At 34.1% G+C, this 72,089-nt stretch overlaps 1 protein-coding gene across 1 annotated transcript; it reads right to left on the bottom strand.

Moving 5' to 3' along the window:
• Positions 1 to 29,863: 29,863 nt before the first annotated feature.
• DYNLRB2 (dynein light chain roadblock-type 2) lies at positions 29,864 to 60,026 on the bottom strand. Its single transcript, XM_051975111.1, has 4 exons — positions 59,675 to 60,026; positions 57,349 to 57,424; positions 44,166 to 44,333; positions 29,864 to 30,595 (listed from the first exon to the last, which is right to left on the bottom strand). The coding sequence occupies exons 1-4, from the start codon at positions 59,675 to 59,677 to the stop codon at positions 30,552 to 30,554; spliced, it is 291 nt and encodes a 96-aa protein (XP_051831071.1). The 5' UTR covers positions 59,678 to 60,026; the 3' UTR covers positions 29,864 to 30,551.
• Between the last annotated feature and the right edge of the window lie 12,063 nt (positions 60,027 to 72,089).

Genomic DNA, 72,089 nt, shown 5'->3' with positions numbered 1-72,089 from the left:
GATAAATTTTACAAAAAATACATTCATTTGCTTTTAATAACCATTCATTATCCCTCCCACTGCTCTTCCAATTGAACAGTTTGAAAAATAAAAAAATAATAAAGCCTTCACAACAAATACAAATACTCAAGCAAAACAAATTCCCATATTGACTATGATAAAAATTAATTGTAGATATTATTTTTCTTCATTTTAAGTCCATCACTTTTTTGGAAGGAGATAGATATTGTGCTTCATCTTCCATCTTGAGAATTCATAGTTTATCACTGAAAATAATTCTATACTTTTGTGTTTTTCACCACCACCCCCATAATGTTATTGTCATTATACATTTGATTTCCTTGTTTAGTTCATTTTAATTTTTATAATATAGCTTTAGAAATGATATAGCTACTTTGTATTTTTCATTAATTCCCTTGACATTCTTGACTTTTTATTCTTCCAGATGAATTTTCTTATTATTTTTTGAGCTCTATAAAATAAAGTTTTGGTGGTTTGAATGGTATGACACTGAATAAGTAAATTAATTCAGGTAGAATTGCCACTTTTGTTATATTATCTCAGCCTACTCATGAACAATTGATATTTTAAAATTCTTTAGCTCTAACTTTACTTTGTAATAGTGTTTTAATAATTCCTGAGTTTATCTTAGCAAGTAGACTCCCAAATATTTTATATTGTCTATAGTTGTTTTAAAGGAATTTATCTTTCTATCTCTTGCTGCTGGGCTTTGTTGGTAAGATATAGAAATGCTGATGGTTTATATGAGTTTATTTTATATCCTGCAACTTTGCTAAAGTTGTTAATTTTTCAAAACAGTATTTTAGTTGATTCTCTGAGTATACCATCATATCATATAGTTTTGTGTCCTCATTGCCTACTTTAATTGCTTCAATTTCTTTTTCTTCTCATTTCTATAGTTAACGTTTCCAATAGAATATTGAATAGTAGTGGTGATAATGGGCATCCTTATTTCATCCCAAATTTTACTGGGAAGGCTTATAACTTAATGCCATCACATATAGATACCATTTATCATTTTAAAGAAAACTCCATTTATTCCTGTGCTCTATCATTTAATAGGAAAGGGTTTTGTATTTTATCAAAAAGTTTTTCTGCATCTAATGAGACTATCATATAATTTCTCTTACTTTTATTATAGGTGTAGTCAATTATTCTGATAGTTTTCTTAATATTGAATCAGCCCCACTTTCCTGATATAAATTCTTCTTGGTCCTGGTTTAATATGCTCATGATAAATTGTCACAGTTTCTTAGCTATTTATTTTATTTAAAATTTTTGCATCAGTATTCTCTAGGGAAAATAGCCTAGAATTTTCTTTTTTCTGTTTTGACTCTTCCTAATATAAGAATTAGCATAATATTTGTGTCACAAAATGAACTTGGTAGCATACCTTCTTTGCCTTTTTTCAAGTAATTTATATAGTATTGAAATTAATTTTTCCTTAAATGTTGATAGAATTCATTGTAAATCATCTGGCTCTGGAGATTTTTTTCTTAGAGAGTTCACTGATAGTCTGTTCAACATCTTTTTTGTAAAATGGAGTTATTAAAGTATTTTATTTCTTCTTCTGTTAATCTGGGCAATTTATATATATTTTTAAATATTCATCAATTTCACTTATATTATAAGATTTATTAGCATACATTTGGACAAAATAGCTATTTATTATTGCTGCTATTTTTTCTTAATCAGTGCTGAATTCACCCTTTTCATTCTTTATTTGGAAATTTGGTTTTCTTCTTTCCTTTATTAAATCAAATTAACCAAAAAATTATCTATTTTATTGTTTTCCATAAAGCAAGTTTTTAATTTTATTTTTTAGTTTGTTTTCTTACTTTCAATTTTATTAATCTCTCCTTGGATTTTCAGAATTTCTAATTTGGTATTTAATTGCAGATTTTTAATTTGTTCTTTTTCTAGTTTTCTAGCTTTTAGTTGCATGTCCAATTCATTCTCTATTTTATTCATTCAAGCATTTGGAGTTATAAAATTTCCCCAAAGAATTGCTTTGGCTGCTTCCCATAAATTTTGGTATCTTTATTGTTCATTCTCTTGGATAAAATTATTGATTGCTTCTATGATTTGTTCATAGATCACTCTATTCTTTCTTTAGAGTTATTGGTTTCAATTAATTTTTAATCTATTTTTCTATGGCCCTTTACTACACATAATTTTTTATTACATCATGATCTGAAATAGAAGCACTTCATATTTCTTCCTTTTTGCATTTGATAGTAAGGTTTTTACAGTCTAATACATGGAAAGTTTTTGCGTAGGTTCCATATGCCACTGAGAAAAAGACATATTCCTTTCTATCACTATTCAGTTTTCTTCAGAGGTCTATCATTTCTTTTCTAAAATTCTATTCATTTACTTTGTTTCTTGTTTCATGTGTCATGATATTTATATAGTTCTGAGTGGGAGAAGGTAAGATGTCCCATTATTATAGTTTTGCTGTCTATTTTTTCTTGTAATTCACTTAACTACTCTAAGAGTTTGGATGCAATAACATTTGGTACATCTATGTTTAGTATTTATATTTCTTTGTTATCTATGGTACCTTTTTGCAAGATGTAGTTCCCTTCCTTATCTCTTGTTAAAAATATTTTATTAAAGAAAACAAAATAAAACAGAACACTGTCAAGTCCCACAGAACATCAGGGAGGATTCAAAATATGTAACAATAAGTTACCAATTCAAGAAAGGATATATAATAGTAGAAGGAATTTTGAATGTCCATTTTTTGGTTCCTTGTAGATTATTCTTTTGTTCTCCACTGCACACTTTTTTTTTTACTTTATTTCTATTTCTACTTTCCCCTCATGTTCTATCACTCCAGGACAATTTTCTTGTATTATTTCTTGCATTATTGTGTTAAGGTTATTTTTTTTATTTTTTATTTTTTGGTCACAGCTTTAAGGTGGTGCAATTATACTTATGTTTTCTTTATTTGTTCTCCAAATCTGTTGTTTTTCTTATGTTTCATATTCTGTTCTTTTTTTTTTATTCTTTATATTCAGTTTTATTTCTTGGTCTCTTATAGCTTCATTGCCTTCTCTTTGTCCAATTCTAATTTTCAATGGAGTATTTTCATCTTTAAGACTATTTCCTTATTATTGTTCTGTAAGAAATGACTAACAGGATGATTTCAGAAAGGCCTGGAGAGACTTACACAAACTGATGCTGAGTGAAACGAGTAGGGCCAGGAGATCATTATGTACTTCAACAACAATACTATAAGATGATCAATTCTGATGGACCTGGCCATCCTCAGCAATGAGATGAACCAAACCAGTTCCAATGGAACAGTAATGAACTGAACCAGCTACGCCTAGCAATACCTTTTTTGTTCTGTCATTCCAGAATCCATTTTGAGGCTTGACTTAATGTTATTTCCAAAGTAAACTGGGGAATACTCAGATAACTTCCTGCCTTTTTTCCACCTTCTTGGCTCCTGAACCACCATTCCATGCAGGATCGTGCTCAAGCTTCACCCCAGCTTGTCTTACTCTTTGAATTTGTTCCTTCTTCAACATCAGCCTCCTCTTCCCTACTCTTTATACGTTGTCTTCCTCCCTTAGTATCCTGGGGTAGCATTCAAGTCTGGTTCTCCAAATGAAAAACCATTAAAATACATCCCACCACCACAGTTCTCTTCCTCAGAATGCACGCCTCCTCAAGATCATCAAAAGCTAGATGAAGACAAAAAAGGGAGAGCAGTATGGGAACAAAAGAAGAAACTCTAAAACTGGTCCATCAATAAACATTTACTAAGGTACCTTCTATGTTCCAGGTGCTGTGAGAAGTGCTAGCGGTCATTCCTATCTGAATAGAGAAGAGGCAAGAAGGAAGGATAAATAAGAGAGAATGATCATTCCCAATGATCATTGCTTGGCCAGCACCAGAAGTTGGGGTTGACTTCAAACTTAGGATCTCTAGCATAATATATTTCTCTAAGATTTGCAAAGTGCTTTATCTATTTTTCATGTGATCTCCACAACAACCTTTTTGACACTGGATTACAAAATAGGGGTTGAGAGCAGTTAAGTGACTTGCCCAGGGGTTACACAGTTAATATGTTAAAGGAATCACTTGATAGTAGCAGCTTTCTACTCCTCTTGGAAGGCACTCTGGCTGTTGTCTCTGACCTCTGCCCAGCACCAGACTCACTAATGTCTCATCTCTTCAGCCTTGACTCTTTTTATTGAATACACATCTGTTCTATTGAGGAGCTTAGTGACATACTGGACATAGTGAAGGACCTGAGATCTGGAAGATCTGAACTCAAAACCTGCCTTAGACACATACTAAATGAGTGATCTGGGGCAAATTATTGAACTTTGCTCTAGCCTTATTTCCTTGATCTGTAAAACAGGGGTTTTATAATAACACCTCCTTCATGGATCAAATAAGATGACTCACGTGCTTTGAAAATCTTGAAATTTTCTGTAAATTCTAGCTAATGTTATTACCATCTGCCATGACTGACTGTTTCCTGACTCATTCAAGTGGTCTGTTCTAATAAGGAGCCATATAGTTCTTTCTCTCACATTTCCTGTTCTCACCTTCTTTCTTCACAACCTGATTAGAATTCTTGAGATTGTTCCCCACTTTACCTGAGCAAGTGTTTCTCTAAATTTTGATGAGAGGAATACTGGGTAACATCACTGAGATAATAGTTCCTTTCTTCTTCCCCCAATTACTTTTACCATTAGAAAGTAGTACTTTTTCACATTTTTTTTAAGTTTTCCTCTCCCATCAGGTAGTTAGCTTCTTTGGATAGACCTAGGAATCATAATTCTTGAATATACCATTCATTTTTTCTCTGCCTATTGCTTTTAGGATTGATTTGAAATGGTGGCTTAGAGTAATAAGAAATTTTTCTTTGCCAACTGTTTTAAAAAGTCCATGTCTTTTATATAACTAAGAAATTCTGAACAAAAATGTTTTATATTATTTTTTAAAGTTTTATTGATATATCAGTTATTTCTAGATATATTCATCCTTACCTTCCTCAAGGAGCCTTCTTTTGCAACAAAGAAGTAGCAGTTAAGGAAAAGCAAGAGACAGCGGCCACATCTATCAAAATCATGCAACCTTTCATAGCTATAGAGTCTCAGCTTTCTAATATAAAGAGAGATATTCATTTCATCATCTTTTCTCCAGAATTTCTGGCTTTTTACTGTTCTTTTTGTTAACATTATTGTAGTCATCGTAGATAGATACAGATATGTCATATTTATATCTACAAATTATATGTGCATACATATTAAAGATCAAGGATTTTTATTAAGAAGCAAATTTCCTTTTTCATAACTCCTAGATTGAGCTCATGTTGTCTAGAAATCTCTCACCAAAAAAAAAATGATGAAGGATTTCTCATTGCATCTTTAGAAAATTGCTGGGCTTGGCAGCAGTAGGTAAACATGCTCAGATAGCATCGCCTTTCCCATCCTCCAGCCCTTACTGACAACGAGCTGCTTTTCAATTTAAACCAAGCATCCTACTGCCCCTCCCCCGCCTCCAGATAGTATCAAATGCCCAGTTTTTCAAAAGACTCAGAAGAGAAGAAACAAGTTGATGTCTGTGCAGATGAATGTTGTGGTCAAATGTGCTCCTCGGGGGCATTTCTGCAGGATCAAGTTGGCACCAACCACTCCCCCGGGGCCAGGAACTTGTCTGTTCCTGCTTGTCCCCTTTGTACTATATGGGGTGCATCTGTGTCTTCAGACACTTGCCTTGTTTTCAGTCCCAGCCTCCAGGCCCTAGTTGATGAGCCTTTTACAGGGCTAGCCCAGAAGTCTCTCTTTAAGGAAACTTTGAAGTAGAAATCTGCAGTAGGAGTACCTTGGAGAGACAGGGAAAAAAATCTGACTTTAATATATTTTATTACCTTAAATTAAAATCACCAAGGGGCAGCTAGGTGGTGGACAGAGCAGCAACTCTGAAGTCAGGAGGACCTGAATTCAAATCTGGTTTCAGGCACTTCCTAGTTGTGTGACTCTGGGCAAGTCACTGAACCCCAATTGCCTGAAAAAAAATTAAAATCACCAACCAAAGGAAGACAACTCCAGTTAGAAGGCACCTCAGAACCCATCTAGCCTCACCTCATTTTACACAAGGGGAAACTGAGGCCCCGAGATGTTTAGTGTTTAAGGTGCCTAAAATCATTAAGCATCAGAGATACTGTTTGAAGATAGATCACAGGGTAATCACTGTAGAACTGAGAAGGACCTCAGAGGTGTATCCCAGCTCTACAAATGAAAAACCAGAAACCCATGACTAAATGACTTGCTTAAGGTAAGCTACACAGCTAATAAGCATCAGAGGTAAGCTCTAAACAGATTCTCTGACCAGAAATCAGTGTTAATTCCACTATAAATCTTAAGGTCTATAAAATGTCAAGAGTCTTTTTCTCATGAGAAAAGATTCTACTTCTGTCATTTACTTCCTGTGTGATCTTGGGCAAGATTCCTCCAACCTCTGGTTCATAATTTCTTCTTCAATAAAAGGAGGAATATTAAACCAGATGTTCCCCAAAGTCCTTTATAGTTTTAAATTCTATGATCTACAATGCTGGGATACAGCCTTCTTCGGATTGTATAATACAGGTGGTGCAGATAGCATCCTCCCCATTTTACAATTAATAAATTATGGTATAAGGGAATGGAATCTGACTTGCTTAGAGCCAAAGCATCTAAGATTTAGAACTGGACAAGACCTGAGAACCTACTGAATTCAATCTTCTCATTTTATAAGTATGGAAACTGAAGTTTAGAGAATTAGTGATGCAAGCCACACAAGAAATCAGGACAGGATGAGTATCTAAACCAAGGCTTTCTGGCTCCAGTATTTACACTTTTTTATACCAGCATCCATCTGTTCAGTACTACTGATTAATGTTCATCTTTTTCAGTAGAAAAAAATGGACCTGGCTCTCTCTCCCAACAAGATAATTTTTCTAATGCAAGGTAACTGAAACACAACCACTAGCCTGAGCCTCTGGGCATCAGTCATATTGAATAACCTTGGGATTCTACCTCCTAACCTTCAGAAGAAGTAAAAAAAATAAGACTCTTTATGTCTATATATAAATAGAGGAAGGATTTGGTGTTCTTACAGTGGGGGGCAGCCAGATTTATTGAAATCTGCCAAGGCAACCCATAGGGTAGAAATTATTTGGGATACATCAGGGATAGGTGGATCATTTGAAAGGAGAGGCAGATCCCAGGATTTTAGAGTTTAGAGTTTAGAATTGATAAGGATCTTAATGATTTTCTAGTTCAAAGCTCTCATTTTATAAATGAAGAAATTAAATTCCAGAGAGTACTGGTGACTTACCTAATAGGATTGTATGAGTAGTAAGTGACAAAGCTGAAGTATGAATGCAGATGCTCACACTTTAAATCCAGTGTACTAGTGTAGCCACAGAATGGATTATACAAAACCCAAATGGAATGCCTAACCATTGTTAAAAAGGTATAGAACAATTATATATTGATTTCAGAAACAAGAATCAAATATAATTACAATATAAAATAAAATACATATATATCAATACTAGACAACCAATAATACAAATATTAATCAATCGCAATGTTAGACAAATATATTAGTATTAAACAATATATTAATCAATCAATCAATTGATATTAATATAAAAGCATTTTAATGTTTTTTTCTTTCTATAATGGGTAATGCCTCCTTCTCCTAGGACAATTGCCTTGGAGACCTGGTGGAGGAAATGAAGGCAGTGTCCAGAGTTCATCCAAGTTTCTAGGACTTCTGACCTTGAAGGAATTTTTTTCCCACTGAAAACCTATGCTGAGAAGATGCAAAGAAGCTATTTTGAGACATGAATGAGAAGGAAAAGAATGATCAGTGTTGTTTTCTATCTTGATTCTTCTTCCCTACTGAGCCTCTTAGGAGGTGAGGGATAGGAGGAAAGAGTTTCAACCTCTTTGAAACACATAATCTATTATGCCATATATTTAATGCTTGTTTTTGTCCATATGTTATTTGAAATTTATATTAAAATAGAAGGCCATTTGTATAATTTTAGTTCAAGTCAAAAAGGGAAAACTTGAGATTGAGAGGATAAACTTTTTCCAGCTTAGGTTTAAGAGAGATAAATTGACCAGAAAGAAAGTTTCTGTCCCTTTTTCACTAATCTCTTAGTCTCATCATTCCCAAATTTCTGTTTAAATCTGGAAAGAGACTTGAGAAGGGGCCTATAACAGTGAAGGGTTAGAGCTGGTGTTGGTCTAGGTAATCAAAAAACTTGTACACAATACATAGCCAAATTAGTACCAGACTCCAAATTTAGGTATGAGAAATTTTTAATTGTTTTTATTTTTTCAGCTGTCAGTCTTTAATATTTCTCTGTTTTTTATGGAGTCACTAATTTCTATTGGGTGCCTTCTAATTTTCTTTTTTTTTTAATTATAGCTTTTTATTGACAAAATATATGCATGGGTAATTTTTGCAACATTGTCCCTTGTACTCACTTCTGTTCCAACTTTTCCCTTCTCTCCCTCTACCCCCTCCCCAGATGGCAGGCAGTCTTGTACATGTTAAACATGTTAAAATTTATCCTAGATAAAATATATGTGTGCAGATCCATACAGTTCTCTTGTTGTACAAGAAACATTAGAGTCAATTCTCTATATATTTTGGAAATGAGGCCTTTATCAGAAACTTTAACTATAAAATTTTTTTCCAATTTATTGCTTCCCTTCTAATCTTGTTTGTATTAGTTTTGTTTGTACAAAAGCTTTTTAATTTGATATAATCAAAATTTTGTATTTTGTGATCAATAATGATCTCTAGTTCTTCTGGTGGATTATTCTGGGGACGATTTTCTGTAATCTTTTTGCTAATATTTTATTTAAGATTCATTAAGGAGATTCATTATTCATTAGGGAGATTGGTCTAAAATTTTATTTCTCTGTTTTCAACCTACCTGGTATAGGTATCAATACCATGTCTGTGTCATAAAAAGAATTTGGTAGGGCTCCTTCAATCCCTATTTTTTTCAAATAGTTTATATGGCATTGGAGTTAATTGTTCTTTAAATGTTTGGTAGAATTCACATCCAAACCCTTCTGGTCCTGGGGATGTTTTCTTAGGGAGTTGATTAATAGCTTGTTCTATTTCTTTTTCTAAAATGGGACTGTTTAAGCAATTTACTTCTTCCTCTGTTAATCTGGGCAAGCTATATTTTTGAAGGTAGTCATCCATTTCACTTAGGTTATCACATTTATTGGCATAAAGTTGGGCAAAGTAACTCCTAATTATTGTTCTAATATCCTCTTTGTTAGTGGTAAATTCTCCTTTTTCATTTTTAAGACTAACAACTTGATTTTCTTCTTTCCTTTTTAAAATCAGATTTACTAGGAGTTTATCTATTTTATTGGTTTTTTCATAAAACCAACTCAGTTTTATTTATTAATTCAATAGTGTTTTTTTAACGTTCAATTTTATTAATCTCTTTTTTTATTTTCAGAATTTCAAGTTTAGTGTTTGGGGGTTTTTAATTTGGTCTTTTTCTAGCTTTTTAAGTTGTAAGCCCAATTCATTGACCTTCTCTTTCTCTATTTTATGCAAGTAGGCCTCTAGAGATATGAAATTTCCCCTTATTACCACTTTAGCTGCATCCCACACATTTTGGTATGATGTCTCATTATTATCGTTTTCTTGGGTGAAGTTATTAATTATGTCTATGATTTGCTGTTTCACCCAATCATTCTTTAGGATGAGATTATTTAGTTTCCAATTATTTTTTGTTTTTTTCCCCCTGCTTTTTATTGAATGTAATTTTCATTGTATTGTGATCTGAAAAGGATGTATTTACTATTTCTGCCTTTCTGCATTTGAATTTGAAGTTTTTATGTCCTAATATATGATCAATTTTTGTATAGGTTCCATGAACTACTGAGAAAAAAAGTGTACTCCTTTCTGCCTCCATTTAGTTTTCTCTAAAGATCTATAATACCTAACTTTTAAAGTATTCAATTTACCTCTTTGACTTTTTTCTTATTTATTCTGTGGTTTGATTTATCTAATTCTGAGAGTGGAAGGTTGAGATCTCCCACTATTATAATTTTGCTTCTATTTCTTCTTTCAGCTCTCTTAATTTCTCTTTTAAGAATTTAGATGCTACACCACTTGGTGCATATATATTTAATATTGATATTACCCTTTAGTAAGATATAGTGCCCTTCCTTATGTCTTTTATTTTGATCAATTTTTGCTTTTGCTTGATCTGAGATCAGGATGGCTACCCTTGCTTTTTTATTTCCCCTGAAGCATAGTAGATTCTGCTCCAGCCTTTTACCATTACTCTGTTTGTATTGCCCTGATTCAAGTGTGTTTCCTGTAAACAACATATTGTAGGATTCTGGCTTTTAATCCAGTCTGCTGTCTGCTTCCACTTTATGGGAGAGTTTACCCCATTCACATTTATAATTAAAATTACTAATTCTATATTACTTGCCATCTTGTTAACCCCTGCTTATGCTTTTCTCCTTTCCTTTCCCCTTACCCCCCTCCCCAGTATTAAACTTGTGAGCACCACTTGCCTCTCATAGCTCTCCCTTTTTAGAATCCCTTCCACCACCTTAGAGTTCCTCCTCTTTTCTTACCCCCTTTCCTCACAATTTCTGTATTCCTTTTTGCTTAGCTTACTCCTTCCCTTTTCTACTCCCATTTTTCAATGAGGTGGGAGAAGTTTATCTGTAAATTGAATATGTCTAATATTTTTCTCTTTAAGCCAATTCTGATGAGAATACGACATACACAATGTTCATCCCTCTCCCTTCTTTCCCTCAGATATAATAGGTTTCCTTTGCCTCTTCATGAGATGTAGTACCCCCACTTTACCCTATTTCTGGTACTATTTCCTTTCCACCTCTAGTTTCTTTTTTATATTATAACTGTAAAAACAAATTACACATGTGTTCTTTATGTATCTTTATAACAGAAATATAGTTTCCAAGATTTATTTTTAACTTTTTAGGTTTCTCTTAAGTCCTATATTTGGAGATCAAACTTTTTTGTTCAATTCCAGTTTTATCAGCAATAGATGAAATTCACCTATTTCATTGAATGTCCATCTTCTTCCCTGGGGAAAAAAATGCTCATTTTGGCTGAGTAAGTTATTCTTGGCTGCATACCAAGTTCCTTAGCCTTTCGGAATATCAGATTCCAGGCCCTTCAGTCCTTTAATGTGGATGCTGCTATATCCTGAGTAATCCTTATTGTGGCTCTTCTATATTTGAATTGATTTTTTTTCTAGCAGCTTGTAGTATTTCTCCCTTGGTCTGATAGTTCTAGGATTTACCCACAATATTTCTTGGAGTTTGGGTTTTGGGTTCCCTTTCAGAAGGTGATCAATGAATTCTTTCAATGTTTATTTTACCTTCTGTTTCTATAACTTTTGGTCAGTTCTCTTTGATGATTTCCTGGGAAATAGTGTCCAGGCTTTTTTTTTTTTTCATCATATTTTTGGGGAGTCCAATAATTCTCAGATTGTCTCTCCTAGATCTATTTTCCAAGTCTATTGTTTTCCCAAGAAGATATTTGACATTTTTCTCCATTGTTTCATTTTTTTGATTTTGCTTGACTTATTCTTGATGTCACCTCGTCATTCAATTCTGATTTTTAATGAATTATTTTCTTTATTTACTTTTCTTATTTCTTTTTCTAATTGTCCAATTGAGTTTTTAAGTGAGTTGTTTTGTTCTATGAATTTTTTTTCCATTTCGCCAATTTTATTTTTTAAAGAGCTATTTTCTGTTTCCAGTTCACTGATTCTGTTTTTTCAAGAATTTGATTTCTTTATCCATTCTATCTTTAAATGAGTGGAATAACTTATCCAGACTCTCTTACCAAGCTTCCCTTTCCTTTGCCCATTTTTCTTCTAGCTCTCTTGTGAGAGCCTTTTTAATTTCTTCTATGAGAGTCTTATCTTTTGAGGACTAGATCATATCCTCCTTTGGGGATTCATATGGAGACACTTTGTTTCTAGTCTCCTCAGGGTTTAAAGTCTACTCTCTATCCATATAGAAGCTACCAATAGTTAGAGCCCATTTTATTTTTGTGCTCATTTTGTCAGACAAGAAGCAAAGAAAACAACTAACAAAACCAAATGGAATCTGCTTTTTTTGGGGGGAGGGGTGGGTTTGGATGGTATTACGGAGCTTCCTCTACAGACTTCAGGGGGTAGCAATGAAGCACTAGCAGAAGGACAGCAATGGCTATGCTGCTTCTGTGCTCTGGGACTCTGAGAGCATGCTGAGACACTCCAGGTGAGTGTGACCAGGTCCCGAGAGACCCTAGCTCTTCAGGGTTGTATACTTTACCTCCTGTATTTACAGCTTCTCTGCTTGTCTACTGGATTGCTGCCAGGGCAAAATAGCCACATTGTGGTAAAATTCTCCCCACAGAAACAGCTGAGATCACACCCCAACACCCTCTGGTCTGCTCAGTGTGAGCTGCCTTCTGTACTTTCTCTGCCTGCCTTCAGTCTGCATCTGATCTTACCATCCCAGTCCGCAAGCAAAAACAGACCTTTTCTGTGAATTTCGAGGATATCTTGGTAATTATTTGTGGGTTTTTTCAGTCAAGCACTAATTCCAAGGCTTGTCATGAAATAAAATATATTGAGAGCAAGAAGGAGCCTAGATAGATGTATGTGTTCTCTCTGCCATTTTGGCTGGAAGTCCAAGTTCTAATTTTCAAGGAGCTTGTTTCCCCCACTCTTTGGTAAGGTTCTATATTTTTTATTCCAAAATGCTAATTCTCTTCCCAAATCTTTCTTCCAAAGCTTTTATTTCTTTTACTTTTTCTTCTATTTTGCTTATTAGGCTTTTAAAATAATATTTTTGCTTTTTTAAATAAAAATTTCTCAAGCTTCATCTATTTTGGAAATTCTGATTGGGCTTGCACCCTAGACAGGTTTTTCTTTGAGGTTTTATAGATATTTTGGCATCATGTTTTTTGAGTTTATGTCTCTGGCATCCCTATCACCATAATAACTCATTAGGGTAGAATTCTTTTTATGTTTCCTTGTTTTTCTAGCCCGCTTGCTGAATTCAGACTTTATGTTAAGGCTATGCTCTATGTACTCATGAGGAAATGCTTTAGTTGAGTTTTTTCCCCTCTTGGATTCTTCTGTTTTCTTTGGATCGTGAATGTTGTATTTTTCCAGATCTCAGGGACAGCTCAGGCTGGGGACCTACAAGTTATCAGAGCTCCCAATAGAATCTGAAAAGTCTAATCTGTGAACTTTATCATTTTCCGACCCATGTTTGCTTTTGCAAAATATCCCCTGCATCTTCCCTCTGGTAGGAAATTGCAGTACAGTGTTCCTAGTTTCAGCTACAGTCAGCCCGCAAGAAAACTCTGCTGCCTTCAATGTCAGAATTGGGCCTGTTTTGGTCTGGTATTCCTGTCCTGGTTATTCCACAGCAGGCTTTAGTCTGGGTTAGAGGCTGCAGCTGAGACCCTGCTCTACTCTTAGGGATCAGAACCACATGGGTCTTGTTAACTTTGGAGCTTGCTCTCACTGGGTACAAAAGCCTAGCGCTACTTCTCATGTTACAGCATCACCCCGGGTGCAAGTTCCTTCCTCAATCCACCCTATATCTGAGACTTGGAGGTGGGCTGTGAGTGACAGAGTTGCTAGTTGGAAGCCTTGGTCCTATTTCAGTCTTCATGCTATGGAATTCTCTACAGGATGGTCTTCCCAGTATCCATAGACCTCTGTTTCTAATACTCACATAGTGTGTAAAAAATGAATTGTGATTTTTTCCCCTTAGATTTCCCAATCAGGTTTTATATAATGTATTTTCTAGGTTTTTGTGGAAGTGAAGTGGGGGAGAACTCTGCTATTCTACTTGCTATGCTGCCATCTTGGCTCCTGATTCTATAAATGCTTCAGGCAATGTGCTTTCCTGTTCTCTCTTGCCCTCTTTTCTTGTTGAGTTCTTAATCATTCTTTAAACTCACCTCAAATGTCGCCCTTGCACTCAGCCCTCTAGATCTTATCCTTCACTTTATTCACATCTCTCTACAGCTGTCAAGTATTGTTGTGTATAATATTTATCTGTGAAAGTGTTCACTAGTTACATATATGCTCTTACTTTTCCCCAATCTCCTTTTAAAAATTCACGAGTACCTTGAGGTTTGGGGAGATTATATATTTTCTTTGTTATTTGCTCAAACCCCACCAACCTTTTCTCTCATATTTGTTAGGGGACAACTTTATTTCCATTTAATCATTCAACAGTGATTTTATAAAGGGATATTGCCTTTCAAGATATAGCTTTTCCCAGCTATATGGTAGGTAAATCAGAACTCACAAGGCACTTCTTTCATCCTCATGATTCTTCCAGAAGCAGCCTCCACATGAAGATGCCATAAGCTGATGGGGTCTGCACATGCCCCAGAATGTCATTACAGTGGATTACAGATTGTGAGGGAAAGAATTATGTCTATCCAAACAGCAGAAGCATCAGTGGCAGGGCTGAGAATAGCCTGGACGGAGGTGAGAGTCATGTTGCCACGTCAGACAGAGCTGAGAGACTTTAGTTCTTTCCATCCATTGTCTTAGATGGCCTTATTCAGAGCCTTCACATGTTAACTCATGTTAAGGGGTTTGGGACCCCTTAGTTAACCTCAAACTGCTGCAGCTCATATTGGTCTGGTCAGCCACAGCTGGACACACTATAACTCAAATCTCACACACTGATGTCATTTTGGTCCTCTGAGAACGGGGAACAACAACCATCTTATTTGGAGCACAGAGCAGGATCAGGACCGGGATGAAGATGAGGAGGCAGGGCACCAGGGAGCTACTTTGTAAGGCAAGTACTATAGAGATCACAGGAACAGATGAAGAGCTGTGATCTCATCCGTGTAGGGGGTTTGAGAGTTCTTCAACCAGTGAAGATCAGTACCTACTTTGCAATTTTTAATCTTGAGAGAATTGTCTGGGAAATTAAAAGTGATCTGTGTAGAGTTATAAAGTCAGTATGTCAGGGTTAGTATGTGAACCCTCTTCTTATTGATTCTTAGGCTATCTATTATACTACACTACACTACAGGTGTTATTATCCCTATTTTACAGATGATGAAACTGAGGTTTGGGGTAGTGAAATGATTTGCTCTTGGTCCTACAGATTAGAAATGTCAGGAGTAGGATTCAAACCATTTCTCTCTTAATAGTTGTTAATTCTTCATTTATTTTTATATTTAAATAATCAGTCAATAAATATTTGTTAAGTGCCTACTATAGGCTGAGCACATAATATAAAGACTAAATAAAAAACAGTTCTTGTTTGCAAGGATCTTACATTCTGCTAAGGGAATTCTGTGGGAAAAGGCAAATGCCTTTACATTCATTTGGGCAAACTATCTGGCAGAGGGAGAGGGAAGAAAAAGGAAGAAAGAAAGAAAGGTGGGAAGGAAGGAAGGAAGAGAGGGAGGGAGGGAGGGAGGATCTGTATTACCCAACTGAACTGAGCATTGGGGTCTCCAGCTAGATAGTAGGCAGCTCCTACTATTCACAGATTATTGTTTGTCCTTTATTCTCTAAGAGGACCATGATGTCAGGAATGGGAGGTCATGACTTACAAGAACTACCCATGTGAATGAAGGACTGGATTGGGTCTGTTTGGAACCCAGGGGCATTGAAAGGGATAATTAGTTGGAAATTTCAGACCGTTAGATTTTGGCTTAAGAAATTCCTACCAGTTTGATCTGCCTGAAAGTAGAAGGCACTCCCTTAATCAACAGTGATCTGTCCATCCCTCGTGGTATTTGTGTACTTGTCAGAAATGCTTTTGAATGGCTTCTCTTCCTTCTAGTGTGGGGGCTCTTAAACCTGGCATCCACAAACTTGTTTTTAAAAACATATTTCAGTGTAGTTGTTCTCCTTTGTGATTCTACATATTTCATTGAATGCTCCCATTAGGGTTATTCTAGGAAGGAGTCCATAGTCTTTACTAGGCTGCTGAAAGGGTACATGATGTAAAAGCAACGCAAAATCATCACTAACAGACATTAGCTGGATGCCGGCTGAAGTTCCAGCTAAGTCGGAATTTCTGTATTGAATAGGGATTCCTTCTCATGAATAGAAAGGTGGTTATGGGAGGGAAAGGGAAAGGACAGATTCAGGAGACCGAGTGCTTTCTTTTCCTGGGGTTGGCAGAGGCTGGATAGTGTGCCCTACATCTTCCATCTGCTGGAGAGAGTTTGTAATTGCTCCAGTATCAGTGAGAGGGAAGGAGCCAGCACAGCTGCCCGTTTCCTTGAGCTATATGGTCTTTGGAAGTCAGAAAGCAAGTAGTGAGGACACAAGAGGTGGGGTCAGTCCTGTACAGCCGGCCCCCGATTCCTGCCTGTCAGACAAGCATCATCTTGGCTCCACACTGGCACTGCCCACCTTCAGAGCCCCGGCCTCAGGAAACAGCAGTGAGGAGGATACCTAATTGCCTTTGCAGATATTTTATTAAGCTGGCCTTTTCAGGTTCATTATCATTAATATTTATGGTTGGGAGATGTTCCTCTGGGGGCCCTCCAAGAGGCTCTCCTGCTTTAGAGGTAAAATTTACGGCAAGATGTTGTGAGGGTGGCTGTCTGCACAGGCTGCCGGCTTCCCGGTGCAGCAGCAGATTTGTAAATGGTTTTGTATCAGTGTAACCTATGGGTGTGAGCATACACATCCTTTTACGGCTAATTAACTACATCGTTATTAATCTCGGAAGGAGTGTGACTGTCTGGGCTAGGAGGCTTGGGATTAATTCCTGGCAGCAAATCTTCCTCCGCTGCCGCTCTTCTGGTCCTGATCAGAGGGGAAAGTTTCCTGCTCATTGGGAAGGTTCTGGTGCCTAGAGAAAGCTACCTGAAAGGTCTGCCTACAGCCAGGATGCCTTTAAAGGTGACCAAACTTTCTGGTTTAATGAAACTTGATATTCTTGGCAGGAATTATGGGTTTTCTCCCATAGTGCTCTCTGGCCCAACGAGCTTCAAGGGAGGTGTGAACTCATTGAACTTAGTTCTACTTAGTACCTTGTTTCAGGTTCTGCCCAAAACATCTTCTTGTAAGATTAGATCAACTCTAATTACTTAGCAGTTAGTAAGGATTCCAACATCTCCCCCTTTCTTTTGTTTTAAAACATAGGGGGTTTCTGAAGGGGTACACATAAATCCATCAATATGGGCCAGAACTTTGTAACAGATATACATGGTATACATAAATCCATCAATATGGGAGGCATTATACATAATTTACAAAAGCACACAGCAATATAACACAGGCTAGTGGTAATGTAACAAATAACATGAATCAACATGAAAATTTAACTACTGCAAAAGTCTCATCAACAATCTTTCATCTCAAGAAATCCAATGATTCTTGCAATTGCTTAAAATACATAAGCACATAGTAATATAACACAGGCTAGTAGTAATGTAACAACATAAATCGACCTGAAAATTTACACATGTCCATAAGTCCTAGAAATAGTCCATAAGGAATCCATTGTCCATTAGTTCATGTGCCAGGAATCTAATAATTCCTGTAAGCTCTGAAGTACTGCAAAAAGTCTCATCAACAATTTTTCATCTCAGGGAACCCAATGATTTCTGAAGATTTTAAGAATCCTTTTGACAGTCTCATTGTCAGCCATCTGATTCTTTCTTCATCTGTGGAAATATAAGCAGATCCTCTTCCCCAAGCACTTAACCTATCTAATTCTCTTCTATTTACCACTTTTGGGATTTCTCCTCATCATCTGGTAATTACATTGGAGCTGTTTGCATTGGATATTGTCTTGTTGTCTTAAAAGGCCTGTATTCTTCCCAACTGTAATCCTGATTGCTTTTCTGTTGGTTGATGACATCAGAGTTCTGAATTTCTAAAGTCTCTCTGGGTGTAACCTCAGCTGCTATCATGCCCCACCTGTCCTTTGATTGATACTTTGGAGCTGGGCCTTGCCTCTCCTTCCTATGGGTCAATATACATTTAGAGGCCCAGTGAAAGCCTTGGTTACATTTTGGACATGGGGTTTTGGGTTTTCTCTCACCCTGTCTTCTCATTGTATCTCTGTATCTACATTGGGCTCTTAGATGTCCAATTTTTCTGCACTGAAAACATCGACGAGTTTCTCTAGAATTCCTCTGCCAAGAAGGACCTTGTCTTTCCATGTTCATCATAGTCTGGGCATAATAAGCATTTGTGCCCACTGTGGCACAGCGTCTAATGATTTCTTCTAAAGGAGCATTTTTGTCTAGCCCCCATATAATTCTCTTGCAAATCTCATTGGCATTTTCCTTAGCCAAATGTCTAGTCATTATTTCTGTTGCTGCATTGTCTCCAATGGTTCTTATTACAGCTGTTTGTAAACGTCCCACAAAATCTGCAAAAGGTTCATTGGGACCTTGCTCTATTTTTGTGAAAACATTATTTCCATCTTTCTGTCCAGGGAGAGAATTCCAAGCTTTTATTGCAGCCTTAGAAATTTGCTCATACACTGTTATGGGATAATAAATCTGTTCTGAACTCTCTGCATACTGACCTTCTCCAGTTAGTTGGTCAAAAGCAACTTGTACAATAGCTCCTGTTTGCCTATTGCGTTGGGCTTGAATCCTACATAATTCATGAAACTCCGAAAGCCACAATAAATTTTGTCCCGGTTCTAGACAAGTTTTTGTTATGGATTTCCAGTCATTCGGGGTTAGGATTTCATTAGACAAATTATCCAGTAACATCTTCACATAAGATGATGTAGCCCCATAAAGAGTGCAACTCTTTTTCAAATCTTTAATTTTTTCCAAATTAAAAGGAGTGTATTTTCTCTCTTTTTGACCTGAGGAGTTGAGCTCTTCAATCACAGGATATGCATTTATAAAATCAGATATATCTTCTCCTTCATTTTTTGCTTTAATTAATGCTTTTTCTAATCTTGTCAAATTCTGCTTTACAGGAGAAGCTGACTGTGTTTCTGTCTCTCTCCCTCCCCCTTGTTCTACCCATGAAGGGTTAATTGCGGGGGGAGGGTCATGAGATGTGGAATCACCTAATTCCTCCTGCTGTGAAGTATCATACTCAGAATTGTAATTAACTCCATTCTCATCTGATTCGTCCTCCTTTTCACCTAGTAAAGTTGGCACTTCTTCCTCCTGTACTTTCCTTTTCATCATTCTATCACTTAAATAACTTCTTATAGCCAATTGTATTACATTATATGTATTAATTATTGAGTTAGGCCCATTTTTATCATAGAATTGACAAAGATCCTCTCCAACCAATTTCCATTCATTTAGATCTAATTCCTTATCAAGAGAGAAACAAGGACATATGTCCTTTACAGTTTGTAAAAGTTCAGTGATTTGCTGTAAACTTATAATTAAACCTTGGCTTTCCATAATTTTGACAATGCTCTCTAAACATTTTCCTTGAACAGAAACAGAAGGCTGTTTTCTAAATATCTGTCCCATCTTAGATGAAATTCTACTTTAACTCTTTTAGCAAAATTTCTTTATTGCACTCACCCTAATTTCTGGGTTGAAGAGTCTTTTCCACTGGATCAGGATCAGAGGCTTTTCCACTTGAATCAGGATCGGAGCTTTTCCACTGAAATCCACTGAGGGGTCTGTTTGTCCCACGTTCAGGGCGCCAAAATGATGCCTTTAAAGGTGACCAAACTTTCTGGTTTAATGAAACTTGATATTCTTGGCAGGAATGAAGGAAGAAAAAGCATTTACCACCCAACCGATCCAACTGTAGGGTGTTGGAAAGAGTTCAGTTGGAGAACATATTACCACCAGAACACTATTAAAAATCCCATTCTCTGTAGTAGCCCTCCCCTTCCTTTTTCCCATCACTTCTTTAGGAGACCTTCAAAAGGTCATAATAGCATTTACAAAGTGCAAAGTACTTTATCACCTCTTAAATCATCTGATCCTCACCCTTTGAAGTAGTTGCCATCATTATCTCTGTTGTACAGATGAAGAAACTTGGTTTTTGTTAAATGATTTGCCCAGGATCACACAACTAGAGGATGACGTGGTATTTGAACTCAGGTCTTGCAGATTTTTAGAAGTTAGCATTAGGAAAATTCATAGAGAAGCCTAACTTTATAAAGTCCAGAAAATATCTGAAAGCAGCCCCAGAATGATCGATGATAAAAAAAATATACATCTCCAAAGTCTATTATGATATAAAAAACTTGGCAAGATGATGGGTGGAAAAGATAGATAGAAGGCTCAACTCAGGACACAAACTGGAAAGTGAGTAGAGTCAGGAAAGGGCAGGAAAAGTTGAGGAATTTGTGTGAATTGCAAAAGGCAGTGTAAGAAGTATTCTGATCAAATAGGAGGATAGAGTTGAAAGCCCAGTTCTACTAATCAAGTGCCTAATTCCAGATCCTAGACTGAAACTAATTCTCCATGGGTGTTAGTATTATGTAAATTATATTTATATAATATTATATTTATATATCTATATAAGGTATAGTTATAAATTAACATAAAATACGGTTATGTAATTTGTATATTTAAATAATCCATAGTTTTTAAATTTATATAAGAGGAGGAAAAATGGACTACTCTAAACCAGAGACCATAGTGACCCACCAGGGGATTGAAACAGAAAGAATTTATTAAATTAGAACATGAAACCTAAAACCGTTCACTATTTACAATTTTCAGGGGGCACTGGAAACAAATTACAGAGAAAACAGGGCCAAATAAGTCTAACCTAACCCTTATTGTACCTATTGATGGACATGTATTTTATTTCCAATATTTTTCTAACTACAAAAATGCTACTATAAATATTTTGTGGTTTTGGACCTTTTTTGGTTTTGTTTTTGTCCTTGATCTCCATGATATCTCCACTTTTCAGTGGAATTTCTGAATTTAAAAGCATGGACATATTAACAATTCTCTTTTCATTTTTTATTATTTTTATTTTCCTGAGTTACATGTAAGAAACAATTTCTTTTTGCTTATGCTCTTTTTATTATTTCTAATTATTTTTTTAGAATGGTTGTTGGACCAACTCATAAATCTATCACAATGTATGAATGTGGTCACCTTTCCACAACTCTATCTAAAGTTGACAGTTCCTCTCTTTTGTTATTTTTCCTAAGTATAAAGTGAACCTCAGGGTCAAATTGATTTGATTTCTCTTATTTATGATTTGGAACATTTTTATAATATTAATAATAATTTGTAATTCTTTTGAGAGCCATTTGTTCATATTCTTTGACCACTTATGTATTGTGGACTGGCATATTCATCACCTTTCTCTTATCTTAACCACAAAAGGAAGATTGAACACATACTCACAGAATTTGAAAAACTGGTGAAAAATACAAAATTCCACATGAAAACAGGATAATATGGAAGGCATATAGGGAAAGAAACAAGTATTAAGCACCTACAATGAGACAAGCACTATGATAAATGATTTAAAATATTTCATTTGATGCTTATAACTTGAGATTCAGATGCTATTATTATCTCCCTCTTACAGTAAAAGAAATTGAAGGAGATAGAGACTAAGTGACCTACCTTCAATCATAGTTTGTCAGTATCTGAGGATGAATTTGAACTCAGATCTTCTTTACTTTAGATCTAGCACACTTTATTCATTGTACCACCCACTTGTCTCCAGGACAGTGGAATTTAGGAGGATAGAGTTGTAAGCAAAACAAACCAGTTTCAGAGTATGACTATAAATGTGATTAAAAAGAGGAAAAGAAAGTGTAAGAACCAGAGGTCTGATAAGAATCAAACAATGACAACAATGAAGCATTATACCAAAGCTTTTGGGATTCAACCAAAACAATCTTTAGGGAAAAATGTAACTCTTTAAACATTTACAATAATAACAACAAAAAAGGAAAAGACAGAGCATTGAGTTGGGAATGTCCATTTAAAAACTTTGAAAAGTAACAAATAAAAAAAAACTAAACACAAAAATAAATTTAAAAGGAGATAAAAAAGCTATTGACATGAACAAAGTTAGAAACTATTACCTCATATAATAAAAAGGGGAAAGAAAATAAAATTTCCTGTACTAAAATTAAAAAAACACAATGAATAAAAAAGGAAATTACTAGAAACTATTTTTACTCAATTATATGCTACCAATATAGAAGAGAAATGAGTGTTTATAAAATACAAAATACAAAGATTATCCACAAGACATAGAGAATTTAGATAATCCAATGTCAGAAAAAGAAATTAATCCAATAATAATTGTATTCACAAAGTGAGGAAAATGGGATCAGTTGGATGTACAAATAAATTATATCAAATTTCCAAAAAAAACCCCAACCCCCTAAATTAATTAGCCCCTTTGACACAAATTGTTTGTGATAATAAAGATGGCATTCTACTGAAGTCTTATGAGATGAATAATATTCTGAAATTCAAATCAAGAATGAAATCAAAGAATGCTATATACCAACATCTCTAGTGAATATTAATGTGAAATTATTAAATAAATTCAGAATTCAAGCTACAGCTGCAAGTTTAAAAAAATTTATACAATTTGACCAAGTTAGATTGATTGAATGAATGGTTAGGAAAGAATGGTTAGCTTAATATCAGGGAAACTATAAATTTAGTAAGTCACATTAACAACAAAATAAATAATTGGAGAGAGAATAATTTCTTTTTTATTATAATGTAATAAAAGTAACAATATATGTAAATTAGTTTACACATGTAGGGCCATGCCAATCAGACTTATAGAATAATTAATTTCTAGAATTATGGAAACTATCAAATTGCATCTCTAGTGGCAGTAATACAAATGAGTAAGACTGTTGTCTTGCAGTTTACTCTTCCTAAAGCATACATCAGGTCTAATCTTAGATGTTTTCCTCTTTAAATGTGTTTTTCTCATTGAGCTTTACCTTCAGGATGCCAGTAAGTTTCTTAAGAGTCAAGTTGACTTGAGTTTGACTTGCTCCTTTAAATAATTATGGCTGTTGAGGTAAATTATTGTAATGGAATATTACTGTCATATACATATATATGTATGTATGTACACACAAGTATGTAATATATGCACAGATACAAAGTTTTGTATTATTGTTAGGGATTATACTTTTTCCTTCATGACTTTATAGGTAGTGGATTGTGATTGAAGGAAAAGATCTAAGCATTTATGAGAATTCCCTTTTTTAATGAGTTCAATTTAATGAGTTCTATTGCATCTCAAATTAGACCACTGTCTTTACTTCTCCCAGAAAACTGGACTTGGCTGCCAGAACCAGCCCTTCTTTGATAGGGCAGCTTTGGCTTTATCTATCCCACATATAGAGCTCTACAACCTTCCTGGCCATTTGGATCCCATGTTGCCCTAAATATACTTATTTCTCTGTTCCCTTCTCCCCTCATGGCTCCCCTTTAGGTCTTACTATCCCCCATTAAAATTAGTCCTTGTATAAAGGGCCAGTTTTGCTTGTGTGCTTAGCATTGTCCCTGCCACATGATTGTTTTGCCTGCCATCCATGCATCCTATCATCTACTACCCATCTTGTCTCCATCTCATCTTTCTATCCATCTCTCCCCCTGCCTGTCACTTATCTGACCCTCCTCTATCCATCCCCCTATTATTTATGGCCATGGCCAGTCATCCTGATATTTATTTGGCCACAGGACCCCGAGGGTTTGGGGGACAAAGTGAGGTGGGAGACGTTGCCCGCCTTCCCTCCCAAGTCCAGTCCCTTTGTGTGTCTCGCTACCACCTGCCCAATGTCACAAGTGTCTCTGAGGATGGAGGACAGACAGTTGCCCCACTGAGCCTGGCTTCTCTCTCTTCCTGTGGGTGCTCTGTCCCAAGGACTCACAGACCGGACTTCTTAAGGATCACGTCTTAAACCCACATGGCTCTAGAGCTTCTTGACTGGCTGCCGTTGTTTGGGCCCTGAATCTCCTCAAGAGTGAATGTAATGGTTGTGTAAAAGCCCAGAAATAACTTAATGGAACATCTTTGATGAATACTAGGAGCAAAAGCAGCCAGTTCGGCAGGTTGTGGTTTGTGAAGGGAGGGAAGTGATGGGAAATAAGAGTGGGAAGGCGGGAAGCTGCTTATAGCTCCCTCCATGCTCAACACTCTCTTCTCTCCATTTTATTTAACAGGGACAGCTATGTGGTAGAGTGGATAGACTCCTGGGCTTGGAGTCTGGAATACTGAGAAGTATATGGTGGGACAAGAATAAATCTTTGGCAAACTTGCCTACAAGTACACAGAACCCAAGAGAATATTTTCAAGTTTAAGAAAGCTCTTTTGTGGCTCTGGGGTAACTTGTAACAATGGACAGGATGGAAGACTTTCTCCCTTCCTGGAGTTGTCTTGTAGCTCCTTTGAGGAAGCTTCTTCCCTGGCTTCCCAGGGTCTTTCCTGGCTGTGGTGTCCTAGGTTATTGATGAAGATGCTGCCATAACCAGGGTTCTATCAGGCATCATCTCACCACAGTGATGGAATCAATATCTTCAGTCCTTATGAAGGTAACAGTTTTCTTCTGGCAGTGGGTGTTGGGTGGGGATGAGTTTGTATGAAGGTGGAAGCTTTTCTTTTTAAGGGTTTGGATGAAGCTATTTCACCACCACACTGACCTGCTATTAGAATCAGAATTGGCAAGCCCCACAGGAAATGGCTCTCTTCACCCAATCCAGAATGCTTCTTATGTAGAGTCACTCCATTTTACCAAACATTCAAAGCATTTCACTTCTCCTGAACATAACTTTTCAGTCTCTCAGTAGAAGCAGCTAATAATCATTCACACTCATTTTCTACCTTAGGTTTATAGATTTTATAATTCAATTGAAGAAACGTTCTTACTTGAAAAGGGTACCATTTCTTGTTAGAAGACACAAATTTCTTACACAATGATATTTACTACCATCAAATTTTATTGTATTAACTTAAGATGTTCTGCCCTAAGGGTTGACAAACTATAGTCTAGGGGCCTGAGAGCTAAGAATAATTTTTAAAAACCAGCTCAATAGCTTTACAAAAACAGGCAACTGGCCAGACATTCCCTATTTTAGTAGAAGGGAAGCAGAAGACTGGGAAAAATTTTTACATCCAAGGGCTCTGATAAAGGCCAAATATCATTTCCAAAATATATCATTGATTCAAACTTAGAATACAAACCATTCTACAATTGATAAATGGTCAAGGATATGAACAATTTTCAGATAAATTAAAGTCATTTATAGTCATGTGAAAAAATGCTCGAAATCACTAATAGAAAAATGCAAAATAAGAAAACTCTGAGGTCCACTACATACCTCTAAGATTGGCTAAGATGATAGGAAAAGATAAATGTTGGAAGGGATGTGGGAAAACTGGGACACTGATACATTGTTGGTGGAACTATGATGGACCCAACTATTCTGGAGAACAATTTGGAACTATACCCAAAGGCTATTAAAATGTGTACATTCTTTGATCCAGCAGTGTCTCTATTGGGCTTATATCCCAATATAGAGGAGGGAAAGGGACCCACATGTGCAAAAATGTTTGTGGCAGCCCTTTTTTGTAGTGGCAAGAAACTGGAAACTGAGTGGGTGCCCATCAATTGGAGAATGATTGAATAAGTTATGAAATATGAATGTTATGAAATAAGAAACAATAAGCAGAATGATTTTAGCAAGTCATGGACATGAACTGATGCTAAGTGAAGTGAGTAGAACCAAGAGAACATTGTACACAGAAGAAAATGATTATGTCTGATGGACGTGGCTCTTTTCAACAATAAGGTGATTCAAGTGGTTCCAATAAACTTGTAAGGGAGAAAGCCATCTGCATATAGAAAGAGAAATATGGGAACTGTATATGGATCATAACACAGTATTTTCACTTTTGTTGCTTGCTTTTTTCTCATTTTTTTTCTTTTTTGATATGATTTTTCTTGTGCAGAATGATAAATATTGGATATATGGTTATAAGAACTGCACACATTTAACCTATACTTGCTATCTAGGTAAGAGGGATGGGGAAAGGGAGGGAAAAAATTTGAAACACAAGATTTTGCAAGGATGAAGGCTAAAAAACTATCTTTGCATGCATTTTGAAAATTAAAAAGCTATTTTTTAAATGTCCTCTTCTACTTTATGAATATCCTTAATGATTCTTTGTCATCCAATATATTTACTATGTCTTTGTTATCTGCAGATTTAATAAGGTTTCAAATGTGACTTTAATATAAAAATAAAACTGAATTTTAGAAACTTCAATAAACAGGAATATTTTAATAGACAAGAAAAAGATTTATACAAAAGTGGGAACTTTTGCTCCACAGTTTTCTTACGTCTATATTAATTTTAACATTATAATGACGATTCAGCTTATACTTTTCTGCAATTTTGACCAAGATAGGAAACTGGACTCACATTGGACAAGCCCCCATTCTCTGTCTCAATCTGTGGCTTCCACCTCTCTCTCCTGATAAGTGTCCTTGGCTTTCCTTTTTTTTTTTTTTTTTTTTTTTCATTTCCTAATGAGAGCATCCTACACCACTCCACTGCCCAATTAATGTGACTAACAAGGTGCTCTATGCCCTGGTACTTTTCTCAAGTGGAAATGGCTCCTTTACTATTATAGAGTTAATCAATAAATCACTAAAACTAGATATGAATAAGTTGTAGATACTTCCAATTACTTCAGGGACAAATATAGAATGAGTTTTGTTCCATACTAGCACCTGGCAGACTCGAGCTGACTCAGTCCTGTCTGGCCCTTTGCTCTTGGTTTTCTTCTTCAGTCATTATCATTCTTTTTTGGTTTTCTTCACCTGGAGCCATCTTCAGCTTTCCAGGGAGGTGAAATTAGCTATTACTTTCATATTGCCATTGGTGATAGTCCCATTATCAAGTAATCTTCTTCAGACCCATCCCATGGGGTGGAGTAGATTTTTCCCTAAAAGGCAACAATACTGTTCCCAGGGCTTGAGTACTTGCCTTGAGAAAAATTTCTAGTGACTTCTGTAAGTACTGAGTAGTAACTTATTGGTTACCTAAGAGCATAAAAGACACATTGACATGGAACTGGGGCCCTATGGACTTTGGATATGTCCTAAAACCATATATATTACCACATCTTACCCTGAAAACCAGAAAAATGTTTATAAGGAGATAAGGGGAACAATTTCATGCCAAGTTGAAGGGCTGCAATAATTTGTTGAATATCATTTATATACTATGACTAAGTAAACCTTCTTTGGTTTACTTTTGAATGGCTTATGAGTATTTCATTCCAACACTGAGCCCTGAATTGCAAAGGGTATGAGTTAGACCTGTCCAAATGCCATCTTTGCCAGAAGTCACATCTATGTTTTTAAGATAATGGTTAAAAAAAGATGAACTCAAAGTCTGGCACAGATGTATAGGGCACTCATTGAGGGGTCACATGCTAATTGATATTAGTAATCTAAGTCATCTTTTGCAATATTAGGTGTCATCTTGTTTAGTTATCAATTCCTTATTAGCCTTTTTTTGGTTTTATTTTTTTTGTCCATAGGTTTTATCTTGGCATGTAAAACAGTCCTAGGTAGCTCTTGAATTAACAGCTTGTGTTAATAGATGTGAGCATGGTCAGCACTATCAGAATTCACAAAAGCCATTATTCATAAATGATCACGAACTTCTCATTGGTTCAGCACTACAAGACTGTGCTGAAACTAAATTCTGGCTTATTTTGAATAAGCTGTTAGGACTGGAAAAGTGACGGATGTCACTTTCAAGATATTTTAAGAGATATAAAGGACCTTTAAAAACATCTAAACTCTGAGCAAATCTTTGCCTTCTATCCTCTATCAAAACCCCAAGTGAATATGTAGCCTCTGTTGACAAAGAATGCTTTACCTTGATAAATTTTTATTGATGCTGAAATAATTTTGAGTTGGGTTGCTGAGGTTCTACAGGACTGGAAGATAATCTTGTCCTGATTTTCATTGAAGAAATAAAGTATGGAAAGTAAAAGCAATGAGTCTCACATCTATTCCTGACAAAATTCTAGAACATATTAAGGGAATGAATGGTTTGTGAAAACTTATAAAAGAAAGCAGTAAATAATAGCCAACATGGCTTTGCTAAGTAATTCATGTTAGAGAAGTCTGACTTCCATTTTTGAAAGTATAACTAGAAAGATAAAAGAAATACTTTTAACACAATATACTTAGAATTCAGCAAAAGAAAAAAAAATGGCAAAGTGTGTTGGGATGTTGATGTCCAAAGGTGGAATGTGAAACTAAGCTTAAGCCACATACTAAACACACAATCAGCCTGCCTCTTGACCCCTCATTTAAGAGGAAAGAGATTTTAGTTTTTTTATGAACAATCTTTAAGATAGAAGTTCTTTGATTTCATTGCTCAAGAAAAAACAAATAGGTCTTAGAAGTGTCAGTTTTATTTTAGGGCTAAGCTAAAAGGTGGAATAGACTGGAGTTTTGCATGTTGATTATGGAAAAAAAAACAAAAAACATGATGCTGAGTATGGTCAGCATCATCAGAATCTTAATTCCAATCATGCCTCTGAAATTACCTGTGTAAGTACATATGGAAATCCTTTTAGCTTTCTGGTCCTCAGTTTCCCATTTGTAAGAGCAATAATCTCTATAGCATCTACCTTCAGAGGGTTTCTGGGAATTTCAAAAGTACTTTGGAACATTAAAGTGATGTAATGTAAAGAAAAATGAGGAAGTAGCAGGATTCTCCTCAAGGAGCTCAGAGTCTCTCTGGAGAGGCAGACATCTCTCATAAGTTAAATCACAATGAGACAGGAATGACAACAGTGCAAAGTGCCAAAAGTGCCCACAGAGTGTTGTAGATGAGGGCACCTCAGGAGAGTTCATGGAGACTAAAGGTTAGGGAAGCTTCAAGGAAGCCATGAGGTTTGAGGTGTGCTGAAGGGTGAGAAGATTTATTTGGGAAAAGGGTTACTCTAGGTTATTATTAGGGCAATGGCTCAGTGGGAAGGTGGCACAATGACCAGTGTGCTGGATCTGGAGTCAGGAAGACTCATCTTCCTGAATTCAAATCCGGCCCCAGACACTTATTGGCTGTGTGACCATGGGCAGTCATTTCATCCTGTTTGCCTCAGTTTCTTCATCTGTAAAATGAGCTGGAGAAGGAAATGCTCAATCATTTCAGTATCTTTGCCAGGAAAACCCCAAATAGGGTCATAGGGAGTTGGACATGACTGAAATAGCTGAACAGCAGCAACAACAAAGATGATTCATTCAGATTGGCTAAGATGATGGGAAAAAGCAAATGATAAATGGTGAAGAGGATGTGGGAAACTTGGGACACTGATTCATTGTTGGTGAAGTTGTGAATTGATCCAACCATTCTGAAGAACAATCTGGCTCTATGCCCAAAGGGCTATAAAACTATGCATATCCTTTGATCCAGCAGTGCCATTACTGAGTCTGTATCCCAAGGAAATCATAAAGGAAGGAAAAGGACCCACATGTACAAAAATGTAACATTTTGGAAATTGGAAAAGGAACGGATTCCCATCAATTGGGGGATGGTTGAACAAGTTATGGTACATGAAGGTAATGTAATATTATTGTTCTATAAAAAATAATAAATAAGCTGATTTTAGAAAGGTCTGAAAAGGTTTACATGAACTGATGCTAAGTGAAATAAGCAGAACCAGAAATACCTTGTACCCACTAACAATGAGCAATCATCAACTATGAACAATTTGGTTCTCCTCAGTAATTCAGTGATCTAAAGTAATCCCAATAGACTTTGGACAGAAAATGCCATCTGCATCCAGAAAAAGTATTAAGGAGACTGAATGTAAATTAAGAAATGCTATATTCAATTCTTTTTTCTGTTTTTTTAATCTCTTCCATGGTTTTTCCCTTTTGCTCTGATTTTTCTTTATCAACATGATTCATAAAGCAATGTATGTTTAAATTAAAAAAACAACAAAGATGATTATAAAATTCAGGAATAAGCCTCACATTTTTGCAGGACAACAAATATAGGTCTGACTGTAGCAGATGAGAGCATCCTATAGGGAGTAAAGTAATAAACATATATAGGATGCAGTCCACCATAAAAATCCATGGGGGTCAAATAGTAGACAACCAGTAAGCAGGGAAGGCTTCTGAAATGAGACATTTTAAATATTCATCAACTTTACTTGATAAATGTTAAAAATCTCAAATAATTGTTATAACAATTAGTTACTAGAAATAGTTAAATTTTAAATATTAGCAAAGAATTTAGAGAAAATATTCTCTGTTAATTTTGTTATACTACACCTATGAAATAACACACCAGAAATTTGATAAGTGCAATATATTGGTTAGGAACACTTTTAAAATATAATAAAAAAATAAATGGAATAAGTAGAAATAGATTCAATATAAAAGCAGCTAAGTATATTAAAATAGCTATAAGGAAGAATACAATTTTAGTAAAAAGAAGGAATTTGTTAAAAGCGGTTTGGGTTCATTTTTGTTAAATTTGTAATCACAGGTTTATTCAGTTGGATTCTGGATGACAATCAGTAGATATTCTTTATCTGTAAAAGAAAAAAAGATAAATTTTAATTAATCTTGAAAACAGTATTAGCTGCCAATGACTATTTATACTATTTATTTGACTGTTACCTGGATCACTGCAAGTTGAAAAACTTACCTATATCTAAAGAATAATGGAACAACTGAATAAAATGTGAAAATCTCAGCTAATCCTCAGTTATATTTACAAAATGTATTTAGAATCATCAGGATTATGGAAATTTAAATCAATACATACTTAATTGTCATCTGAAAATAAAATTGTATAGCAATAACCTTGGTTAACATAATAACTTTGGTTTTACAAATACATGCACTTATGAAATATAAGATAAACTCAATCAAAATGATACATATTATGAAACTTGAAATGTTTCTCCATGACCAAAAATTCTCCAACTGACTGAATTGAAAACTTTTAATTAAGAAGGGAATCAGGAACACTGGGCTCCAGTTCTAGCTCTGCAAATTATCATCTTACCAGCCAAAAATTTCCTTTCCTGTAAACGAGAGGATTGTGATAGAATATCCTGTTTTCCAGGAACAGAATGGTGGCCAACTATGAATTTTGATGAGTACTTTATATTCATATAGGGTTCTTCTCTCCTGGGAATACTCTCAGAACGTTTCTTTTCTTTTTTTTGTGAACTCCTCTATTCTCTTTTCTCCCGATTAAATACATTTCATTTTGCCTTTGAAGTTTTATATGTTAATTTCACTTAAAATGAAGGAGTCCATATACTTGAGATTTATTAACAACATTTCTTACAACATAATGCAACTGAGAAAAATTTATACTACTGATAAAAAACTAAAGTTCATTGAAGACTTCCTAAACTCTTTGAGCTAAAATGAAACATTAAAGCTTGAAGACAAGTGAGACAGTCTAATGCCTTTCTATCACAGAGTGAGAAACAAAGACCTATATGGAGTTAAATGATTCCAGAGGTAGCATGATGTAGTGGAAAAAATGAAGCAATGGGAGTCAGAAAAGAAATCTTGGAGATCTACACATTTAATTGAAAGGGCTTTAAACTGAAAAAGGGGAAAACTGCCTAAGTATATTCACCATACTACCTACCATAAATACCATGTAGATCTTACATAGAAAGAGGAATCTAAACAAGATTCCCAGAAGTTTATAGTAGACAAAATCCAAAAAGGGAGTCATCAAAATGGCCTTGAATGTCTTTCCATAGAAATATATGAACTATATTAATATATATTAATTATTAATATAAAATATTAATATATATATATATAAAATAAGGTGACCATGAAGGAAGGTTTGTCTGTCATTCTTGAAGAGGACCATAACATAGGGGGGTGATGTCATGACATGCAAGTGTCGTGGATTTAAGTGAGGAAGGGCTGTGCAAGGTCACCTGCTGCACTTCTCCTCCAGAGTCATTTGGGTCCAGTGGCCAGATATAAAGCAAGACTACTGGAGATGGCCCTGGAAGAAATGGGAGACCTTGGCCTTTTTTAAGCTAAGGTGTTCAACAAGTCCCATAGAGAGGTTCCTAAACAAAAAGGTAGATTTGATTTTACTGATAAAATTACTGGGATGACATTTATAACTGGGACAAATAACTTATTCAAATGAACAGAGGTGTAAAAGTAGATTTGTAATGAGCTGAAGCTGAGCAGATGCACGGAGGTCCCTAGCACATGAGGCTAAATAGCAATTGGACAATACTCTATAATATGCTTGGAGAAAGAATGGCCCCCGCCCACTCTCTGTGCAAGTTTGATGTGTTGTATAGGAGATTGGAGAGAGGGTTAGGTAAGTGGAGTGTGAGAGCCAGAGGCACTGCTGCCTGGATTCCTGTCATGATTGCTCGCACTTCATATGGCCATTCCCCTTCACCTGGGCAAAGAATAAAGATCAAGGACTTTCACTTATCCTGACTCTGGCTGATTTTGAAATACCCTGGGTGCTAAATCCACATAGAGTGGATGGAATAGCATTGTATATATAAAAGACCAACTTCTGTGAAGAAATTCAATAACTAAAGGAGGAAAACATATTGGTAATAAATTGAGATCGTCTTTAGAGAGTGACATGGACTCCCTGGACAGAAAGAAAGAATAGAAAACAGCACAATCTATTGAGTCTTCTTTTAGAGCTATACATTTTGACAAAACCAAAATAGCTTCTTGACTTGCATTAATATATATTTTATCTAGGGAAACCAATAAGAGTTATTGCTATTTTGGATGTGATTTTCATTAATAAAGAGGAAGTAGTTGCTAAAGTACAAATGGTGAAAATTTTGGGGATAAGCAACCAGTGGATTTTAGAATTTAAGACAGAACAATCTGAGTTTCATGGATTCATGGAAAGGCTAGACAGGATATCATGGACTAAAATTCTATAAGGAATTCAGTTCAGAAGGGATAGAAAGGCCTCAAGAATAAAATTCTGAAGTCATAAGAAAAGGAATTCTAACAAGAAGGAAAAGATATCTAAAGATATCAATATGGATTCAAGGAGCATTTATCTATGAACTTAGATTTTAAAGCGTTTTGTACAAAAGATGAAGGCAAAGACAAATAAAAAAAGATGAATACAAAAGCATGGAACAAATGCTAAAATGAAAAGTGATGTGGGAAAGCTAAGGATCAGAGAAACTGTTTAAAGTTAATTGAGAAAAAATGATTCAAAACAGAAATAGCATTATTGCTCAGCATAAATGGGACAATATTAACAATATACAAGGCAGATAAGGTAGAGTAGCTTAGTCTGCTTTGGTTTTCTATGCCAAGTGTAAAGATACTTGAATTGAAAAGGACAAAAATGGCTAATAGGAAGTTGATACAAGTTCAATATATGAAAAAAGATAAGAGTGAGAGTGATAATTTCAAGTCAATAGGGTCTATGACACTAAAAGGATGAGTAGATATGAATACTGAATAATAGTCTGTGATCTTTGAAAAACTGGAGAGATTGTTAGAGATACTATAAGACTGGATCAAAGAAAATGTCCTTATTTTCAAATGAGAAAATTTTGGATTTTGTAAACTGCAGACCAGTGAAATTAATTTCTATTCCTGGAAAAAATTCTAGAAAAATTATTTTGTTATTCATTTGTTTCACTCATGTATGACTCTTTGTGATCTCATTGAGGTTTCCTTAGAAAAGAAGCAGAGTGATTTGCCATTTCTTTTGCTAGTTCATTTTTTAAATGAAGGTGAGGCAGAGTTAAGTAATAACAGAGCTAAGAAGTGTCTGAGGTCAAATTTGAACCCAGGTTTTCTTGACTTTAAGTCTTTTGGCTTCCCAGAAAAAAAATGATTAGACAGATGCTCATCATTACATATAATAGAATCTATCTGAAGTATTATGTCCACTTTTTTAGAAAAAACTCACTGATAAACTGGAGAGCTGTCAGAGGAGGGTAATGAAGATGTTTAAAGGTTTTGAGATCTTATTTAGTATTTACTGAAAGAACTTAAAGTATTTAACCTAAAGACCAAAAATCTTATCCTGATAAGCTTTTTAAAAAATATTCATAAGGGCTGCCATTTGGAAGAAGGATGAAATTTGTTTTCTCAGGACCCAGAAAGCAGAACTAGAAACAATGTGTAGAAATTGTAAAAAGACATAGTTAATGTTGATTGATGTCAAGAAACCATCTTAACAATGAGAGTGATTCAAAAGTAGAATGGATTGGCTCACGAGCAAAGGCTGGATATGTCTTAATTGTTGGGATACATAGAAAGAATTCTTGATCAAAGAATTTGGTTTGGACAAAATATCCTTTGAGATCCTTTAAAAAATATGAAATTATGTCATTCTGTGAGTGTACCCGATAAAAGTCAATAAAACATATGTTTTTTGTCTAGAGTTTTTTGAATCTTATCAAAATATTTTTAATTTACAAAAGGGTTAGTAAGGGAGAAACCTGCTCATACATTTGACAACTCGGATACCATAGGGAGTAGAAGGTACAATATAAAAAATGATAGCAGATGACAAGTTGAATAATTCGTGTAGTTGGCAAAATCCAGGAAGAAAATCAGAGAGAAAGAGACAGAGGTAGAGAGAGACAGAGAGAGAGAGACAAAGAGAAAGACAGAGAGAGAGAGAGAGAAAGAGAGAGAGACAGAGAGAGAGAGAACACAGAGAGAGAAAGAGATGGAGAGACAAAGAGAAAGAGAGGGAGAGAGGGAGAAGGAGGGAGGGAGACAGGGAGATAGCTCTAGCTATATGTATATGTGTATATTAATACACAAAAGATTTGTGATTTCATCATATGGGAACCTACAATTGTGAGAATTCCCTTTGGCAACACAGATCAAACCATTTGTAAATGGCTTACATATATATTCTAGGGATTTGCCTAAGGCAACTTTGGAAGTAAGTTAGTCAAGAACACATAACTAGTAAATTTCAGGATGCATAATTTCACCACTGTTACCTATTTTTGAAACAAAATTATAGCTAATAACTTGCAAAACTATGACAGCATTCTCACTAAAAATTCTTAAATAAATTTCTGGAGATGAAGACAAGATGGCTGTGTAAAGGATACACTACAGCTAAACTCTCCCAAAATTCTCCTCCAAACAACTTAGAAATAATTCCTCAAATCAAGTTCTGAAGCTTCAGGGCTCAACAAAAGTCAGAGTAATACATTTTTTCCAGGCCAAGATAACTTAGTGGGTTGGAAGGAAAGTCTATGGGTGGGGATTAGCCCAGAGCAAATGTGGCAGCAGCCCTAGTTGTGGGACTTGATGATAGCAACAGCAGCTTTGGTAGCTTTCACGTCAGAGTCTAGAAGGGGATGGGACAACCAGTCAGAAAAGATTACTGGATCCCATTTGGAGCACTGGATGCAGAGCATTATCCATAACCACTTCTGGGCCCCAGTTCTAGGGTGGATAAGAGCATTATCAGAGGCCCTTCCTGCATAAGGACCCACCACTGATCTGGAAAGCAGTGATCACAACTGTCCCCAGATCACATTTCTAACACTGAAGTCTTCTAAATACCCAGAACTAACATTGAAAATAGCAGCACAAAAAGCCTGAGGCAAACAACAAAAACATAACTTGACCATTAAAAGCTACTATGGTTAGAGGGAAGATCAAGACAGAAACTTGCAAAGAGAAAACAATATTATAACAGGTATAATGAAAGCATAAAAGAAAAAAATGCCAATTGGATACAAGCCCAACAAGAATTTTTGAAAAAATAAAAAAAAAATTAAATCAAGTGTGGTAGAAGAAAAATTAGGAAAAGAAATGAGAATGATTAAAGACAATAAGCACTACTATTCTCTTGTAAGCTGTTTGTAAGCAACACAAGAAAAGACAACTTGGTTAAAAAAAAAGGTACCAAAAATACTGGAGAAAATAATATTTTAAAAAACAAATTATAACCAAATGGTAAAAGAGACATAAAATTTCAGTAATGAAAATTACTTAAAAGCAGAATTGGGCAAATGGGAAAAAATAAGTAGAAAAACTTATTGAAAATTACCTAAAAATTAAAATTGGACAAGTGAAAGCTAATGATTTCATAATGGAAAAAATTAAAGAAGATAAATATTTTATCATAAAAACAAATGACCTCAAAAATAGATTGAGGAGAGAGAATTTGGCAACTATTGGACTACCAGAAAGCCATGATCAGAAAAAGTCTAGATATTGTATTCCAAGAAATTATAAAGGAAAATGGTCCCAATTTCTTAAAACCACAGAATAAAATAGTAATGGAGAGAATTTACTGATCACCTACTGAAAGAGATCTTCAGATTAAAATTCCCAGGGATATTATGTCCAAATTTCAGAACTTCCAGGTTAATATTTCAAGAAACAAGAAAAAAAAATCATTCAATACCAGTTTAACAACTTCCATCTTAACAAGACTGGCGAGTTCCAATATAAAACTCAAGACAACCATAAAAATGCAACATGAAAAAGAGAACTTAATAAAGTTAAAAATATTTATTCCTATAAGTGAAATTGATACATATAATTCTTAAGAATTTATCATTATCAGGGTAATTAGAAACAGTCTACAGAAACAGATGGTATGGGTGTGAATTATGTTGAAATTAGCTTAAAAATGGAATGGTAAGAAAGAAGGATGCACTGGAATAAAAAGAAAAGAAAGGAAGAATATAGAAAAATCTCACACAAAAGAGGTGTACAAGGAAGGGTTTTTATAGTGAAAGAAAATGATAGGGGAATAGGCAATGCTTGAACTCCACTCTCCTATAAACTATTTCAAAGAGAAAATATGTATGTATGCATTTGCATATTGAAATTTATTTATCCAATTGGGAAGTAGGAGGGTAAAGGGATAAAAGAAAGGAATAAGGCAGCTAGATGGCTCAGTGGATAGAGCACTAGCCCTGAAGTCAGGAGGACCTGCATTCAAATCTGGCCTCAGACACTTAATACTTTCTAGCTGTGTGACCCTGGGCAAGTCACTTAACTTCAATTGCCTCAGGGGGAAAAAAAAGGAAAAAAATGATATGAGGGATCAGAAGCAAAATAAACTCCTAATGAGGGAAAAAGGTTAAAAAAAAGAGTGAAAAACAAGCAACAACAGCAACAAAAAAAAATTAGGATAGAAGGAAATACATAGCTAGATAAATGTAAATGAGACAAACTCACCCCAAAAATAGAAGCAAATAGCAGAATGGATCAGAAAGCAGAATCCAAAAAAAAATATATTCTTTATAAGAAACACACTTGAAATAGAAAAACAGAGAGAGTTAAAATAATGAGCTTGAACAGAATTTACTATACCTCAATGAAATAAAAACAATGGAAGGGTAGTAATCATGATCTTAGAAAAAACAAATGGAAAATAGACCTAATTAAAAGAGATAATCAGGTAAACAACATTTTACTAAAAGACAGCATAAACAATGAAATAATATCAATACTGAATGTATACCTACCAAATGGCACAGCATCCAAATTCTTAAAAGATAATTTAAACGTTGCAAGAGGAAACAAACATTAAAACCATACTAGTGAAAGACTTCAACTCTCCCCTTTCAGAGCTAGATAAATCTAACCATAAAATAAATAAGAAAGAAGCTAAAAAGATGAATAGAATTTGAGAAAAAACTAGATTATAAAAAACCTCTTGGGGAAAAACTGAATGGTAACATAAAGGAATAAATCTTTTCTTCAACTGTACATGACAACAGCACATAAACTAAATATGTAGTAGGATATTAAAAATCTTATATCCAAATACAAAAAAATAGAAGTCTTAAATATATCCTTTTCAGATCAAACTTCAATAAAAATTGTATTTAATCAAGGTCTGTAGAAGCATAGATTAAAAATTTATTGGAAACTAAATAATCAAATCCTAAAAAAATTTGTGCACATCCCTCAGAAGGGGAAAGAACAGATCAATGAATTTAGGCATGCAACTCCCCCCTCAAAAATGAAATAAAATTAGAAAAACATTAAAATAAAAATCCTCAAACACCAAAATGGAAATCCTGAAAAATCAAAAAAAAAAGATTAGTAAAATTGAAAGTAAAAAAAAAAATGGACTAATAAATAAAACTAGTAACTAGTTTTATGAAAAATTAACCCAATAAAATAAATAAGTCATCAGTTTGGTTAAAAAAATAAGAAAAACAAATTACAGAATAAAAATTGAAAAGAGAAAATGTACCACCAATGAAGATGAAATTTAAACAATTATTAAGAATTATTTTGTCCAATTATATGCCAGTAAAACTGATAGCTCCATCAAAATGGATGAATTTTACAAAAATTACAAATTACCCAAATTAAAAGAGAAAATAAAATTTAAATATTAAGGAAAAAAGCATTACAGAAATTTTAAAGAAACTGAATGAGAGAGTCAATGGACTCTCTGAGAAAAAATCCCATAGGGTATGGAGAATAGAAGGGGAAAATGGGAAGAAGAGAAATATATAACAAATAATTATAGCTTAAAATATGAATAGCATCAATTTACCCATAAAAATAAAAGAACAGATTTAAAATTTGAATTAAAAATGTTATTTTCAGGAAACACAATAAAATGCACACGAAGAGTAGAATTTTATATGTTAAAAAAAAAAAGCAAAAAAAAATCATCTCAGACAAAGTGAAAGCTAAAATACATTCAATAAAAAGGAAAAAAAATAGGGAAAACCACACTATGTATTCTCCAGTATCATTCAATATTGTTTTAGACCAGTGGTTCTCAAAGTATGATCTAGAGAATACTGGGGAGCTCTGAAAGCCTTTTAGAGGGTCTACAAATTCAAAAGTAGTGTTTATTTCCTATATGGTAAATATCTATAAATATAATCCAGATAAACAAAAACTCTTTGGAGAGATCCTCAATAATTTTTAATAGGATAAACATACTGAAAACAAAAGTTTGAGAACCACTGTTTTAGACCATTTAAAATAATCAGGTATTCTGGAAAGAATTACATGAATTGACACTGAGTGAAGTGAGCAGAACAAGGAGAATATTGTACACAGTAATAGTAAGATTGTATGATCAACTGTGATGGACTTGCCTCTTCTCAGAAATGATGATTCAGACAATTCTAATAAACTTGGATGGAAAATGCTATACTCAACCAGAGAAAAAAGTGTGGAGACTGAAGGTGGATTGAAGCATAGTATTTCATATTTTTTGTTTGTTTGTTTGTTTGCCTTTTCTTTCTCATTGTTTTTTTTTTTTTCTTTTGGTCTGATTTTTCTTGCACAATATGGCAAACACAGAAAAATGTTTAAAAAGACTGCATGAGTTTCACCTATAACAGATTGCTTGCTGTCTTGTGGAAGAGGGAGATAAAAGAGGAAGAGAGAAATATTTGGAACACAAAGTCTTACAAAAATCAATGTTGAAAATTATCTACATGTTCTAAATACATTGTATTTAGAAAAATAAAATACTATTGAGAAAAAGATAAATTATAAAATTTCATTTTATTATAATTTATCATAATAATTATTATAAAATACCTAAATATTTCTGCATAATAGAAGGACTATATGAACATAAAATATTTCTTAATAAGTTAATATTAGATTTAATAATTGGAGTAATACTTATTGCTAAATGTTATTGGTTGGTAAAGTCAATATAATAAAACATGACAATTTCACCTAAATAATCTATTGTTCAATGCCATCCTAATTCAATTATTAAAAAAATTATCTTAGTGAGTAAAAAAAAATAATAAATTCAACTGGAAGAACGAAAAGTCAGGAATTGTTTTAAAAAGATGTAAAGGAAGGAGATTCAGCAGTATAAATTATATTACTTATAACATAATTTATATATATTATAATTATATTAATTATAAGAAGAGTGCTGTTAAAGTATAAAATGGATGATTTTCAATTATCTAAAATTAATATTTTTGTATGAACAAAACCAAAGTAGCAAAAATAGAAGGAATGAAGAAAATTGGGAGAAATTTTTTATGTGCATTCTTTCAAATAGGATGAGATTATGTTGAAATTCTGCTGTTATCTAGGAAATGATAAGCTTTGTATATAGATAAGATTGTAAAAAACATGGAAAGATTTGGACCTATGAACGAAGTAATTACTTACCTCAAGAAAAAGAGATAACAAGTAAAAACATGAACAATATGGTTTTACACATATGTGTATGATGAGTATACATGTATAAGTTTATAGATAACTATGTATATGTATGTTGTAATGTGTGTGTATGTGTGTGTATGTGTGAATGTAGTCTTCTTTAGGGTGGGGGAAGGTAAGGATAAATAAAGTAAAAAGTGTAAAGCAGACAACAAAAGAAAACTTATAAGGAAACAAAGAAAAATTGAGTAGCTTTGAAAACAAAGTGTGGAATCTATTACATAGGTTTTCTTGAAGTAGAAATTTATTGTTCTATGATGAATCCTCTCTTATGTATTGCTATGCACATGGAAATGTTTTTTTTTTAAATTTTCTTTTTTAGTTTTGTATTTAAATTTTAAAATGAATAAACAATTTATTAAAAAAAAAAAAAAGAAAGAAAGAGAAAATCCCCAGGACAAGATTGTCAAATGAATTGTACCAAACATTTAAAGAACAATTAATCCCTTTAATATATAAACTATTTGAGAAAAATAGTTAAAGAAATCCTAACAAATTCCTCTTATTTTTCTTTAACTCTTCTTAAATATGATTTTGATAGCCAAACCAGAGAGAAAAACCACAGAGAAAGGAAACCAATTTCTTTAATGAATATCAACGCAAAAATTTTAAATAAAATACTAGCAAGGAGCACAGTAATATATCACAAAGATCATATACTATGATCAGGTGGGATTTATACCAGGAATGCAGGGCTGATTCAATATTAGGAAAACTATCAGCATAATTGATCATATTAATAATCAAAAACAACAAAACCTATATAATTATCTCAATAGATACAGAAAAAAAAAAACACTTTGGACAAATATATCACCCATCCTATTAAAAACAATAGAAAGCATAGGAGTCAATGGAGCCTTTCTTAAAATGATAAGCTTATCAGCACGGGGCCTGAAATCATGAAGATCTGAGTTCAAATTCAGCCTCAGATACATAATAGATGTATGACCCTGGGCAAGTAATTTAACTCTATTTGCCTCAGTTTCTGTACAATGAGCTGAAGAAGGAAATGGCAAACTATTTCATTATCTTTGCCAACAAAGCCCCAAAGGAGGTCACAAAAAGTGGGGTGTGACTGAAACAACCACACAACAACAAATCTATCTAGAATCAAGAGCAAGCTTTATTATCTGTAAAACGAGTAAACTAGAAGTCTTCCCAATAAGATCAGGGATAAAGTAAGGATGACCATTATCACCACTTTTATTAAATATTGTACTAGAAATGCTAGCTAGAGAAAGGAAATTGAAGGAATAAGAATAGGCAGAGGAAACAAAACTATCACTTCTTTCCAAAGGATATATGACGATATGATTAGGGCACTCTGTAGAGAATCAACTGAAAAACTAGTTTAAACCATTAATGAACAACTTTAGCAAGTTGAAATAATAATAAATCAGAGATAAAGAAATTCCATTGAAAATAACTAGAAAATATGAAATAATCCACCTGCCAAGACAAATCTAGGGACTGTAGGAACACAATTACAAAACACTTTAAACATAAATAAAGATCTAAACAACTGAAGAAATATTAATTGTTCATGTATATCTGAGCCAATATAATAAAAATGAGAATTCTAATGAAATTAATTTACTTATCGAGTGTCATACCAATCAAGCTTCCAAAGCATTATTTTATGATCCCAGAAAAATAATAAAATTTATCTGGGTAGCCAAAAAGTCAAGAATATCAAGGGAAGGCATGAATACCAAGCGAGAAAAGAAAAGGATCTATATGTACAAGTATTTTTCCAACAGCTCTCTTATCAGGGCAAAGAACTGGAAAGTAAGGGAATGTCCATCAGTTAGGGGATGGCTGAATAAATTATGGTGTATGATTGTCATGGAATATTATTGTTCTCTGGGAAATGATGAGGAGAAAGCTCTTGGAAAAAAACCTGGTGCAATGGAAATGTTCTGGGATGAATAGCTGTAAATGACTGATATTTTCAGCAGTACAATGACACATGACCACTAATGATGAAAAATCCTATTCACACCCAGAGAAGAAACTGATTGTGTTTGAATACAGATTAAATCATACCTTCCCTTTTTTAAACTTTATTTTTCTGGAGGAGTTTTTAATTGGGGGAGAGGACTTATTTTTTTTTCACAACATACCTTTTAGCCTTTTATGGAAATGTTTTTGTATAATTTCACATGTGGTTTCTTATTGAGGGTTAGGGATGGGGATAAGGAAGAGAATCTGGAACTCGAAAGTTTAAAAAATTGTTTTAAATGTAACAGAAAATATTATATACATAAACTAGAAATTAAGACTATAAAAAAGAATATTAAGGGAATTAATTATGTAAAATGTGAAGGAAGATAGACTAGCAGTATCACATGTCAAACTATATTACAAATGGTGATCATTATTTTGATTGATGATTTGATTGATATCAATCAAAGTAATCTGGTATAGGTTAAGAAACAGAATAGTGGAACAGTAAATGACCATAGTAACCTGGTGTTTGATACACCAGATTTTGGGAGCAAAAGTTACTATTTAACAAAAATTGCTGAAAAAATTGGAAAGCAATTTGGTATAAACTAGGCATGAACCCATAATTCATATGTATATCAAGATAAGGTAAAAACTGGTACATGAATTAAAGATAAAAGGTGATATAACTAAATAGAGGAAACATGGAAAACATCCTGTTCGATCTATGGATAAGGGAAGATTTTATTACCAAAAAGAAATAGCAAGAATCATGGGAAGTAAAATGGGTAATTGTGAAATTAAACTGTATGTAATTAAACCTTTTTTTTCCTACAAACAAAACCAATGCAGGAAAAAATTAGAAAGAGAGCAGGAAACTGGGGAAATTTTTACAGGGAGTTTCCAGAATAAAGGCCTGATTTCTCAAATATAGAGAGAATTATATAGAGTCAATATATATAACATATTGTCAATACTGTTAATATAGTGTCACATATATAAAAATGAATCATTCCCCAACTGATAGATGGTCAAAAAATATGAACTGGTAGTTTTCAGAAGAAATCAGAATTATCAATTGTTCCTTGAAAAAAATCCTCTAACACTACTAATTAGAGAAATGAAAAATAAAACAATACTGAGATACCACTCCACACCTACCACATTGGCTAACATGATAAAAAAAAAAAGAAAATGATGAATCTGGAAGGAATGTGGAAAAATTTATACACTAATGTATAATTAATGGAATTATAAAATGTCCAATCATACTGAAGATGAATTTGGACTACATCCAAAGAGCTATCAAATTTTGCATACCCTTTGACTCAACAATACTACTACTAGGTGTGTGCAAAAGAAAACAAAGAGAAAAGTATTTTTGTGTACACAAATATTTATAGAATCTTTTTGTGGGGGCAAAGAACTGGAAACTGGAGGGATATCCACCTATTGGAGAATGGCTGAACAGGCCATTTGATAGTGATGTAATTCTATTATGCTATAAGAAATGATGAGCAGTATAAATTCAGAAAAATCTGGGATGACTTACATGAACTAATACAAAGTGAAGTGAGTAGAACCAGAAGATTGTACAAAGTTTAGATAAATATTGTAACAATGATCAATTTTGAAAGGCTTACCTACTATAATCAATACAATGAGCTAAGACAATTCCAAAGGAATCACGATAAAAGATGCCATCTATTTCCAGAGAAAGACAACAGTACAGATTGAAGCATATTTTTTATTTTTCTTTCTTTTGGAATATGACTCACAACATGATTTATGTATATAATTGATATCAAATTTTTGCCTTTTCAATAGGTAGGAAGAAAAGAATTTGTAACACAGAATGATGAAGAAGATGAATAAGAAGAAAATGATGATGATGAAGAAGAGGAGGAGGAGGAGGAAGGAAAAGGGAAAAAAAGGAAGGAGAAGAAAAAAAAGTTAAGAAAAGATAAGTAAAAATTTAAAAAAATTCTGAATTGATATTACCTGGGGCTACCATGACTTCATGTTTCTTTGATCTGATTCTAAGAAAAGTTAGGTCATTCTGAGGATCAATATCTCGTACTGTACTCTTTGCTTTCATAGTCAACTGATGAAGAAGACCTGCATACTGAACTGTTGTAGAGTTATCTAAGGTTGTTCTGATGGGAATACCTATAAAATAAGGTAATTATTTGTTAGGCTCTAAAATTTTAAAATAATGAAACATTAAACTTTATTATTTTACTTTAAGTACATATACTTTGATAGCTCTATGATTTTATAAATGTTAGTACTTCTTTTGAATGATACAACAGATCACACACAGGCTATACCTATTAGACCATCATATGCTACTCTTGTTCATGTATTCCCATATATTCTCCAAAGAGCATCCCCCCAAGTTCTTAGGTACTCTTTTCTAAGTCTCTTAATATTATATGAACAACAACTGATAAGCTGTCTACTGGTTTTGTCTCACTTTCACTATGTGATTAGCTTATCATTTTTTCTAGGCCTAGATTTCTGATCAAGTCACAATTCAAATTATTACCCACTAAGCAAAACTGCGATATAACAGTTAGCCTACACTAGCCAAAGTCCTGATCTTTCCTGACTTCTACACTAAAAAGTCCAACAAAAAGAGCTTTTAAAAATTTGAACAGCTTTTTTTCCCCCTTGATTTTACATCAATATTTTCATAGATCTCTGTATGATACTTCTCCCATCACTGCAGACTGTACCCTTCTGTACTATTGGCTACTTGTCCCAGTTTTCCATAAGTCCTCCATAAAGTATCTTACACTTTCTTCTGAATCTTTGAATTTTTGGTTGGTATGATGCAGTGCTATGCTCTGGGAGTCTATCCTTAACTTTTGCAACATGACTATCTCAACTTCTTTTATGCATATCCTTGAAAAGATATTTTATTTCACTTCTAGTGTGTAATTTGCTGTTGATATTTTGCAGGCTGCTTGCTTCAAAGGGTTGTCTGAAAAGTACTGTGAAAATGCACACTATAGAAAATGTTAATTCATATTATTAACACCAATCATACCTAATTTGAGGCAGTATGAAAATAGGCAGTGAAAATAATTCTATACTTTCAGTTAAAAATCTAGTTAAAACATTTACTAATTGGGTAACTTCATGAACAGCACAATTTTTTCAAGCCTAGTATAAAATGAAGATAATAGCAGCTAACATATATATATATATATATATATATATATATATATATATATATATGTGTGTGTGTGTGTGTGTGTGTGTATGTATGTATGTATATATATATATATATATATATATATATATATATATATATATATATATAATTTAAGCCCTCCTTACAACAATCATGTGATAAAACTACAATATTATTAGTTTTAATCCCATTTTACAGATATATGATTCTAAAACTTGTCCACTGTCATATAGTATCAGAACAAGGATTCAAACTCACATTTTTCTTGGTTCCAAGCTTGGTGCTTCTTCAAATATGGCCCTCTAAAGCATTAAGTAGTTTAGAATCTTTGAAAGTGCTGCCAAATTTCTTAAATGCCATCCAATATTGCATAATGCTTTACAATTCTTAAATTTATTTTAGTAAACATAAAAACCTTATTTTGGATATATTTGTCCTTGATCTGTTCCTTTTCCTTCTTTTACTTTCTCTCTCTTATTCTCTCTCTTGCTCAACTTTTTCATTTTTACTGACTTCTCTGCTTACAAATATGTCTGGATATCTCCCATCTTAAAAAGCAAAAACAAAAACAAAACCTTGTACTGACCACAACATTCCCTCAATCTGTCATCCCAAATCTTCTCTTTATTTTATTGCCAGAAACTTTGAGAGTAATCAACGGCTGAAATTGCCTCACCTCCTATTCACTTGAAATCTGGCTTTTAACTATTACTTTTTTACTACTAAGATGCCATTAACAGCTTAAATATTGGATCATCTTAATCACCTTCTTTGACTTTTGTATACTTTATGACTTAGTCAACCTCCCCACCCCCAATACTCTCCTCATCACTTGGCTTTCTTGACTTTCTTTCCTGATTCTCTTTTCTTTTCTTTTCTTTTTTTAAAATTATTATAGCTTTTTATTTACAAGATATATGCATGAGTAATTTTGCAGCATTAATTGCCAAACCTTTTGTTCCAATTTTTCCCCTCCCCCCCCCCAGATGACAGGATGACCAGTACATGTTAAATATATTAAAGTATAAATTAAATACAAAAATAAGTTTACATGTCTGAACCGTTATTTTGCTGTACAAAAAGACCTGATTCTCTTTTTTATTTGGTCTTGTTAGTCTCTGTCTCGGTCTCCATCTCTCTGACTCTGTCTCTGTCTCTGTGTCTCTTTCCCTCTGTCTCTTTGTCTCTCTCTCTCTTTTTCTGTTTCTCTCTAATGCTCTCTGTGACTGTCCCTCAAGGCTTTGTCTTAAGTCCTAGAAGATGATACTCTCTTCTCCTTTAGTGATCTTATATAGTTCCACAGACTCAATAATCATTTTTATGTAAACCACATATATATGCATATGCGAATATATATTTATGATATTACTTATCTCCTGAATTTCTCTCCTACATAACTTGTCCTATGTTACCAAATATATACTAGACATTTTCATCTGTATGTTCTATCAACATCTCAAATAATATTTCTAAGGCAAAGGTCTTTGCCCTGTTTAAAAGCCTCCAATATTCTATTTTGGTTCTAGGATAAAATTTAAGTTCCTCAGCCTGATATTTAAAGATAATATAGCTCTAATTTCCCCTTTCCAATCAAACTGGATTGCACCTGCTCTCCAAATGTGAAATTTCTTTTCTCACCTTCTATGCATGTGCACAAGCTGTCCCTGACTCCTGGAATGTGCTCCTTTCTTATTTCCTGAATTTCAGAATCAGTATTTTCCATTAAAACTAGGTTCTAGCAAGACTTTATAGCTTTTATTGATACATCAAAAGTCGTTAATGTCTATGCCTTTAAATGATTTTACATGAACTTATGTTCACACATGCGTATCATAAAACAGAACATAAAATACTTGAGGACTGGTTCTATTTTTAATTTGTATTCCCAGAATTTAGTAGAATACCTTACACATAATAAGCATTTTATAAACTTTTTATTTAATTTGAAATAACTTAAATAACTAAATTACTTAGTAATCTTAAAGCTCTCCAAATATTCTTATTTGTAGATGACCTAGTATTGAAAGCATAAAATTCTTGAGTGCCTCAAAATCTTTTCAGTAAAATTCACAACAGTATGAATGGCTTATGTATAACCATCCACACTAGGTTATAAAAAATATAAAAAACACTTATAATCTAGATTATGAAATCCAATCATGAGCAATCAATCAAGTTAGTCCATCAATTTACAGAGTATAGACAAGTGCTTCATATAGATAATCATCTGGGCCCATAAATGAGAGGGAATAGGGCAGGCTATATTGTACTTGGAGGAAAAGTTCAGTGTTTTCAATAACACCAAAGTTTTCAGTGAGGCATAAAAACAACAGCAAGGAAACATCTCTTAACATCAATATTATTTCTGTGATACTATATGATTGTAGCAAACAACAAAAGAGAATAATAGAAAGATACATGTTGAGTTTAAGTAGGCTCTAGCATATTATCAATGATGAGCTGATCTCAAGAACGGGGGTTAATTATGCAGTCAGAATGAGAGGCAACAACAAATTGAGTAGTACCATATTGACTTTTCTAATATACTAAAGTGAGAGAAAGTCCTCTCACTGGATTAATAATCTATGTATGATTAAATGAAAGATATGGGAAAGGATGGATTAGGATTAGAAACCATGTAAAGATTAAATTGTAAATGGAAGAAATTAGTACCTACAAAGGTAAAATCAAATTACAACAATGTAGTATTTAAACTATTTTATTTTCATTATATGTATTCAAAATAGCTTATTTAATTTAATAGAAAAATTCAAGTCTGATTAACTATAACTGAAAAGTGTTCTTAAACTTATTTTATATATATATATACATAGACTAAAGAACTAAGGGATACATAGATACATAGGGACATTTTGGGGACTTAAGTTTGCACATATCCTTTAGTCCTTTGCATATAATAGAAGGATATATATAAAGATGAATTTAGAGTTAGCAAGATTTTTAGAAAGAACTGAAAATCTTGATAGGATATGACTAAGAAGGACTATAAAACTAGTATTGAAAGTATAGACTGTGATAAAAACATTAACATTTCTACATCTTTTAAAGGTACAACCCTTTTAATTGTAAAATGGTATATCTTTAGGATTACATACTACAGTTTCCCTAATGTTTTTTAACCAAATAATCTGACATTAAATAAAATATTTTCACTGAAATTTAGCCAACTACAGGGACATGAAAGATATCTTCAGCTCTTGGCATAGTCACTGATGACACTAAATGATTAACTACATATGCTTCTTTTAAGATATAACTTTTAGGGCATTTTTGTCTTCTATTATTTTTCCTATGGTATTTTTAATCAGTAATTTTTATTTTGTACTTTTACAACTATTTGAACTCTGAAATGTCAAGAATGTCAAAGAAAAAAAATTAGATAAATTATCTATAATCTAAATGTATAGGATTATGGTTCAGATATTTAGAACTACTTTACCAGTTCCCTCTGGATCACAATTAATAAATGGAATAGTGGCTTTTGTGATTAAAACCTGTACTTTTGAGATATTTCAGACACTTGGCTTCATGCCAGTTGCAAGGGTGATTTTAGAAGACATGAATCTTCATATGGTTTTGGTGAGTTGCTTTTCATTATTTTTAATTGAACATTTAAAAAAAGAAATGATAAAAGTGTTTCATAGTTTGTCGTTGAAGCTACCACATTGTATACATGTGCATGGGCATATATATGTATGCATAATACATATATCTACTGCTTATTACAGTACCTGCACATAGTAAGTACTTAATTAATGTTTCTTGATCAATTACTATATGTGATGCTTGATAGGAACTGTAGCTACATAATAATTCATAGTACCTTGCTTTAAATTGAACAGAAGAGAATGGTCTACATTGCATTTCTGAAACTGTACAATGCTGTTTAAAAATGAAGAAATAAATTTATTTTTCACTGTTATTTTCTCTACCTTTCCCCAAAGAGCTATTCCTATAATACAATACAATACAATACAATACAATACAAAAATACAATGTAATAAAATACAAAGAAAAAGTTCCCCAAAATTAAACAACATATCACACATATAATATTATACGCAATATTTCACAAGCCCAGAATCACTCATTTTTCTAATGGAGCAGTGGCAGATATCTTATCTCTCTCTTTTGAGGGCCAAGCTTGGTCATTGTAATTTTGAAAAATACGTCTATTTGCTGCTATTCTTTCATTTTATATTATTGTAAGGTATTTGTGTTTATCATTTTCCCTTTTTAGTTCATTTTGCATCAGTTCAAACAAATCTTTCCATGCTTCTCACTATTTATCATGTTCAAAATCTGCTATAGCACAGTAATACTACAATACATTTATGTTCCACAGTTTGTGTAATTGTTCCCTATCACCCAGTGTTGGGCATCCCACTTCACTTCTGGTTGCTAACTATTCCCCCAAGTGTTGTAAATATTTTGAGGTAGGGGAACTTTCTTTTTCTGTCTGACTTCCTTGTGGGTCTTTGCATAGTTGACTTTCTTGTGGGTCTTTGCATAGTAGAGGAATGTCTTGATCAAAAGTCAAGGACATTTTGTTTACTTTCTTTTGCATTGTTCTTTCAGCAATTCTCTTGCACAAAACTATGACAATTTATCATGGAATACTATAATCTCTGAAGAATTGATTCAATTAAGTAAGCATTTATTAAATATCTAGTATGTTCTAAGAGGAGAACTAGAAACTTAAATAATATATTGTATATAATTAGGCAGTAGTAAATTGTTAATAATGATATATGCAAGATGTAGCAAAAAAAAAAAAAAAGCCATCATGCAAGCCAAGTATAATAGGAAAATGAGGTAGGCTGGGTATTTAGAAGCCATGAGGAATAACAGATGGACAAGCATCACACAGGATGGCTTGTAATTTTAGAGCACTGTAAGAAATACGCACATTAATGAAATCACAGATTTACTGTAGTAATGAGTAACAAAATTCACTCTAGTTGATAAATATTGTTGCTAATTCAAGAGCTCTGTGTTATGGCTGTACATGTGCTTTGTGATATTGCACTTGTTAAAACAAATTTGACTATCTGTCCCCTATGAGGAGGGACAAAGTCGGGAAACATCTCTTTTATGGAATACTATATAATTTCGATAGATGCAGACTAGGACACCTTGTTGGAAGTGTTCTTTACATGCCTTTAAAGAAGTATAGTGCTTTATTGGATTAAAAGTATTTTATAAAGTTGAGAGGATTCTGGGGGAGATGATGGAGTAGGTCCTGGAGAATAGGTCAAGAAAAAATAATAAAACAGTAGTCACAATGTCTAAAAATTCTGATAAAAAGGAATCTTAATACAATGTTATGAGAAATTATTGAGAAAAAATGCCATGAAGTTCTAAGTTCTAGAACAAGAAGGCAAAGCAAAAATAGAAAAAAAATCTATTAATCACTATCAGAAAGAAAACCCAGAGGGAAAATTTATAGAAATTTCATAGCTAGGTTTCAAAACTTTCAGGGTAAGAAGCAAAACTTAAAAATATTATATTAGTAAATGCTACTCCTGACCTTTATTTTATGCTTGTACGTATCTCTCATTTTTATAGCTTTTCCTGAAAGTGACATATTATTATTATATATAAAAGGGAATAAAAATCTTCTAAAATTCAGAAATAAATTAGATAGGGGGAGAGGATAAGGAAGGGATTCTTGGAAGATTGGGTACATTAATGAATAGGAGGGCAAAGTGGTGGGTAGAAGTAAAGTAGAGGAAGGAGAATAGATAGGAATAATGTAAGAAATATAGTATGAAAAAATAAGTAATTAAAGTTTAGCATGTAAATGGGATAAATTTACCTGTAAAATGGAAACTGACAGATTAAAAATTGGAATTCAATAATGTCACTTTCAGGGGCAGCTAGGTGGCACAATATAGAGTACCAGCACTGAAATCAGGAGGACCTGAGTTCAAATTTGACCTCAGACACTTAATACTTCCTAACAGTGTGACTCTGGGCAGTCACTTAACCCCAATTGCCTCAACAAATAATAATAATAATAATAATAATAATAATATGTCACTTTTAGGAAAAGCTATAAAAATGAGAGATACATACAAGTATAAAATAAAGGTCAGGAGTAGCGTTTACTAATATAAACATAAAATACTTTTATACAAATAAACTTAGTTCTAAATAATTGAAATATAATATTTATGTCCACAGGTGGGCAAAGTCAATTTAATAAAAGAATGAAAATTTTACTTAACTAGTCTATTTATGTACTCCAATTAAATTACTAAAATATTATATTAGAGATAGAAAAAATAATAACAAAGTTCATTTAGAAGAACAAAAGATCAAGAACTTTAAAGAAACCAAGGGAGAAAAATATGTAAATGAAGCAGATTTAGTAGTGAAAAAACCTTAAACAATATTATAAAGTGAGAGCATTGTTGAGGTATAGAACACATAATTTTGATAGTCTTAAACTAAATTTTTCTTGTATAAATAAAATCTAAGCAACCAATAGAAACAATGAGGAAAATTGGGGGAAAACTTTCATAAACAATCTCTCAGAATGTGATTGGGTTGGAATATTGTTGTAGTATGAGGAAAAATGAGTTGATGTAGAAAAATATTGAAAGATTTGAATTTATGAAAGAAGATATGATCCACCTTTAGAGAAACAGATAAGTGGAAATAAATATATTGTGATCTTACATGTATGTGTATGAGTATGCATGTACATGCATATGTATATATACACATTTATATTTTATGTATGTATGCTATCTATATGGGGTTTTATATCTATATATGTGGGTGTGGGTATGTGTGTGTGTGGATACATGTATCTACACTTCTGTGTAGCTTTCTGTGGAAGGAAGAGGGGAAAATAAAGTAAAAAGTACACAGTAGAAAACAAAAGAAAAACTACAAAGAAGCAAAGGAAAGCTGGATAACTTTGAAAACAATGTACACACAGGTTCTCTTGAAATAGAAATCCTCTGCTTTATATTGAATCCTCTCTGTTCTTTTGGGTGCATGGCAATTTTTTTCTTTTCTTTTTTTTGTATGTAAGTTTAAAATAAATTTTAAAACTAAAAAATAGTAGTATAATGGTATCTTATATTTTCTATCTCTTTCAGTCAATTATATGATGGTAAAAAAATCCAGTTTACTAGGAAATGATACTTGTAAAAATTAGTCTATTACCTTTTATAACTTCAGAAGCCCTCAATGCATATTTAATTTTTTTTTAAAATAGAAAGTTGGATGTATTCTCTTGGTTGCCTTTTTAAAAGAGTACTAATTTTTCCTACAATTTCAGCATTTAGTCCTTTTTTTTTTTTGAAACCATGAAAATTGATCCCTAAATGCCCTCCAAATTTTGGCACCAAAGAGCTCCTGTGTATGTATATACTTAGTGCAATCCAGCTTCTTTGTTCCACCTTTGTCAAATAACATTCCCCCTTCTTCAAGAGGCACATTTGAGTCTGTGATGTTAGATGTGGAGGTGGTAGTTCTGCTCTCTATATTTTGAAGAGTTGGTAATGGAAGTCTAAGGCTTTTGTTTCTATGTCCTTTCTGACATGCTGAATCCAATTTCATCCTTAAATGCTATTGAGACTCTTGCCAAAATTTCTTCAAACTTTTCTTTTTGTCCCCATTTTAAGAGGAAATGCTTATAAACTTCCATCATTCATGTCCTTAAGATATTCAAATGATTTTGTCTCCTTAAAGAACTGTTGCCTAATCTGCCAACTCTTTTTGGCACATAGATGGTGTTTACGGATCATGATAATTTTTATGTTCTTCTAATCTCTTCACTATGGCATTTCATTAATGTTAGTTGAACACTTGTATGAAATTTTTATTATCAATGTCAATGTCTTTTTTTCCACTCATTTCTCATTTTTAGAATCAGTAATTTGTTTAAAAAGATCAAACTTGTCATTGTTTTAATTTTGTTATAACGTTCTCATTTTCATTCTCCTAGTTTTTGTATTTGTCTTCTTTACTCTTATAAGTTGGTGCTCAAAATGTAGATAAAACTGATTAAGGAATGATTCCCCTATCAATGAGCCATTCTGTCCACTAAGATATAATCAATTTGATTTTTGGGTTGTTAATTAATGTTCAGCAAATCTCTCATCTCCCAATTCTCTTCTTAGAAAATATTCATGGTTTAAAATATTCATGGTTTATGAGTGTAATGTTTCTGTTTAGCCTACAGGTCTTCGACCTCTTTCATGTCTTCTTGAACCATATATATATATATATATATATATATATATATATATATATATATATATATTTGTCCTTACTATTTATCTATTTATTCAATGAAATCACCATTGAAGGAAACAGGGAGAAAATAGTTGAATTCTTCATATAATTTTGTTATTTTTCATCCTCTGCAGTGGATATTGGCATAATAATTTCCACAGTGGTCCCTTTGCAAATTAATACTTGTTATGATCATGGTAATATAAGATGATCAAATATTCCATGTTGCCTTTGGATATATGATAATACCAATTTTATCAGCTCCTTCCTTCCTTTCTGAGAATGACCCAACTTTCTATTTAGTTGCAACTTTTGTTTGCCTTCTGGTTTTTCTATAGTGAGAATGAAGAGATTGATAGTATTCAGATCCCACAGCAATATAGTCTCTTGCAAGGCACTAAACAAAGAACGTACATTTTAAATACAAATAGATAATTTAATGTTTAAATGATTTTGAAAATTATTTCTTAGCACCCTCTGCTCTATTTTCCATCATTCTGAAACAGTGATTGCAGCAGTGGGAAGCAGTTTCATACAACTAAAAATTATTTTGTATTTTTTGTGTTTTCATAAGATTGTCAAGGCCAAAAAATCATCACCAAGTTGCTAGCTTCCTGGTGATAAGCTTCATAATTAGCCATGTAGGTCCATGGAAAGCAGAAATAGTCTCTTCCCATAACCATATCTGAAGCCCTTCTAAAAGGGAGAATCTATCATAAATCTGCTAGTGTAGCTTTTGAGAATTTAGGTTCACTAACATGCTACAATGGGGCGGGGCATCTGAGTAGAAATTCAGGACACAAATTATTATAATACATGCTATGAACTGGTAAAGTAGATGATTATCATCTAAAGAAAAGCTACACTGTTTCCCAAATGGCTAAAATGATAAATTAACAATGTTGTCATGAATAATTTTTAAATTCTAACTTTGAATGACTCAAAATCAAACACTATATTGAATATGATATAAAAAGAAATATCTTTTAAAGAAATAGTTTGGATCAAAAGGTATTGGTAACATTAAAAATCTGGGGGCGGGGTGAAATTTGTGGGAATAGTACATAGAGTACTAGACTTGGAGGTATGAAGTCTTGGATTCAAATCTCCCTTCTGAAATATATGATCTTATGCAAGTCACTAAACTATTTTGAGCATTGGGTTCCTCATCTGTACAAAAAGGGTATTGGACCAGATGTCTCTCAAATCTTCTGAAGCTCTAAAGTTATGGTTTTATATGACCCAAAAGATTATCAAAACTCTCATAAGTTATCATTATATAATATACTTTAGCTATAGATAACCTGGCTATTATAATCATTTGAATGTTTTATTTCTTCTAATATTTTTGTCACAAAACCTTTAACACCATCTTGTTTATTGTTTAAATGGAGTGTTTTTATACAATTAGATACCCAGACTGAGCATTCACAATCTTAATATAAAATAAAATCATCCTTGGAAGTACTACTTCACAACTCTCAGATTGGCTAAGATGACAGGAAAAGATGATAAATGTTGGAAGGTCTGTATCCCAAAGAGATTTTTAAAGAGGAAAAAGGACCTACATGTGCAAAAATGTTTGTAATAACTCTTTTTGTAGAGGAAAGGAATTAAAAAGCGAGTAGATGCCCATCAATTGGGGAATGAATGAATAAGTTATGGTATATGAATATAATGGAAAGTTATTATTTTATAAGAAGTAATAAGTAGTCTCACTTCAGAAAATCCTGGATAAATTTACATGAACTGATACTAAGTGAAGTGAGTAGAACCAAGAAAACATTGTACATAGTAACAGCAAGATTATGGGATGATCAACATCTTCTCAGCAATGTGGTGATCTAAGGCAATTACAATAGACTTGGAATAGAAAATGCCACCTGCATCCAAAGAGAGAACTATGGAGACTGAATGTGGGTCAAAGCATAGTATTTTTACCTTTTTTTGTTTGCTTGACTTTTCTTTCTTGTAACCACAATCCCTTTTGACCTGATTTTTCTTGCACATGACAAATATAGAAATATGTTTTAAAGCACTGTACATGTTTAACCTATATCAGATTGTTTGATGTTTGGGGAAGGGGATAAAGGAGAGAGGGAAAAATATGGAACACAGAGTTTATAAAAATGAATGTTGAAAACTGTCTTTACATATATTTGGAAAAATAAAATATGATTGAGAAAAAATAAAATCAAATCATCTATTTGTGAAAATATTTATCTAGATTTCAAGCAATACTTCAAAATGTCAAATTTTATGAATTTCCAATGATTCTTGATAATGATTATTATATTTTCTAAGAAGGATTTAATTTGGCAATACGGAGTATCTTTTTTAGATGTTCTTTCAAACTAAGATATAATAGTAGCTGTGGAAGTCAGTGGTATTTATATAAAATCTTATCTGGCTAAACTTCAAGGTGCATCTCAAATTCAACTCCTCTAAATACTCTAGCTGGTAGTACTTTCTCCTTTATGTAAATTTCACACAATGATTATTGATTTGCTTATTGAGTCAATTATAGTTTAGTGCTTTTCACTATTCGTCACTTTTTCAGCTATCTTTTCACCCCAACTAAATGTTAACTTCTTGGAAAACAATTACCATTATGCTTCATAGCAGCGAGGACAATCATACTACATACATAATGGGGCTTTGATAGATATTTAATTTGCTCTGCTATAATAACTAGATATAAAATCTTATGCTCAATCATTCAGTTTCTTATACCAATTCCATAATGATCTCATAAGTTATCTAGAGTAGCATGATTTTATTCTAACTGGATGGTCTGAGAGTCTTGGAACCTCTTGACCATTAAAAAACTTCAATGAAATAAATAGGGCTTATCAGAAAGGGATTATCCATAACTGGTAAAGAGATGTCAAATAAATTGTCTCACAGACTCCTCAAATGAGAGGTGAGTAGTCTGATATAACAAGGTACAAATCAAAATCCAAATTTCAGCTGAAAAGTCCTTCTGCTATACCTTTTATAGTAGGTGATCTTAAAATGATTTCCACATCTTTAAAATACATATGTAGAGACAGAAGTCACTTAAACTTCTAGGTGAACTAGGGGTGAACAAGTGAATCAATCACATCAATTATTGTAGAAGTCCAGAGCTCTACTGAATTAATCAATCAGAGGTATAAACTAGATCTTAATGCAGGAAATGTATTGGCATTGATTGAAAGAATTATATATACTTCTAGGTTTCAGTATTTGAATGGAGATTTCAGCAGCTGCTTCAGATTGCTTTTAAAAGACAGATCCCTTGCTCAGGATCAGAGGCCTCTGGGATCCCTCCCTAGCCTACTGCACCTTTGCTGCTTCTAGTTTGGGCTTTTTGTATATGAATTAATTGGGATATAATGAATGACTGATTCAGGAGAGGAATTCAGGAAGTATCCATGCCTCATCTATAGTCTTGTTTGATTGATTCCTTAAATGAGGACTCTAGGTGGCTCCTACTCTTCCCTTATTAAATAATAGAGATTTTTCAAAATGGTAGGGGACAAGATTTACTAAATTATTAATAATTAGTTTAGTTGGGATAAATTTTAGGGAAATACAAATTTAAATTACATAAAATATGCTTTTAATTTCAAAGTGTGAGGTTTTTTTGTCTGAAGGCTTGTTACAATGTACAACAATGTACAAGTCTGTATTTTACCCATGTTAAGAAAACATGCTAATAATATTTACCTTCAGCATTAACAACCATTGTACCAATAACCCCTTTATGATTCTGAATTCTCTTTAGAGTTTCCTCAACTTCTGCCTGTAAGAGATAAAATACATACCAGAAAAAGTTAATTTACCAAAATGAATTTTTATCATGCATTGAAATCTTCATGAACAGAAATATCTTTGGAATGTATAACTTTATTTTTCTCCATTAATCTAAATAATACTTTATTAAAAAATTAATTCCCCAATCTGTATGTTTATTGTGTCCTACAACATGATCTTGCTAAACACAGGTTATAGTTCTCATTATGATGTGATAGTTCAGAAAAAAACCATTACAATACAGATTCCTCACATTTGTGTACTCTGTCATAATTGACATAGATCTTTAACATATGCATTACATGAGAAATATTCAGATACTATGACACAATTTGAAGTAGTTTGCTTGTTTGCAGCATATAAACAGCTTAGGGTCTCACTTTTCAACAAGTACAGAAAGTGCATCTTCTAAATAAACACATTTTTCACGGATATACTTTTGCAGCTGACTACTGGATTATTTTAAAAAATATGTATCAATTTGCATGGGGGTGTAATTTTTGTTGTCATTTAAACTAGCACTGAAGAACTGGTATACAAAACTTAAGTTTAAAACACAACTCTGACCTTGAAAGGCAAGATACCTGACCTTCACCTTAATGGAATTCTATTCCATGATATTGGATATAGTAACTTTGTAAAAGGCTCCTTTGGGTAATAAAGAGCAGCGATCTCACTCTGGAGAGTCAGGATATCAGTTTCAAATCTCTAACACTTACAAGCTATTATGATTCACTGTTTTTATTATATTTTCTCACCTGTAAAATGGGAATGATTCTAGAGCTTTGCTTACCACCTGGGTCACCGAGTCAACAAACTATGTTCTGGGACACTCTTATTAAACACTGGATACTTAAAGAAAGGAAAATGTAACTCCTGCTTTCAAGGAGTTTACAATCTAATTGTAACAAAAATAGTAATTTCTATACTTTAAAATCCTACAGAATGTCAGCTGTTATGTCAGAAAAAACTCTATTCATTCTTATGCTTAACTTCATCCAGCGTTAGCTTCCCCATTTTTTCAATAGGGATTTAGTAAATCATATGATGTTAGGTGTTAAAGATAGGAAGAGGAGAGGGAGGGGGAAAGGAAAAGGCAGAGGGAAGAAGAGACAAAGAGAGAGACAGATACAGAGAGTCATAAAGATAGACACAGAATGCAGAGAAAGATACAAAGAGAGATGGAGAAACAGAGAGAAACAGAGTTAGAAAGACAGAATGCAGAGAGAAACAGTTAGAAAGACAGAAGGCAGAGAGATAAAGACAAAAGACAAAAGAGATGAAGAGAGAGAAAGAAACAGAGACAGAGATAGAATCAGAGAAACAGAATGCAAAGGAGAGATAAAGAGAAAAGACAGAGAAATGGAGAAAGAGAGAGACAGAGATTCAAAAAAGGTAGAATTCAGAGAAAGGGAGATAAAGAGAAAAGACAGAGAAATGGAGAAAGAGAGAGGCAGAGATTCAAAAAAGGTAGAGAGAATTCAGAGAAAGGGAGATAAAGAGAAAAGACATAGACGGAGAGAGACTGAGAGAGAATGAGAGACACAGAGACAGAGAGAGGCACACACATAGATAGACACAGACAGAATCATAAAGATAGAAACAGAATGCAGAAAAAGAGATAAGAGAGATGCAGAGAGAGACAGAAAGAGACAGAGACAGAGAATACGAGAGACAGAGAAAGAGAGAATGAGAGACACAGCCACAGACCGAGCCAGAAGACACAGAGAGAAGAGAAAGGGGGGCAGAGGGGAAAGAGGGAGAGGGAGAGAGACAGACTCTCTGGTTTTGACCTGGGTTCAAATCCTTGCTCTGCTACATATTAGCTGGAGGTCCCTTGGCCAGCTTTTCCCTCTCTCTGTGCATCAATTTTCTTTTCTGTGAAATGGGAGAATTAAAGTACGAGTCCTCTAGGTTGGAATAAGTTCTCTTCCAGCTCTGACATTAAAGGATGCTATGATTCCAGGTGTCCTGATAAGAAGTGCTGAATCGGCAAGTGGGGGAGAGGAAGGGAGGGAGCGGGACTCGGCGAAGGGGTCGCTACTACCCCTTCCCGACTTGGAATTCCTCCCTGCACCCCCTTTCTCCCCCAACTTCTCCCTCTCCTTTCCCCCAAATTGTCTGACACTGGTCCTGGGGCCGCTGCAACTCCAACTGCTCTAGAAGAGCATTCCTGAGCGACAGGGAAGGAAGGAAGGAAGGAAGGAAGGGGAAGAACGCGGACAAACCGAGAAGTTACCATCGCTGGTGTCTGAGCTGGAAGATCAGTCCGGTTTCTACGCTTCCAGAGTCAAACAACCCAAGCTAGCCGTGGTTGCTAGGAAACCAACGGAGGAAGTGACGACAGCGGCGTAGGCCGAGGGGGCGTGGGCCTGAGCTGGGAGCTTTTCGCTTGTCTTCCAGGCCTTTGGTTCGGGACGGTCAGGGAAGGATGGAGGGCAGGTGCGGCCCGGGATATCGATGCGGCATTGCGGACTGGCGGGCGGGGGGGCTGCAGACTGGCAGGTCCGCTCTGATCGCTCACGTTGGTCCTCGGAGCCTGCCACAGTTACGGTTAAAAGTAGCGGTCTCCGGTTGCTAGGAGACGGAGGACGGAAGTGACGACAGAACAGGAAGCGGGGGTGGAGCTGGTGGGGCTTCTGAAACTGGTGCTCGAAGTGCCTCTTCTTCAGTCCCTTTTAGGGGCGTCCCTTGTGCCCCCGCTGCAGACCTCTAGTGGTCAAAAAATAGGGTCCCAGAGAAAAAGTAACAGATTATTAGGCAACCGAGTTACAGACGTAAGAGGGAGAAAAGTCTAGTCAAAAACCGTGTAATTAAGCCTCTATCATGTGTCCGCTGATAACGGGCAGCGCAGGGGATGCCCAGAAAAACAGGACAGGTCCTACCTTCCAGGCGCTTACCGTCTGGACGAAGACGTACATACGTAACATTATACAAACAAGTCATAGACGGGGAAAGTGGAAATGATCAATTGAGGAAGAGGATCAGCAATATCTGTGATCAGATCGGAGGGATTCCTGTGCCGAATAATGTGTAATCTTCTACTTCAGTTTTCTGTAAAATGGGGATAATAATGTACCTCTAAGGTGCGACAGGGTCGTTTGGAGGATCAAGTGAGATCCATACTTTAAAACACTATATAAATGCTATTATAGATGTATTAAAGTACACAGGGTTATAAAGGAAGCCAATTATATTGAAATACATTCATCACTATAATCACCTTTCCGGTGGAGGTGGAGGAGGTTGTGCATTTTATTATTTTGTGATTATAGGTTATGTGTGGGGCTATAGAGTTGTGGCTCCTAAGAGTCCCCAATCCCCAAATTCACTGCAGATCATTGAACAGATTCTTTTATAGGGTAATTTTAGAACACTGATCTATATTGGATTTAAAGTGGAATGTTGGAGGTGAAAATGATCTGAGGTAAATATTCCTATAAAAATTCAACCTTGCAGAGACCTTGCTTAAACTTTTAAAAATTAAAATAAAAAAATCTTTAGTTTTATTTTTTTAACATTTTATTGAAACTTCATTTAAAAAAAAAAAATCATGTCTATTTCAGTGTAATCCTGTCTCCATTCCATGTATCCCTAGAACCAAAGAAAGAACATTTAAGCAACATCAACAACAACTTATATAGGGACTGCATACAATAGAATTTGTAACTTTCTTCTCTACCTTTCCAATGAAAAGAAAGAAGTGATAGAATGATAAAGTGTCATAGATTGGAAGCCAGAGAGACTTAAGAGGCCATTTACTTCAGCTATTTCATTTGACTCATGGAAAAACAGGCTCAGAGAAATTGAGATTTTCCAAGTTTACAAAGCTAATGTAAGAGGTGGGATTTGATCCCAAGGCCTCTAATTCCAGATCCAGTGCTTTATACATTAATTCTTTCCTTCTCCAGGCAAAGAAAGTCCATTATAATTATGCAATTATTGTGCAGCTTTCAGCTTCATGCTATCTTTCTTTTGCTTTAGGTTATTATAATCATTGTGTATATTGTTTTTCTGGTTCTGCTGAAGTTGGTGAAAATTCGGCTCTAAAAAGAAAAAACAAACATTTTTACTAGCTTTGATGAAATTATCAATATATATCATCACAGTAAAGGAGAGTATAGATATATATTCTGTGGATAAAAAGCATGGTAAAATACTGCATACCCTAAGGCTCTAACAATTACGCCCTTTGTGGATGGTAGGCTCTCAGCCTTCTTAAATTATGATTGTAAAAGACAACTAAAACTATTAAAACATTATGGAAATAGCTTTCATTTCTATTTCTAGCCTACATGCTAAACTATCAAAACCCCATAACAAACCCAAATTCAGATAACTTAAGTATGCCCTGAAGCCTAAAAACTAAAGTTAAAGAGGTCAATGTGATAGAAAACATTGCAAAGAGTTAATGAAAGAATATACTGCCTTATTCTATAATAACACCTTGAAACATCACTAGAAAAAATAATGCTTCAGGTATTCAGCCAGCTGAAAGACAGAGTTCTATATTGTAAATAATATTGATTGGAATCAGAGGACCTGGGTATGAATCCTTAGAGCTTTTGCCTCGACCTCGACCCAAGTGACTTGGAGCAAGTAATTTCCTTTTTATGGACCTATAAAATAAAGTGGTTGGATCAACTAACTTCTTAGATTCTTTCTAAAATTTAGATCTTAGTGATTCTATACTTGAAGACTACTTAGAAGGAACCCACCATCCCATGGAAGTTTCTTTTATTTTACTTTTAGAACACTCCAATTGTTAGCAATTTTTTTCCTCTTAAAATTCTCTGAAACTTTCAATTTGAGGGGGAAGTAGAACAAGGTAAATCCCTGTTTCAGGGAATACCTTTCATATATTTAAAGATAATATAACTTTCCCCCAAAATCTTCTCTCTGTCAATTATAGCATTCCCATCTCTTTCAACCTATTCTTGTGTGACATTATTTCATGGGCTTTGATCATTATGGATGCCCTTCCTTAGATGCGCTCTATCTTAGCAAAGTATTGTTCCTAAAACATACCTCCCAGAACTGAATGTCATATTCCAAAGGAATCTTAATAGGGTAGAGTTCTGTCCCCAAGCTCTGAATACAATGACAGATCACATAATTTTTTTTCATTGCCACATTATATTATGGATTCATGTTATGATTGCAATCCATTAAACAAAAAAAAACAAAAAAAAACCATGTCTTCTTAGTATGAAGTGTATTTTTCAGCCGAGGTAATTAAAATAGTGTAATACATAGAGTTTTGATCTTGGAATGAAGAAGATTTGAATTAAAATTCAGATACTTAGCTGTGTGACCATAGACATGTCACAACCTCTGTGAGCCCCAGCTTCCTCATCTGCAAAGTGAGATTAATGCTAGAGTTCATAGGATCAAATGAGGTTAACACATTTAAAGTGTTTTGAAAGCCTTAAAACATATAATATAAATACTAGCCATTATTATCAACTATGCTTTTTCATTTTGTATTTGTGAAGTTATTTTACTGACCCCAAGTATGAGGCTTTACATTTCCCTCTTTTAAATTTCATCTCATTAGATCTGAATCAATATTCAAATTTATCAGGAACTTTTTGGATCTTGACCTAATCATCCAAAATATTATCCATCTCCTTCAATTTAAAACATGAAATTTTAGTGAAGCAAATTCCATGTTTGTAATAAAAGCTCTGTAAATCTTTACATTCTTTAAAAGGAATGGCTAGGTTGGTGCAGCTAGGGGCCTAGTATGATTTTGGCAAGTCACTTAATCTTGTTTTCCTCAGTTTCCTCATCTATAAAATAAACTGGAGAATGGAATGGCAAATTGCTCCAGTATCTTTGCCAATAAAATGTCAAATGGGATCAGGAAGAATCTGACACAGATGAAAAATGACTTAACAACAAAATTAAGGAAGGACAGGTGGTAGAAAGTATTTAGATAAAGATCAGTGGGAGCACAAGCAGATCCAGTAGTCATCAATCTATAGTATACACCATGTGGATAGAAAGAGGAAACAGATTTTAAAAATCTGGTATGGAGGCATGATATAATAATGATGGGGAACTTTAATTATCCATATTTGAATAGTTAATGATTTATTCCCTTGTCTTAGTAGTAGTTTCAAAATGATAATTTCAAAAGATGGAGGAACCAGACAGGGAAAACTTCTATTTTGTATCTGATTCTCATCTGCAATTAAGAACTGACAGTTGCTGAGGAAATGATGAGAATTTGGGGAGATTGGTTTTCTCTTTGTCAAGGCCAAGCCCCTTTACATATGCCCTTGATCCTTCCCATTCGTGGGTTCTGCAATAGATAGCCCTCTCTTATCTCTGCTTTTTTCTGCATGTTGTCTTTTAGCTCTATTTATTGGTTACTGCCTTAAAAGATGTCTGACTCTCCCCATCCTTAAAAGTAAAAGCTTCACTGAATCCCCTCATTCCCTCAACTCTCAAGTTATCATCGTGCATCTCTCCTCTCTCTCTCAGCCATCTCTTAGAAAAAAAGCTGTCTACACTCATTTCCTGTATTTTCTCTCCTAGCCCTTTGCAATCTCATTTTTGATTTCATCACTTAACTGAAATTGTCACCATTAATCTCTGAATTGGCAAGAAATGATCACATTTGTTGGTATTTCCTCAGTTCTCATTTTTAATATCTTTACTGCTTTTTGCACTGTTAATCTCCATCTCCATAGGATAATCTTTCTTTTTTGGGTTTTCATCATATTTCTCCTCTGCTTCTTTTGCTATTTGTCTGATCATTTCTTCTTAATCCTCTTTGTTAGCTCATCATCCATATTATGGCCCTTAACTAGGAGTATTATCCAAGTCTCTATCCTAGGCTTTTTTTCTTTCTCTGTACTCTCATGGTGACTGTCATTAGCTTTCATGAGTTTAATTATCATCTCCATTACTATTTAGGATGGTAAATGGCCTTGAATATATGTCATATGAGTATCTATTGAAGGAATGGACATGTTTAGCCTAGAGAAGAGTCAAAAGCATATGACAACTGCCTTCAAGGTCCATCAAGTTGAAAAGATATTGTGTTTATTCTACTCAATCCCAGAGGGCAGAACAGTGGGGGAAATTTGCAAAAAAAAAAAAAAAAAATTGAGCTTGATATAAGGAAAAAAATCAACCACTTCCTAACAATTAGAGTTATCCCAAGTGTCTACCAGAGAGTAAAAGGTAACAAGGTGGGATGATGAAATTTTTTTCTTTTTTCCTTGCCTTCCACCTTCCTTCTATCATGGCACTTTGAAGTTTTGTGCCATGGATTCTTGTTCAGAAGGTGATACTGTGCCCAGTAGGAAATAGAAAATAAACTGAGGTAACTCTGATTCTTTTTTCCCCAATATGTGCATACATGTTTATGCAATTATCTTGTTGTACAAGGAAAATCAAATCAAAAAGAAAAAATGAGAAAGAAAATAAAATGCAAGCAAACAACAAAAAGTGAAAATGCTATGTTGTGATCTCCACTCAGTTCCCTCTCTGGGTGTCGTCTCTCTGGATGTAGATGGCTCTCTTCATTATAAGATCATTAGAACTGGTTTGAGTCGTCTCATTGCTGAAGAGTGCCATGTCCATCAGAATTGATCATTGTATATTTTTATTGTTCCTTTGTACAATGATCTCCTGGTTTTCCTCATTTCACGTAATATCAGTCCACATAAGTCTCCCCAGGCCACTCAGAAATCATCCTGCTGATCGTTTCTTACAGAACAATAATATTCCATAACATTCATATACCATAACTTATTCAGCCATTCTCCAACTGATGGGCATCCATTCAGTTTACAATTTGTAGTTTGCCACTACAAAAATGGCTGCTACAAACATTTTTGCTTATGTGGGTTCCTTTCTCTCCTTTAAGATCTCTTTGGGCTATAAACCCAGTAGAAACACTGCTAGATCAAAGAGTATGCACAGTTTGACAGCCCATTGGGCATAATTCCAAATTGCTCTCCAGAATGGTTGGATCAGTTCACAATTCATAAAAAATATATTAGTGTTCCAGTTTTCCCACATCCTCTCCAACATTCATCATAATTTTTTCCTGTCATCTTAACCAATCTGAAATCTATGTAGTGGTATTTCAGAGTTGTCTTAATTTGTATTTCTCTGATCAATAGTGATTTAGAACATCTTTTCATATGACTAGAAATGGTTGTAATTTCTTCATCTGAAAATTGTTCTTTTCCTTTGAGAATTTATCAATTAGATAATGACTTGAATTCTTATAAATTTGAGTCAATGCTCTACAAAATGTTAGAAATGAAAACCTTTGTAAAAGTTTTCTCAGTTTATTGCTTCCTTTCTAGTCTTGTCTGCATTAGTTTTATTTGTACAAAACCTTTTTAATTTAATATAATCAAAATTATCTATTTTGTGTTCAACAATGAATTCCACTTCTTCTTTAGCCACAAATTCCTTCCTTCTCCATATATCTGAGAGGTATACTATTCTTTATTCTTTTAATTTGGTTTTTATATCACTTGTTATTTCTAAATCATGAACCCATTTGGATCTTATCTTGGTATAGGGTATACCCATAAGCACTTGATATTTCTCCAGTTGATTAGATCTGACTTTATTTGTATGAAAAGTGTTTTATAATTGTGTTTATATAGTTCCTGGCTTTTTATTGGCAGGTAGACTTCCCCCAATTTTATACTATTGACAGTTATTTAAAATAGAATTTCTTTTTGTATCTCTTGCTGTTGGACTTTGTTGGTAATATATAAAACTGCTGATGATTTATGTGGATTTATTTTGTAATCTGCAACTTTGCTAAAATTGTGAATTGCTTCTAGTAGTTTTTTAGTTGATTCTTTAGGGCTCTCTAAGTATACCATCACATCATCTGCAAAGAATTATAATTTGGTTTCCTCATTACCTGCTCTAATTCCTTTAATTCTTTTTCTTCTCTTATTGCCAAAAAGAACATTTCTAATACAACATTGAATAGTAATGGTGATAGCTGGCAACCTTGTTTCAAACTTGATTTTATTGGGAATGGTTCTAGTTTGTCCCCATTACATATGATGCTTGCTGATGGTTTTAAATAGATGCTATTGATCATTTTAAGGAAAACTCCATTTATTCTATGCTCTTTAATGTTTTTAATAGTAATAAGTGTTTGATTTTATGAAATGCTTTTTCTGTAAATATTGAGATAATCATGTGATTTTTGTTAGTTTGTTTATTGATATAGTCATTTATGCTAATAGTTTTCCTAATGTTGAACCAGACTTACATTCCCAGTATGAATCCTATTTGGTCATAGTATATTATCCTCGGGGTGACTTTCTGTAATCTTTTTACTAATATTTAAGATTTTTGCATCAATATTCATTAGGGAAATTGGTCTACAATTTTCTTTCTCTGTTTTCACCCTACCTGGTTTAGGTATCAGCACCATATCTATGTCATAAAAGGAATTTGGACTTCTTCTTTCCCTATTTTTTCAAATAGTCTGTATAGTATTGGAATTAATTGTTCTTTAAATGTTTGGTAGAATTCACATGTAAATCTATCTGGCCCTGGATATTTTTACTTAGGGAGTTGATTAATAGCTTGTTCCATTTCTTTTTCTAAAATGGGACTATTTAAGTAATTTATTTCCTCTTCTGTAAATCTGGGCAATCTATATCTTTATAGGTATTCCTCCATTTCACTTAGATTATCAAATTTATTGACATATAGTTGGACAAAATAACTCCTAATTATTACTCTAATTTCCTCTTCATTGGTGGAAAGTTCTTCCCTTCACATTTTTGAGACTAACAATTTGATTTTTCTTCTTTCCTTTTTCTAATCAAATTAACTATAGGTTTATCTATTTTGTTGTTTTTTTCATAAAACCAGCTTTTAGTTTTATTTATTAATAGTTTTCTTACTTTCAATTTTGTTAATCTCCCTTTTATTTTCAGAATTTCAAATTTGGTATTTAACTGGAGGGAGGGCTTAAAGAGGAGTGTGATTCTTGATTGTAAAAAAGAGAGTGGCCAAGAGAAAATTAATCCTGGAAATTGGAAGTCAAACTGCAGAGGGAAGTAGTTATCCCCATCTCCTCCCAAGGAACCCAGCATAGTCACCCAACTAGTAAAGAAGCTATGCCCAGGGGAGAACAACAAAAAGACACCTTGAGAAAAAAAAAAGAACATAGAGACTCGGCAGGGTCAGAAGTTTGTTTTACCTTGACACATACTACCCATGTGTGTGCTCCATTCCATATGACAAGTATCTATTGGTAGGAGAGCATGTGCAGATTAGGCTAGGAGGCTATGTGTTATTATTATTCTTATAACATAATTTTGGCCAATGACTTACTTTTGGCTGATTATTAAATGTAAAGAAACTGTTTGGAGCTTGTAAGCTGTAGTTTGGAGAGTATGAGTCCACAGAATACCTTGAACCTAAGTAGTAGTCAGCCCTCTCTGCCCTCATTATATTCTTCCCACCCCCATTTCTACCCCTTCCAGTTCCAGTAGGAGTATAAGTTGGGAGCGATAATCATTAGGAGAGGGGACTATATTTATGTCTCTGGAATTAAATATAATGTCTTATAGATAATAAATATTCATACATTTGAACTGAATTGAGATATTCACTAAAGAAGGAAGGATACTACATGAATCTTTAGACTGCAATTTGTGCCTCCATTATGAGAACTGTGATTTAACTTTAGAATCCCTTTGGCAGATGAGAAAGTCTGCAGACACTTGGAGCTCTTAGTGACCACTAAGGATAGCCTTTGGGAGAGAAATTAAAGGTAGTTAATATTTGCTGAGTAATACAGAAGTGTAGGGACATAATTAACACTTTTCCTCTGAATAGGGACCTTCTAGCTTAAAAGAAAGCCAGCATTTATGTTAGGAGAGACTAACAGTTTTGTAATTACAAGAGTACTAGTATATATCCTTTCAACTTTTGATTCAACTGTTTTATTCAACTGTGGCTTAAAAATAAGATATAGAAGTTAATTATCCAGCGATGTTTTATTAAGAAAGTTATAAATGAAGTTATAAATTAAGCTGTTGCTTGTTTCTTCCCCCTTCCCCACTCCCTGCCTCTTGCCTTTAATAAGGGGCTAAGAAAGGGGCTGTTTCTTGTAATCACCATATATTGACAAATAATCTAAAATGTAGCTCTAGTGTCAGGGATCAATATACGTAGTATTTACTTCCTTAGGGAATTGTAGTAGTTAATTTAATTTCTAAAAAGAAAAGCAGAAAACTGATGAAAATATTTTTGCAACAAAGATCTCTGATAAAGGCCTCATTTTTCAAATATATAGAGAATTGAGTCAAATTTATAAAAATACAAGTCATTCTTTAACTGATAAATGATCAAAGATTATGGTTCGGCTGTTTTCAGATGAAGAAATCAAAGCTATTTATAGTCATATGAAAAAAATGCTCTAAATCACTATTGATTAGAGAAATGCAAATCAAAACGACTCTGAAGTACCACCTCACACCTATCAGATTGGCTAATATGACAAAAAAGGAAAATTGTTGTGAGCTTTTTCTTCTCAAAACGCAGCCAGGTGATAAAAGTTCAGATCTTTTATTATCCCAATATAGCCCGGTTAGCTTAGAGGCCTATCTCTCTGCTTGGTTCCAAGAGCTCTCTCCAAATGTCTTTAAATCCAAAGGTCTGGTCCTTCAGCCTCTGCCTCTGCTTTCTTCAGCCTCCAGCCAGCTCCAGTCTTCATGTCATTCCGGTGAAATCTCGACTTGTAGCGTCTTCCTCTCTCGAGAACTCTCCGACTGGCCCATTGGCCTATTTATGCTCCTTCCAGAGAGAGGGATTATGGGTAGTTCTACTTAGTACCTTGTTTCAGGTTCTGCCCAAAACATCTTCTTGTAAGATTAGATCAACTCTAATTAGTTAGCAGTTAGTAAGGATTCCAACATCTCCCCCTTTCTTTTGTTTTAAAACATAGGGGGTTTCTGAGGGGGTACACATAAATCCATCAATATGGGCCAGAACTTTGTAACAGATATACATGGTATACATAAATCCATCAATATGGGAGGCATTATACATAATTTACATAAGTACATAGCAATATAACACAGGTTAGTAGTAATGTAACAACATGAATCAACCTGAAAATTTACACATGTCCATAAGTCCTAGAAATAGTCCATAAGCAATCCATTGTCCATGAGTTCATGTGTCAGGAATCTAATCTCAGGGAACCCAATGATTTCTGAAGATTTTAAGAATCCTTTTGACAGTCTCATTGTCAGCTATCTGATTCTTTCTTCATCTGTGGAAATATAAGCAGATCCTCTTCCCCAAGCAGTTAATCTAATTCCCTTCTATTTACCAAGTTTGGGATTTCTCCTCATCATCTGGTAATTACATTGGAGTTGTTTGCATTGGATATTGTCTTGTTGTCTTAAAAGGCCTGTATTCTTCCCAACTGTAATCCTGATTGCTTTTCTGTTGGTTGATGACATCAGAGTTCTGAATTTCTAAAGTCTCTCTGGGTGTAATCTCAGCTGCTATCATGCCCCACCTGTCCTTTGATTGATACTTTGGAGCTGGGCCTTGCCTCTCATTCTTCTGGGTCAATATACATTTAGAAGCCCAGTGAAAGCCTTGGTTACATTTTGGACATGGGGTTTTGGGTTTTCTCTCACCCTGTCTTCTCACTTTATCTCCATTTCTACATTGGGCTCTTAGATGTCCAATTTTTCCGCACTGCAAACATCGACGAGTTTCTCTATAATTCCTTTGCCAAGAAGGACCTTGTCTTTCCATGTTCATCATAGTCTGGGTATAATAAGCATTTGTGCCCACTGTGGCACAGCGTCTAATGATCTCCTCTAAAGAAGTATTTTTGTCTAGCCCCCATATAATTCTCTTGCAAACCTCATTGGCATTTTCCTTAGCCAAATGTCTAGTCATTATTTCTGTGGCTGTATTATTTCCAATGGTTCTTATTATAGCTGTTTGTAAACGTCCCACAAAATCTGCAAAAGGTTCATTGGGACCTTGCTCTATTTTTGTGAAAGCATTATTTCCATCTTTCTGTCCAGGGAGAGAATTCCAAGCTTTTATTGCAGCCTTAGAAATTTGCTCATATACTGTTATGGGATAATAAATCTGTTCTGAGCTCTCTGCATACTGACCTTCACCAGCTAGTTGGTCAAAAGCAACTTGTACAATAGCTCCTGTTTGCCTATTGCGTTGGGCTTGAATCCTACATAATTCATGAAACTCCGAAAGCCACAATAAATTTTGTCCCGGTTCTAGACAAGTTTTCATTATGGATTTCCAGTCATTCGGGGTTAGGATTTCATTAGACAAATTATCCAGTAACATCTTCACATAAGATGATGTAGCCCATAAAGAGTGCAACCCTTTTTCAAATCTTTAATTTTTCCCAAATTAAAAGGAGTGTATTTTCTCTCTTTTTGACCTGAGGAGTTGAGCTCTTCAATCACAGGATATGCATTTATAAAATCAGATATATCTTCTCCTTCATTTTTTGCTTTAATTAATGCTTTTTCTAATCTTGTCAAATTCTGCTTTACAGGAGAAGCTGACTGTGTTTCTGTCTCTCTCCCTCCCCCTTGTTCCACCCATGAAGGGTTAATTGCGGGGGGAGGGTCATGAGATGTGGAATCACCTAATTCCTCCTGCTGTGAAGTATCATACTCAGAATTGTAATTAACTCCATTCTCATCTGATTCGTCCTCCTTTTCACCTAGTAAAGTTGGCACTTTTTCCTCCTGTACTTTCCTTTTCATCATTCTATCACTTAAATAACTTCTTATAGCCAATTGTATTACATTATATGTATTAATTATTGAGTTAGGCCCATTTTTATCATAGAATTGACAAAGATCCTCTCCAACCAATTTCCATTCATTTAGATCTAATTCCTTATCAAGAGAGAAACAAGGACATATGTCCTTTACAGTTTGTAAAAATTCAGTGATTTGCTGTAAACTTATAATTAAACCTTGGCTTTCCATAACATTAATAATGCTCTCTAAACATTTTCCTTGAACAGAAACAGGCTGTTTTCTAAATATCTGTCCCATCTTAGCTGAAATTCTACTTTAACTCTTCTAACAAAATTTCTTTGTTGCACTCACCCTAATTTCTGGGTTGAAGTTTTTTCCACTGGATCAGGATCAGAGGCTTTTCCACTTGAATCAGGATCGGAGCTTTTCCACTGAAATCCACTGAGGGGTCTGTTTGTCCACGTTCAGGGTGCCAAAATGTTGTGAGCTTTTTCTTCTCAAAACGCAGCCAGGTGATAAAAGTTCAGATCTTTTATTATCCCAATATAGCCCGGTTAGCTTAGAGGCCTATCTCTCTGCTTGGTTCCAAGAGCTCTCTCCAAATGTCTTTAAATCCAAAGGTCTGGTCCTTCAGCCTCTGCCTCTGCTTTCTTCAGCCTCCAGCCAGCTCCAGTCTTCATGTCATTCCGGTGAAATCTCGACTTGTAGCGTCTTCCTCTCTCGAGAACTCTCCGACTGGCCCATTGGCCTATTTATGCTCCTTCCAGAGAGAGGGATTATGGGTAGTTCTACTTAGTACCTTGTTTCAGGTTCTGCCCAAAACATCTTCTTGTAAGATTAGATCAACTCTAATTAGTTAGCAGTTAGTAAGGATTC

Source organism: Antechinus flavipes, chromosome 2 (genome assembly GCF_016432865.1).
Source record: "Antechinus flavipes isolate AdamAnt ecotype Samford, QLD, Australia chromosome 2, AdamAnt_v2, whole genome shotgun sequence".
NCBI classification, from domain to species: Eukaryota; Metazoa; Chordata; class Mammalia; order Dasyuromorphia; family Dasyuridae; genus Antechinus; species Antechinus flavipes.
This window is presented reverse-complemented; position numbering and strand designations above follow the sequence as displayed.

Excerpts from the sequence above, each read along its gene's own strand:
- DYNLRB2 (XM_051975111.1), bottom strand. Across the intron at positions 44,334-57,348 it reads AATGGTTGTTAATGCTGAAG|GTATTCCCATCAGAACAACC; the intron begins GTAAATATTATT and ends CTTATTTTATAG. Across the intron at positions 30,596-44,165 it reads TGAAGTCATGGTAGCCCCAG|ATAAAGAATATCTACTGATT; the intron begins GTAATATCAATT and ends TTTCTTTTACAG.